The sequence below is a fragment of the Rosa rugosa genome, chromosome 1, assembly GCF_958449725.1.
Source record: "Rosa rugosa chromosome 1, drRosRugo1.1, whole genome shotgun sequence".
Classification (NCBI taxonomy): Eukaryota; Viridiplantae; Streptophyta; class Magnoliopsida; order Rosales; family Rosaceae; genus Rosa; species Rosa rugosa.
Window position 1 is genome coordinate 10,225,643 of NC_084820.1, and position 52,118 is coordinate 10,277,760.

At 39.3% G+C, this 52,118-nt stretch overlaps 7 protein-coding genes and 1 pseudogene across 11 annotated transcripts; 3 read left to right on the forward strand and 5 right to left on the reverse strand.

Annotated features, from left to right (window-relative positions):
* The first annotated feature begins 2,696 nt into the window (after positions 1-2,696).
* On the forward strand, positions 2,697-10,126 carry LOC133716475 (vacuolar protein sorting-associated protein 35A-like). The gene is made up of 21 exons (XM_062143185.1): positions 2,697-2,902; positions 2,996-3,092; positions 3,213-3,336; positions 3,896-4,081; positions 4,179-4,266; positions 4,458-4,514; positions 4,611-4,700; positions 4,816-4,938; positions 5,429-5,563; positions 6,649-6,765; positions 7,182-7,421; positions 7,520-7,585; positions 7,753-7,842; positions 7,940-8,029; positions 8,310-8,408; positions 8,543-8,611; positions 8,693-8,773; positions 8,883-8,990; positions 9,073-9,176; positions 9,467-9,580; positions 9,660-10,126. Exons 1-21 carry the CDS (start codon positions 2,810-2,812, stop codon positions 9,868-9,870), a joined length of 2,382 nt encoding a protein of 793 aa, XP_061999169.1. The 5' UTR covers positions 2,697-2,809; the 3' UTR covers positions 9,871-10,126.
* Positions 10,127-10,983: 857 nt separating this feature from the next.
* Positions 10,984-13,848, reverse strand: LOC133716538 (rac-like GTP-binding protein ARAC1). The gene is made up of 7 exons (XM_062143243.1): positions 13,375-13,848; positions 12,463-12,550; positions 12,263-12,372; positions 12,006-12,069; positions 11,662-11,726; positions 11,515-11,580; positions 10,984-11,424 (listed from the first exon to the last, which is right to left on the reverse strand). The coding sequence occupies exons 1-7, from the start codon at positions 13,471-13,473 to the stop codon at positions 11,323-11,325; spliced, it is 594 nt and encodes a 197-aa protein (XP_061999227.1). The 5' UTR covers positions 13,474-13,848; the 3' UTR covers positions 10,984-11,322.
* Positions 13,849-15,718: 1,870 nt separating this feature from the next.
* LOC133740172 (3-dehydroquinate synthase, chloroplastic-like) lies at positions 15,719-19,075 on the reverse strand (annotated as a pseudogene).
* A 1,543-nt stretch (positions 19,076-20,618) lies between these two features.
* On the reverse strand, positions 20,619-23,433 carry LOC133716494 (3-dehydroquinate synthase, chloroplastic-like). Its single transcript, XM_062143200.1, has 8 exons — positions 22,998-23,433; positions 22,537-22,687; positions 22,278-22,445; positions 21,964-22,190; positions 21,557-21,680; positions 21,358-21,420; positions 21,136-21,279; positions 20,619-21,025 (listed from the first exon to the last, which is right to left on the reverse strand). Exons 1-8 carry the CDS (start codon positions 23,324-23,326, stop codon positions 20,894-20,896), a joined length of 1,338 nt encoding a protein of 445 aa, XP_061999184.1. The 5' UTR covers positions 23,327-23,433; the 3' UTR covers positions 20,619-20,893.
* Positions 23,434-24,213: 780 nt separating this feature from the next.
* LOC133716485 (uncharacterized) lies at positions 24,214-25,987 on the reverse strand. The gene has a single exon (XM_062143189.1). The coding sequence runs from the start codon at positions 25,953-25,955 to the stop codon at positions 24,264-24,266; it is 1,692 nt and encodes a 563-aa protein (XP_061999173.1). The 5' UTR covers positions 25,956-25,987; the 3' UTR covers positions 24,214-24,263.
* A 6,621-nt stretch (positions 25,988-32,608) lies between these two features.
* On the forward strand, positions 32,609-37,284 carry LOC133716500 (cell cycle checkpoint protein RAD17). 2 transcript variants are annotated; one of them, XM_062143213.1, is made up of 12 exons: positions 32,609-33,078; positions 33,181-33,241; positions 33,473-33,558; positions 33,633-33,680; positions 34,003-34,059; positions 34,554-34,656; positions 34,773-35,083; positions 35,187-35,568; positions 35,692-35,817; positions 36,014-36,212; positions 36,302-36,369; positions 36,896-37,033. In XM_062143213.1, the coding sequence occupies exons 1-11, from the start codon at positions 32,872-32,874 to the stop codon at positions 36,345-36,347; spliced, it is 1,626 nt and encodes a 541-aa protein (XP_061999197.1). In that variant the 5' UTR covers positions 32,609-32,871; the 3' UTR covers positions 36,348-36,369; positions 36,896-37,033. The 2 variants fall into 2 exon arrangements, with proteins under 2 accessions (XP_061999197.1, XP_061999191.1); XM_062143207.1 differs by having other exon boundaries at positions 32,612-33,078; positions 36,309-36,369; positions 36,896-37,284.
* Positions 37,285-38,821: 1,537 nt separating this feature from the next.
* Positions 38,822-40,594, forward strand: LOC133716514 (L10-interacting MYB domain-containing protein-like). Of its 4 annotated transcripts, none has more exons than XM_062143230.1 (3): positions 38,822-39,076; positions 39,480-39,850; positions 39,937-40,594. In XM_062143230.1, exons 2-3 carry the CDS (start codon positions 39,497-39,499, stop codon positions 40,483-40,485), a joined length of 903 nt encoding a protein of 300 aa, XP_061999214.1. In that variant the 5' UTR covers positions 38,822-39,076; positions 39,480-39,496; the 3' UTR covers positions 40,486-40,594. The 4 variants fall into 4 exon arrangements, with proteins under 4 accessions (XP_061999214.1, XP_061999212.1, XP_061999203.1 ...); XM_062143228.1 differs by having other exon boundaries at positions 38,823-39,076; positions 39,497-39,850; XM_062143219.1 differs by having other exon boundaries at positions 38,823-39,045.
* Positions 40,595-40,803: 209 nt separating this feature from the next.
* Positions 40,804-41,565, reverse strand: LOC133727181 (heat shock 22 kDa protein, mitochondrial-like). Its single transcript, XM_062154803.1, has one exon. It carries the CDS (start codon positions 41,464-41,466, stop codon positions 40,966-40,968), a length of 501 nt encoding a protein of 166 aa, XP_062010787.1. The 5' UTR covers positions 41,467-41,565; the 3' UTR covers positions 40,804-40,965.
* Between the last annotated feature and the right edge of the window lie 10,553 nt (positions 41,566-52,118).

Sequence of the window (52,118 nt, forward strand, 5' to 3'; positions counted from 1 at the left end):
CTCCACCATTGACATTGTAATTTAAGTCGTTTTCTATGTGTGTTTGTTGTCAATTGACTTTGCAAAAAAAAAAAAAAAAAGTATCTAAGATTTGCACTAAAACTGTGGACAAAGATTTTTGGTCAGAATCGCATGTTCTTATTTTCTTATTAAAATTTTTCACCCTCAACTAATGATTTTTAAACACTTATTAAACTCAAAGAACTCAAAAATCATGATGTAATTTTTTTTAGAAAGTTTTAAAGTTAGAAAACATTAGAATTCATATTAAAAAATATATATTTTGTGTGACGTTTCGATGTTCCATCAATTGAAATACACTTTAAAAATCATGCTCAACGAATGGTAAGCTTATGGCATAAGAGAATTTCAAGAAAAAGTAGTGTTGACAAAGTTTAACATTTTTCAACATATTATTGCACTGCATGGATGCTCCTATAACAAATCTCATTGTGCCAAATCTCATTTAGGTTCTAATTGTCATGTTTAATTTATTCAAGTTCTTCAATACCATTAACTCATTGTCGGTAAAATATGTTTTTCAAAAGGGTGAGGCTATTGCCACCCTATAATTTTCTTTGTTCACCCTACTTGCTAATTACACCCTACATTTTAATTTCAATTATTAGATTTACTTATCCAACCCATTTATCTTTCCAGGAATATCCCCCATCATATGACATATCAAATTAAAAAAGAAATTTTGTTTAACGAAAATTTCTCATTTAATTTATATCAATTAAAAAGACGTCCTAAAATATATTAAAGTTTCCTAATATACGTCTGACATACGTATGAGCAATGAAAAAAAGATTGATTTTTTTTTTTCGTGTTTTAAATTTTTTACTTTTGGTGTTTATAAAGGTATTATAAAGATTTTGATGAAGTTAACACTAATGGTTTTGTGAATTGAATAACGAATTAACAATGAGGACGCAACAAAAAGATAAAAAAGAAAATTGTAATAAATTGAAATTTGGATGGAGAAGATGAAGATTAATGTTATCAGAAGAGAAATTAAGTAGTTTTTTTTTTTTTTTTTGTAGTAGTTTTGTATTTAATTAGTTATGTATTTAGTTTTCCTTAAAGATTTAAATTTTAGAAAGGAAAAAATATCGTTTTAGTCACTCAATTTTCGCTTGATTGACACTTTGGTCACTCATGTTTATAAAATCTCACTTTAGTCACCCAACTTTAACTCCGACTATTACTTTAGTCCACCAGTGAATTTTTTCACTAAAAAAAGTCACATGACACCTAACATGCCATTTTTTAAGGGTTATTTTCGTTCTATAATTTCAGAAAATTTCAACCTATATTCAAACCAAAGGTCTCACATCTCTTCAACATCTTAAAATAACCCTTGAAAAATGGCATGAGAGGCGTCATGTGACTTTTTTTATTGGAAAAATTCACCGGTGGACTAAAGTGATAGTCGGAGTTAAATTTGAGTGACTAAAGTGAGATTTTATAAACATGAGTGACCAAAGTGTCAATCAAGCGAAAGTTGAGTGACTAAAACTATTTTTTTTCCTTTTAAAAAATTAGTACACTTATTAGTCATTTTGCATTTAGGTAATATAGTCTTTCAATAATTCAAATATTTGTTGGGTGAACAAAGAAAATGGTAGGGTGGCAATAGCCGCACCCTTTTCAAAAAAGTATTCCAATTCGTGGAACTCAAAATTTACCAATCAGTTTTTTTCCTAATTTTTCAATCTCAAAAACAAATAAAGAGTACTTCTAGTGTTGAAAAAATTATGATATATTTATTAGTGTTAATGCAAAAACTCTCTATTTTCTTACCAATCAATGACTTTATCCCTATTATGACTATTTAGACATGTTGGTGTTTTCCCTGCTAAATAATAATTTAACACAGATACAACCGTTGTGAGAACCATATTCATTAATTTCATTTTTACTATTATTTTGAATTGAACAATCACTAGTTATATGTTGTAATCTAACTTTATATTTTGAATAATTCTTATTTTTAATATCTAAATGATTTGAATTAGAGAAAATGTATAAAACATAACTTGATGCAGAAATGGACATGGAGTACTATATATCAAGAATATAGTAAATTAGGGTATAAATTACGGAAACTTTAAGGTCACGTTTGGTTCGCGAAAAATAAGCATTAGGAAAAAAAACTTGTTCATTTCTTGTGTTTGGGAATTGGGATACAAAAAGAAAATAAAGGAAATACTTTTCTGAAGGAAGGGAAAATGAGGGGCAAAATGGTTCCTTCCAAACACCAAAGAAATCACTTCCCCCTTCTTTCCTTGCATGTATTACTCACAACACATTATTTTATTGTATTAGTTACAAACATTTTAACAACTTTTCTGGTAACTTTTCTTATGTTACCAAACATCAGAATTGAAAGTTTTTTTTTTTTTTTTTTTTTTTTTTTTTTTTTTTGAGGGGAAGGTAGAAGAAGACCCCTACACAATCAGAATTGAAAGTTCTTAGAATATTTTATTTCCGTTCTTACGGAAAAGACCAAAAAATTACTTTCCTTTCGGTGAAGTGTGAACCAAACAATGCCTCAGCTATAGCATTTGAGTAGGAGATGAAAACCCGAATGGGCATTTAGCGACCCGGATAAAGAAAGTGACCGACCCATCAAAACCGGGTCGGGAGCCAAATTGCACAGTCCAAATAGAAGTATAGAACTATAGAAGTGCGGTTGGGGCCAAAACCCAGACTGGTCAAATACTCCAAAACGCAATCTCGCGGTGACAGAGGAGAGAGAGAGAGAAAGAGTGACCCAGACCGAGACCGAGAAAGAAAGAAGACGATGATCTCCGACGGAGTTGAAGACGAAGAGAAGTACCTGGCCGCCGGAATCGCCGGCCTTCAACAGAATGCCTTCTACATGCATCGCGCGCTGGTAAACTCCCACCAAACCTTTTCAATTCTCTTACCTCTCAAATTCCACACCTCGTTTCTCTCGCCTCACAAACCCTAATTTCTTTCTCTTCAGGACTCCAACAATCTCAGGGACGCTCTCAAGTACTCGGCTCAGATGCTATCGGAGCTCCGCACCTCCAAGCTTTCGCCTCACAAATACTACGAGCTCTGTAAGTTTCACTCTTCCTCATCTTCGATCTAGTGAGATTAAGCAAACTGTCTCTGCTTCGTGTTGCATAATGTGTTTGCTCATCTGATTTGTGTGGTTTTCGATGATGATGATGCGTCAGATATGCGTGCGTTTGATGAATTGAGGAAACTGGAGATGTTCTTCAAGGAGGAGGCTCGGCGCGGTTGCTCTATTATTGATCTGTATGAGCTTGTGCAGCATGCTGGTAACATATTGCCCAGATTGTAAGTCTCAATTTCGTAAAAGCCTTTACTTACATGTTAATCTTCAGTTGCACATTTATCATTTGTTTAACTTATTTCGATAAGAGGCTAATGCTCGGCCTCACTATATTGATATTCTGATCTTATTTCTTCACATACTGTATTTCTGATAGTTTTAAGTTCGGTTAATATGATACAAGTTGAAAACCGGCTAGTAGTGATGCTTGTAAGTTATAAATATGACCCATGACTTTTAAACAGGAAGTACCATTGATTGTTTTATCGGTTATCGATCTCTATGTAGTTTAGTTCTGCGGGAGTTGGTTGATTTGTGACGGTTGTCGTTTCTCTGTATTTCTTTGACTGTAATGGACACATCTATAGTAAGCAAGTAGATGGAAAGTTACTGTGGTGATGGAGCTTAGACAGCGGGATAAATAGAATGGGAGAAAATAAGTGGGTGAATAGTAACTGAGTTTTATTGTAACTAACAAGTCATAGCGTTGATAAGAGAAAGGAAAAAAAAAAGTAGCTATAGCATTTCCGTGGTCTTATATCTGAATTTCATGTTCTCTGTCAGATATCTACTGTGTACAGTAGGATCTGTTTACATCAAATCTAAGGAAGCTCCTGCTAAGGATGTCCTGAAAGATCTTGTGGAAATGTCGCGTGGCATTCAGAATCCTGTACGTGGGCTCTTTTTAAGGAGTTACCTTTCTCAAGTCAGTAGGGATAAGTTGCCTGATATTGGGTCGGAGTATGAAGGGTAAGGAAATCTGATACTCATTATAGTTAGCTTGTTAGTGTGTTAGGTAACATGAATGTGATGGACTTGATTTGTTGATACTCCTTGACTTGTGCAGGGATGCGGATACTGTCAGGGATGCTGTTGAGTTTGTTCTCCAAAACTTCACTGAGATGAACAAGCTTTGGGTGCGGATGCAACATCAGGTTGGTTGATACTTCTGTGATCGCTCTCAGGTTTAGACATGCATGGGTACCACAATGCTTGCATGTCTTGAAGGTAAAATATGTCATGAGGGCATGATTTCTGGTCATGCAGGTGTTGTAGTGCTTGTGAATCATTCATACTCTTAGCTGATCCTGAGTTGAGGCTTGCTCTCGACCTTTGTGGTCTGCAGGGGCCTGCTAGGGAAAAGGAGAGACGGGAGAAAGAAAGGAGCGAGCTACGTGATCTTGTAATGTCACTAACTGATAACTGGTTGATTTCACTGCAAAATATTGTGCACGTATACAGTGTACACTTACCGAAGGCTTCTCTCTTGTCCCTTTAGGTTGGTAAAAACCTGCATGTTCTCAGTCAGATAGAAGGTGTTGATCTGGATTTGTACAAAGAGACCGTGCTTCCCAGAGTCCTGGAGCAGGTCTGATTGATGTCTTTTTCTCTATCTTATTATTTGATTTTTTTTTTAGTGCTTATGATGTGTGACTACCTGCCTACCGTAAAAGTTGGATTCATCACCTTGATTTTTTTAACAGGTTGTCAATTGTAAAGATGAGCTGGCACAGTTTTATTTGGTGGATTGCATTATTCAAGTCTTTCCTGATGAGTACCACTTGCAAACTCTTGATATATTGTTGGGTGCTTGCCCCCAACTTCAGGTAACTAACATCATATGGACAGACTTCATTATAATTAATGTTACTGTATTGCATTTTACACTTTCGTCTTGCTTGCATTCATGGGTAATTTGCATAGATCATTTGTCACTGAAGTTTGTCATTTGTTTGGTCTTGGAATTTATGTTACTCCACCAGAGGTCGGTGTTATGACATGCTGGCTTATTTGAAGAACATGGCTAAACATATAGAATTTCATAGGAAAAGAGATAGAATATTTCATCTCCTAGAATGTATTCAAAGAGTGTTATATTCATCTGTTTCAAATAAACTAAGTTCATGTCAGGATTAAATTCGATGAACTTCAACGGGTGTACACTTCGGAAAATATTTTGTCTGCATATTGATTTTGCTTAAGAATGTTGTCCCATTACATAAATTTTGTGATTTTGTAACCACCATCATTTTCTTTTGATTTAACTATTACTATTACTTTTTGTTCTTTTACATTATGTGAATTTTTGTTATGCAGCCATCTGTTGATATCAAGACAGTGCTATCCCAGTTAATGGAAAGGCTTTCCAACTATGCTGCCTCAAGCATAGAAGTGTTGCCCGAGTTCTTACAAGTAGAAGCTTTTTCTAAACTGAGCAATGCGATTGGAAAGGTAAATCTTGCGTTTGATAAATTGGCAATCAATTTTTGGGTAGCGCAGAGTAGGGTTTTACTATGGGTAAACAATAGTTAATGGGTTTTAAAGGCTAAATGATATTTGAGAAGTTGCATCAATGAATTTTCTTTGGGCCTAGTCATAAACGTAGTGTCTTCTAGTATGGTTCTTGTTGAAACAACATTTTGATAGAATATTAAGGATTAGAGCTTCACGTGATGAAACAATTCCCTCCACACATTTATAACAATAAATTTCTTAGGACACATTCCTAGTAATATGCAATGTGATGATATTAACTAGACAGATAAATTAAGCAGACTTTTATTTATTGAAGAAAATTTAATGCGAACTCAGCAAATCTCACTTGGATTTCAATCGAAGTCAAAGCTTGGTCAACTGATTTGCGACCTGAACCCAACATAGTTGGACTTACTTTCAATGAAAGTCGGGTGGACTGGAACCTGGTTGACTTAGTTTGGCCTGGATTCCTAGACAATGATTGATGGGTTACCGTAAGTGGTGTAGTGAATTGATGTTGGTTTTTCTTGGAAAAGAGAAGTAAAGAGGGTGAAAGGTAGAGGAAGAGGAACAAGAGGGATCAGAGTCTCAATCTTCTATAATCCAAGTTTGTCTCCAAAGAGTTGCAGTAGGATATGTTTGTAGGGGTCAATAAGCACTAATAACAAATCTTTGTCAAATTGAATTATTTAGTTCCTGATCAGCTTCCAATTTAAATCAAATTAATATCCGACATTGCTTAATCAAATCTGAAACCAAATTACATTAAAGGAATCTGAAATTTTGAACCACTCAATGTCAACTGTTGTGTGTTATGGATTTTGATGATGCTCATGCCTAGTCATGCACCTTGATTTTTCTTCATGGCAGTTTGAAGTTGTTGTTTTCCTTTACATGTTTGGATCTCAATGAGTTGATCTTTCTCTCTGGTACTTGGTTGTATCCTTGGATTTAGTCACATTTCACCATTTCCTCTGTTTCAATATAATCTTTTATTCATATCTTGTGACATTATTAAATATCTACCCATCGATAATGTTCTCTCTTTTTTGATATCGCAGGTGATTGAAGCGCACGTTGACATGCCTGTAATTGGTGTTGTTACTTTGTACTCATCCCTTCTTAAATTTACTCTCCATGTGCATCCGGATCGACTTGATTATGCTGATCAAGTGTTGGTATGTTCCCTTTATGTAGTGCTTGTTTCTGTGTTGTACTCATATGTACACACCATCCTTGTTTTGGTGCCATTTAGTTAAAGCTGAAAATAATGTCTTTCACAGCCACAAATAGCCAACTATAGATGGTAACTATAATTTTGATTGTCATACACTCATACGCCATAGCTGCAACTAGCCAACACTGATTGTAGAATTTCCTTTTGTAAGGATGAACCCTTGCTTTCCCTCTGTGTGATATACTAGATTTAGTTCTCGTAATTGAGTTTCCTGGTGCTGGTAGATACAGGTCTCTTTTCAGGTTATTGTACATATTGATCAATAGGTTGTTTATCATCGGATACTTTTAGACGTTGAATAAGAATGGTCAGCACTCAGCACAGATGTAAATTTGTTCTATTTTTCTTACTCTCCAGGGGTCATTTGTTAAGAAGCTCTCCGGAAAAGGAAAAATTGAAGACAGCAGGGCAACAAAACAAGTTGTTGCACTTTTAAGTGCTCCATTGGAGAAATATAATGATATTGTGACTGCTTTGAAGCTTACAAATTATCCCCGTGTCATGGAATTCCTTGATACTGGAACAAATAAAGTCATGGCAACTGTTATAATACAAAGCATTATGAAAAATACAACTCATATATTAACTGCTGAGAAGGTATGTGTTACTCATTGTTTTTCCTTTCCTCTCAGTTTGCTTCTCAATACCATGAAATGCCGCTCTCTTTCTATATTCATTCTTTGTTGTTTTTATAGGTCGAGGCATTGTTTGAATTAATAAAAGGACTTATCGAGGATTTGGATGGGACTCTTCATGATGAGGTGATTTATCAATATGTTGCTGATCATGCATTTGCTAATGATATAAAATACGTTTTTAGGCTTCTACAAAAATGTGCTTATTGCTTCTTAGTGTAATCTAAAGTTATCCAATTTTTTATTGTGTTATTAATACAATTGGGTAAATATGTCTTTCCTTTCAACTCTAGGTTGATGAAGATGATTTCAAGGAGGAGCAGAATTCTGTTGCGAGACTTATTCAAATGTTCCATAATGAAGATCCAGAAGAGATGTTTAAAGTATCTGATCCGTCAAATATAAAATTTATTTGAGTCATCCTTGAATCATATTTTATGAGAGCATCAGTTCAGGTTTTGATGTTGTCCATAATTGCAGATCATAGGTACTGTGCGGAAGCACATCATGTCTGGAGGACCAAAGCGCCTACCCTTTACTGTCCCTCCCCTAGTCTTTAATTCTCTAAAGGTTTGTTTCCATCTACCCATATTGTGAAACAGTTAAGCATCATATAGTTATTTGTTGTAGCATTGTAGTCAAAGTTCTGTCCTGTAAAAAATTTGTGGATTGCTCATAGAATTCTTTCAAAAGCATTGGAGCTTGTACCAAATAAAAGGAGAATGGCCTTTATGTGCCCCCCACTCCTCTCTCCTTTTTCTTCTCTTCTTTTCTCGGATCTATTCTTCATGTAATTAATGGAATTCTTCAAAGTCTTAATCTGTGTCTGGTATTTATCTTGAATGTGCAGTTGGTCAGGCAATTGCAAGGAGGACATGAAGATAAAGAAAATCCTTTTGGAGAAGAAGCGTCGACTACACCAAAGAAAATTTTTCAGCTCTTGTCTCAGGTAATTTTTTGTTTTTTTTGGTGAGAACCTCAGGTGAATTGTTAGTGAAAATAAGGATAGCTTTTATATTATGTATGAGCTTAGACTTTGATATTTCTAAGCTGTCTTGTAATTCTTCTGGCTTATTGTTTCAGACTATTGAGGCTCTGTTGAATGTGCCAGCTCCTGAGTTAGCTTTACGGCTGTACTTGCAATGTGCTGAGGTATATTGAGATTTCAGTTTATAAATAAATGGAATACCTTGCTTATGTTCTCCCTGATTAAATGCCGATGGTTTTGATTAGGCTGCAAATGACTGTGATTTAGAACCTGTTGCGTACGAATTCTTCACCCAAGCATATATTCTCTATGAAGAAGAAATTTCAGTAAGTTTCGCCTTTGGAAACTATCTTTTTGGTTTGTTACTGTATTATAACAACACTTGTTGGACTCTATTCCGTCTAAATTTCTTGTTTGCATGCATTGGCTGTATAGGATTCGAAAGCACAGGTGACTGCAATTCATTTGATAATTGGGACTCTCCAGAGGATGCATGTATTTGGTGTTGAGAACAGAGATACTTTAACTCACAAAGCCACAGGGGTAATCCTATTTTCATTACTTTATGAGTTTATGGGCTTTCTGTCCTTTCTATAACCCTACTTACTGGCTTGAATTTGAGCAGTATTCGGCAAAGCTTTTAAAGAAGCCTGATCAGTGCCGAGCTGTTTATGCTTGCTCGCATCTTTTCTGGGTTGACGATCAGGAGAACATGAAGGATGGGGAAAGGTGAGATTATCATGCGTTTAACTTTTGTAATTATAAGTATTAGTCATGCTTATGCCTGTTGTACTTGACATTTGATGACTGCAAGGCATTTTTCTTAATTTCCCATGTCACCGGAAGTTAAGCTCTCTGAACTTTTATGTTCTTATTTCAAGTATGATTGTGTGTAAATTTAAGAAAATGGTGTTTCGGCAATTGTAGTTGTTTTAGGAGTATTTTAGGGATTTAGAGTTTTCTTTTAGTTTCCTTATTGTTTTTGTTGTTTAACGTTCTTTATACAAACTTCTATGCAGGGTACTGATTTGCCTAAAGAGAGCTTTAAGGATTGCAAACGCTGCCCAGCAGATGGCCAACGCAACCCGTGGTAGCACCGGTTCAGCGACACTCTTCGTTGAAATACTGAACAAGTAATAGTTCCCAACCTGATTGTACACCAAAGCTCAACTTTTCTATGATAGAGTAGGGTCTGACGTTATTATGTTTCAGGTACCTTTATTTCTTTGAGAAGGGCAACCCACAGATAACTGTTGCTTCTGTACAAAGCCTGATTGAATTGATTACTACTGAAATGCAAAGCGACTCAACCCCAGCAGAGTCGGCTACAAATGCATTCTTTGCCAGCACGATGCGGTACATTCAATTCCAGAAGCAGAAAGGTGGCGCAGTTGGTGAAAAATATGAGCAAATCAAGGTGTGACTTGTGACGGACTGGATGACAAATGTAGTTAATTTGAGAGCTGTAGATAAGTTTCACTTGCCGAAGGTTGTGAACTCATTTCAGTCTTTTGACTGTTTGTTTTGTCGAGAGAATCAAACACATGCTTTGCCCCCTGATGTTGTTCAGTGGGGCCAACGAGATTTCTGACTGGTGCAAGCAGTCATTTGCCTAGGAAGTTTGTATGCCGATTGTGCTATTACAATGTACAACATATATCGAATTAGCTTTACTCTGAGCTTCATCTGTTAGTTTACAAAGCTTTCATGGTCAATAAATTGAGTCTGAGCAGAGGCACTGTCATTTATCTAGAGGTTGTTTCCCTTTTTGGGGAGGATAATATACTCATCCGTGCTCTTAGTTTTGTTCATTCTTGATATAGTCTCGAAACTTAAAAGGCGGGCCACGATGAGGTCTTCGTTCTATGAGTATTTTCACTCATATTCATTAGGGCTAGACTGTTAAAAGCTTTGAAACGGTGCATTACACACTCCCAAAGAGGACACTGGAGCCGAAAGCCATGAACCATTGTTATTACTAGATTGATAACTTTTTCGCTTAAGTGTCATATTCCGGACAATCATAGTGTTGAAAGTTGAAACTCGTAGAGCTGAATGAGACCAACATGCTTCGCTTAAGATTAACGATCTGTGGCAAGAGGATCATATTAAATTAGTGCGTCTACTGATCTTCAAGTTTTCTAAACCATTTGAGCCAAAACTAGGTAGTTGGTACCATATGCACATCCCTCACCACACATGAAAATCGGCATCAAGCTTAAGGGAATATCCTGTAAAATTTTGTCACTTCGACCCCAACCTACTAGGGCACGGAAGAGTTTCAAACTTTAGAATCTTGAATATTACTAAACCTCATCTACAAGCTCACCCATTTTGGAAGTTCTCGTTTGTAGGGTTGGGTTTTCTTTACAGAGCCCACAGTATAACACATGTAAATATCAGCTGATCTGTAAATTTTAGTCTCTACTACCGTTCTTCCCCTACTATCCAACAACACTATGAGAGTTTGAGGCTCTGTAACAAGGCCAGGCCCAAAAACGAAAGGGTAAAGGACCCATATACTTACACCCAAGCCTTCAACCACAACAATAGTAATAAATATAAACCGTGTCCATGCAAAACAAGGTCGTTTTCCTAACTGGGAGTCCAGCCTATTAATACATAACTGAAATTAAAACCGCAGTTAAGAAAAAGTTGGAAACCATACAATTCAACAATAAGAGATCACAACAATTCTAAGAATGCAACACCAAACCACCTGATGCTTCATAGAGACCTAGAGTATTGTCGGACAGGAACAACTGACTGACTCCAACTTCTTCATGACAAAAGGGAAAAAGATTAGGGGAGAAAGGGGGCGGGAGGGGAATACAGGCAGAATGGATGGTCATTATCTCTTTACACCTATTTCCAATCACAATATGGAGCATGCCTTCTGCGCTTTCCCTTTCTTTTTCTTCTGCTTGGGAGGTTGAAGGACAACCCTTATGGCTGCATCGAACACCCCTTTCACATTCTGCAGTTACAATTCCACATTTGTAAATGAGATGTCTAGGCATGAAAAAGCCCTTCACAGAATGCAGTTACAAGTTCAGATTTCAAATACCTGCTGTGTTTTTGAACTGCACTCAATGTATGCTGGTGCTCCAATTAGCTTCCTGAGCTCCTCTCCCTGGAAAGGCAGAGATATAAATCTCACATAAAAAGGGAAACAAAGTACAGAAATAAATAATACACAAGTCGAGAACATTACTTGAGCGGTAGTAATAGGCACAGCACCCGGATGGTCAATAAAGAACTGCTTGTCATCCCGCAGATCTGCCTCATTAAAAGTTTTATGAAAGAAAGAAAGTAAGAAGTGTCCTGATTAAAGATAATCATTAAACACAGTGGCTAGAATCACCATTAATTGAAAAATCTTGAAAACAAAATACTGGACCCAACCCAGCATCCATCTCAAGCTAAAGAGAAAGATATACTTCCAAGTTCCAATATGGCAGCAATTGAAAAAGGCATATCTAACAGTGAAAACAATGATCAAGCACTGGTATCCACCTTTTGGCATAAAAGCAATGGTTTAAAAAGATAAATCTTTACCAAGCTTGGTTCCAACAAGAATGATTGGAACACCAGGCGCATAGTGCTTCAATTCCGGGATCCACTGGAAATGAAATCAACATATTTGAAATTTATCAGCAGATCATCAATTGTAAAGCAAAAATGATCATTATCTATTGGCACATTATTCTGTTTACTCCTCCGAATGAGGTACCAGTGTGTAGAAAAAAATTAAAGAGTAATTTCAGGATATAGAGGGAGAGCGCCAATGATCATACTACAGAGAACATCCTCACCTTCTTGGACACATTTTCATAGCTGGCCTTGCTAATCAGGGAGAATGCCAGTATAAAAACATCAGCCCCACGATAACTCAAGGGTCTTAATCTATTATAGTCCTCCTGTCCTGTTCCACATAATACAAATTCAGGACTAGAAAATCAGGGTGGGGAAGGAAAAATACAGAACAAAACAACTAAACTAAAGTGCATTTTACCAGCTGTATCCCACAACCCAAGGTTAACAGTGCTCCCATTGACAACCACGTTTGCACTAAAATTGTCGAAAACAGTAGGCACGTAATCCTGTTTGCCACCAAGATGCAAAAGAAAAGAGTCACCAAAAGTACAACATTAGGAAACATTCTCTTACTCCATATTCAACTTTCAGAATATGCAATCACAACACCGTTGCATGAACTAGGAAAGTTCGAACAAATTAGCCAGAAAGTGTGAAAATCTAATATCTATGTCTAAGAGGTGAAATGGGTGTTGCAAAATGAAAACACAAGGGCAAAAAAAAAAAAAAAAAAAACCAAAAACCATGAAAAGAACATTGCACTTCTTATGAACAACTTGATTCCAGATACAACACAAACATGGATGAATTAAGATCAACAGCACAAACTACAGGATCTCAACGAAACACAATCACTAAGAATGAAAACACACACCATCACTATCTTCATAACATTCAAAATGGAGATGCTGAGCTCCCCATCCAAAGAAAATTCCTTTTGACCAAATTTAATCCAATTTCAACTATGCTCTCCCAAATTTAGCCTAAACCAATTGAGCCTCGCTACAAAGATTAAACTACTGATAAAACATTACAAAAATACGTCAAAATTAATGCAATTTCAATTCATCTCATTACCAAGATCGAGCTAAAGAAACCCAACAACTTAAAAAAGAAGATTCACCTCAAAAGGAAGCTAATTTCAACAAAAAAAATCCACCAATAAAAAAACTACCAAAAATTCCTTTCCATTTCCAAATAACCAAACAAAACTTTCACTCAATTTAATCACCAAAAACCTTCCCACGTATCACAACCCCAAGAAAATCTGAAAATTAAAGAACCAGAAAGAAGAAGAACAAAAAAAAGGGCAATGGGGGTTGAAACTCACGGTGGGGAAGGTGTTGCTGGTGTAGGAGATAAGCAGACACGTCTTGCCCACAGCTCCGTCGCCAACAGTCACACACTTTATGAACCTGGACGCGCTCATTTTCGATTTCCGGCTCTCACTTTCCCAAAGTAGAAAGAAACCCAAGCCCCAGATCTTCACCTGAGGACCCGATCTTCTTCTTCTTGCTCTCCTCCTCCTCCTTCCTCCGCTGCTTCAACTACACATCTGTGCGATCGAAACCCAGCACCCAATCTCAGAGACGATGATCGAAACCCTAACCCTAAATTTGGAACAGAGAGAGAAAAAGAGAGATGGGGGATTTTGTGGGAAGCTAAATTGAAAATGTGGTTGGAGTTGGAGATCAAAGAAAGAGAAACAAACACAAAAGTTCGGAGCTTTTTTTTTTTTTTTGGCCGCGAAATTTTTTTGCCGCTGGAAGCGTTCGTTTTAGCGAAACGGATTATTCGCCAACAAAAAAAAAAATTGGGGCTCCTTTTCCCCTTTTTTTTTCTTTTTTTTTTTTTCTGCGCGATGATCGCGAGGAAGTTCCGGGTTTATTGTTGGATCGGGCCGGATCTAACTCCTTGGGGGGATGAAATATTTGTGGTGTTTCATCATCTTATATATTCCTTTGTGGATTTTGAAGGATAAGACTCCCCAATTTAGGAATGTTGATTCGTCCAACTCTTCGTATGTATTTTAACGATTTTATTTTTGTGTTTGTAATTTCGTAAATTGTAATTTACATGTGATGATGTCAATTTGTTATGATCGATGACATGTCTTCTATTATTATTATGTTTAAAATTTCATAATTTACATATATTTATATCTTATTGTATATATTGTAACTACTTATCGTATAAATTCAGGGTGATACTAGAACATCAACATTCTAAATACATGAATCTCATAACACGTGTCTAGCTATATTTTATTGTAAATTTTTTTTCTTCTCGTTTTGAAACATTTGATTAGTAGATTTGAAAAGATTGAGCTCACCAAATCCACAGGGATCAACTTTCCGTAGTTGGAGCTTATCTGGCTTGTACTTGAAGAAATGATTAAATCTAATCATGGAGATTTCTTATATGTGGAGTTGATGAGGTTGGTTAAGCCTGCAAATTCTACTACTCCAACCACCTCAGCTGTCACCATTGATGAGAAGGCATAGGTTGGTTGGAATGGATTTGGAAGAGTACTAGTAGTACTACCCCACTTCAAAGGACTTTTCTTAAAAAGAAATTTCAACAATAGTGTATCCCATTTTCCCCTCTTTTAAGTTTTCTTCAAGACTCACAAGCAACCAAAATGTCTTGATTGGTCTTCTGAACATTGGTTGTTGTTACATAGCCTCTTTTTGTTGCCCTGAGCTAATCTCATCATCATGTCCCACGAGGCAATCAAAATCAGCCCGATCGAGAAGACTTGTCGAACTCAAGCAGTATGAGAGGTAAGATTGTAGAACTTAGGTTGAAGAGTTTAATTTGGTAGACAGAGCAAACTTTTACATCAGATATATTTGTGTTACCATATCGTGCTAGTTGCTACCTAGTAGACAGGTCTACAATCGAGGATGTGATCCATCAGATATCATAGTCTTCCTAACATAAACTTCTGCCGTGGAAAATATCAGGTTGCAAATCAATCTGCCAAACCATCCTTCATTGACGACATCCAAAAGAGAATATAAATCAGTAAAATTTATATATCCATCTGCCAAACCAAAAATCATGATTCCAGCTGATACTTGGATTTATTGTTCATATTCCATAATTCCTAAAATTACAACTTGGTAAAGACTTTAAATTACAAGAAGACAAGTAAAATTTGCAAAAATTATAAATACATAAAATAAGGGTGCGTCTACAGTATATTAATGTATCGATATATAAAAGATATATATAATACACTAATTTGATACCGGGGTAGACTAACTTCATACACCTTTTCAAAAAAAAAAAAACTTCATGCATCAGTGGATTAATTTTTTTTTTTTTTTTATCTTGAGTTGCTCTACGACCGTAGAGAATTTATCTATTGATAATCCGCTATATGAAATTAGTCTATATTTAATGTACCGACATATTAAAATTATATATATATTTTTTTAACAAAATACGTTAATACAGCATAGAGTTTTGTGGAAAACAAAAGGGTTTAAACTTTGCACAGCAGACGACCATGTAAGACTTGCAAACGTGGACCACATGATCACTATCAGGAGTTCAGGACTAGTACAGGACTACAGGGATGATTGGATGACAACAAAGTGCAAAACAAAGGGTTAAAACTTGCACGTAAATAGTACTACTGGACTGGTACAAGATCAACCACACGAGAATCAAGACTTGCGAAATGCGTGGGGTGTTTGGTTAAGGGTCTTTCTATCCTAGTCACCAGTGAAAACACAGTTGCCCAAAGGACCCTTCAGAAGGACGAGCCTTAGCAACCCATCAGCTTATTCAGATACCTTCTTATCAAGTTGCCATAAGAAAGACGACATACATCAAAACAATGATAAAGTAATTTGTGCTTCGCAATCAAAATCACTTGACAGTAGTTGGGGTGTCTCAAATCCTAAGAGACACATTTGCAAGGTTCTCATTATTCCATGTAGGAATTAAATTCTCAACAAGATCGAGCGCGCGCATGAAGACTTTCTTACCGCCATCAAAGACTTGAACGTCTCAAGAGTCATGGATTCAGGAGGGCCAATAGGTAAGTTGGCCTGTTCCACAATGTTGTCAACTCGCTTGACAAGTGAATCATCAATCCAACCAAGGCGGTAGGACATATTAACAGCCATAACCTAATTAAACAAAATAGGACACAATCGATGGACTTAATTTGAATACTGAAGAAATTAAGATTTTGTATGGATGAACTAGCTAGTGCATGCGAATCCCGTAGCTAGGGAGAGGATCATATATGTCATTACCATGCCAGCTGCAACAGCTTATCCATGGAACCACTTCCCATAGCCAACCGCGGTTTCTATTGCCTGAAAAGTCATGGTAAACAATGGCAAAAGATATTTAGGGTTTAGGCAAACAGTCGCAAAACTTTCGTTACAGATCGAGGAAGAACTAGCAGTACTTGCACCAAAACTCACATGGCCAAGCCCAAACGTACGTATGACCAAAATTAAGGATGGCCCTCAGTCCACCTTCTAGCTCATCCAAGGACACAGTCTCAGCCTTCATTTCACATGAGCGTTTTATAGCATAAGCCAGAGCATTTGGATCCCTGCAATATGGATCAGATCAGACGAATTAGACACGAACTAAGCAGCATCATGCATCAATAGACTAGCTAGACGTAAAATTGAAAGAAATAACTAAATGTACCGCGTATGTTACACATGTTGTTAAAGCCTTAAGCACACTAGTTGTCCCAGAAAATGCTAGCTTCAAACCATGGAGGAGGAATCGAATATGAAAATTAACTTCACTGTTCCTTAATTAGTCAATTTTTTTTTTATACGTAAGTACCTTGATATTAATGCATCCATATTCCTCTCCTGCCACTCAAAGAATTCTGCATCTCTAACAAGCCCCAGCTCAATTACTTCTGCAAGTCCTGATGCTAGCTAGTTCCCTATCTGGCAATGTGTTTATTGTGTCTGTGTCAATAAGCAGAGACTTGGGTTGGTAAATAGTACCAATCAAGTTCTTCCCAAGAGAGTGGTTAAACCTAGTTTTGCCCCCAGCAGAAGAATCAACCTGCAAGCCAACAATCGACCATTGGTGTATGAGAAATATATATCTGCATGCTCATGAACAGATCGATCCAAGTACGTATATATATGATTCATAATGTAATTAAGGACAAGAAATAATCAGCCATGCATGCATGCACGCAGAGACCGACCTGTGCCATAACAGTCGTCGGAATCTGAATGAAATTAAAACCGCGAAGGAAAGAAGCAGCGGCAAAGTCACACATGTCACCAATCACACCACCTCCAAGGGCAACAAATGTACATCGCCGGTCAAGTCTCGACTCAATAGCCTTGTCAAACACTTTCATAAGAGTGTCCTACCAGTTCAAGAACGTACATGGTTAATTACTGGCTAGCTTGTAATGCAAGCACCAAAATATATATATAGACACACACATGCCTGATCAGAAGCGGGCGTCTGCAAAACAGAAATAGTGCAGATTCGCGCCGTTGTCCATTCTCTCGCCTCGATTAGGCGCTGATGGCGGCTCTACTCTTGCCTCACGGAGACCAGGCTTCGATCTTGAGCTTCTTCTTGCCCGTGGACTCGTCGGCTATGAGTTTATAATCGACCTTGATGGTGTGTGAGTGCTAGCCGCCCAGACCTTCGATCTCGATCACCTTGGCCTTCATCTTCATGGTGACGCCGTCCGGGATGCCCAGGATCTCCTTCCGGCAAGAGCAGCGCCGCAGTCGGTGTGTGATGCAGCTGTGAGGATGGACGTCCGCACTTTTCTGTTTTGCAGACGTCCGCTTCTGAACGGCTCCGTGTGAGTGTGTTTATATATATATATATATATATATATACAGATTTTATCCAGAGCGAGGCATCACTTTGAAATTTCAGAGCGAGGTTAGGGTTTAGGGACACTTTTTGGTCACATATCCACATCTCGACCGTTCAGTCTTTAGGTACTAATGTATAGATCATCTATGCAAAATTTCAGCTAAATTGATGATCTTTAAGGTATATAACTCACTTAAACCAGTGGACGAATTGAATATGTTCAACCTAAACCGTACTAGCTTTAAGGTAGTTATCAATGCCTTAACGACCATCAATTTGGTTGAAATTTTGCAAAGATGATCTATACATTAGTAGCTAAAAACTGAACGGTCGAGATGTGGAAATGCGACCGAAAAGTGACTCTAAACCCTAACCTCGCTCTGAAATTTCAGAGCGAGGCATCGCTCTGGATAAGATCTGTATATATATATATATATAGAGGATTGCTCTGCTAAGGAACGGATTTCCATATTTTGACTAATTTTCGATCACATATTCACATCGTAACCGTTCAGTTTTTAGGTCCTAATGTATAAATTACTTCTGAAAATTTTCAGCCAAATTGATGATCATTAGGGTATCGAACTCGATTAAATCAATGAACGAACAAAATTTGTCCAACCTGAACCGTTCGTGTTCATAATTGTAAATTGCAGTTTTGGATACTTTAACGATCATCAATTTGGCTGAAAATTTGCAAAGATGATCTATACATTAGGACCTAAAAACTGAACGTTTAAGATATGAATATGTGATCGAAAAATGGTCAAAATATGGAAATCCGTTCCTTAGCTAAGGAACAGACCTCTTTAGCAGAGCAAGCATCTGTGTGGGTGTGTGTCTATATATATATATAATTAAAAAATCAAATTTAGGATACCCATCATGTTCTTATACTTCTCTCCGTCTGGTAGAATCAAGCTCTCAATTGAAACATTTGGGTTGTCTCTTGTTAAAGCATCGACATGTTTTTCTAAATACAATGGTGCAACTCTGTTGTTAGGCCATCTCCAGTAGGAGAGAGCTATATTGGGGCCAGGGCTATAATTTAGCCCCTATAAATATTATTCTTTATTCATAAACAAGTTAACCATCTCCAGCAAGGGCAAGTGTAAGGCAACGCTAAATTTTAGCCATTTCGGGGGGTGTTTGTTTCACCAGACTATCATGTTTATGCTATAGTAAGCCATGAATCATGTTTGGCGCTGTCTAAGACTAAGGAGCAGCAAGAACGAACAACAACAGAAGCAAACTAATTAATCATATGCACAATCCTCACAATTCACAACAGAATTGGGTCTGTCTCAACAACAGAAGCAAGCCATGAATCATACGCACAATCCTCACAATTCACAAAACAATTCTGAATCTCATAAATGAAGCAAAAGCAAGCAAATCAAACACAAATTGCAAAACCCTCTCCCATACCTGGAATTAAATTGGTTATGTCTCAAACTCTTCAATTCTTGCAGCCAACAACCAAATATCAATTGAGTCTTTCCAGACCTCCCAAAACTCAACGATTCATGGCAAATGAATTTCTGCAAAATCCTCCTTCACTCATCACTTTGGGCTTAATGGGTACTCGTCATCTCTGAATCTTTGTGTTTTGGCTGGCAGAAAACTTAGAGGGGATTGAAGGGGAGAGTGAAAAATTGAACCTGCAGAAGAGATGGAAGGAGACCCAAGTGAATAGTAGCAGAGTGAGAAAACCACGAAGCTGAAGCAAAGAGTCGAAGAGCGAAATTTTGGCTTCCACAGTCCGATGGTTTTTGGCATCGCTGTGGAAGAAGGTGAGAGCATGTTTTTAGGGACTCTGGAGTCTCATTTAATTGAGTCCCAGTTGTTGCCAAACACGGGTGGATGTCTGTTGGACTAGATAAGGCAGTCCACTCCCGTCCAATCCCACGAAACAAACAATGCCTTCAAGTTTTTTATGATTTTACATTATGTTTTTCAATTTTATGAATTTATTTTATTATAATAATATTTTAGTTTAGACTAAAATTATTTTTTGAGACAAGAGATAAGAGCCATTGTCAGCAGCCATGTTTAATTAAGCTGAATTGATGTTCGTTTTCTGTGAGCCTTACAAGAGCCAAAGAGCTACCTTCAGCCCGCCCCACCCCCTTTTGAATCTGGCCCTATTTATTTTAGACTTTTGTTGTTGAAGTTCATAATTTTTAAAAAATAGCTAGAGATCTCAACTGGTCTTCTGAACATTGGTTCAAGTTACCTCTCTTTGCTACACTAAGCAGATCTCATCATCATGAAGAAATAAAAAAGGAAAGGTAGCACTTAAGAGTTGCTCTACAAACCCAAAGAATCAAATGGGATTTTTGACCCAAGAATAATGGCCCAACTCAACTGGTATGAGAGGTAAGATGGTGGACTTAGGTTTAGGAGTTACGCTAGAGAAATCATTCTGTAGAAATGCATTATTGGGCTTTTAGGAGAACTCTAGTCATCAGGTTCGGCCATGATAGTCGGTTTTGAAAGATGTCAATTTCCGACCAAATGAATTAGTGCGGTGATGCGGAGTGGGGAATAAAAAGACCGACGCAACCATTTGTCCATTTACTTGAAAATTCAAGTTGTTCTAAAGAAACGAGTGCAGAATTTTATACACGCAATATGGGGAACAAATAGACCAGAGAAAATTTTGTACAGCACAGTCCAGAAGGTCTGAACTATAGATGATTCTTTGTACTAGTTTGCAGAGTGTGGTACAAATTTAGGACGAAGGCGGAAACATCTGCCGAACCATTTTCATTCACAATATCAATGTTTAAACAACTTAAGATCATATTTCCAGATACTTGGATTTATTGTTCACATTCAACAATTTCTAAAATTACATAGCCTCTACCTAAACTGTAGGAAGACCAGTGAAGGGCATCTAAACTAGGGGAGAGAGTACAGGGATGAACGGATGAGAACAAAGATACAAAACAAAGGTTCAAAACTTGCACATAAATGGTACTGGCACAAGATCAACCACATGCATATCAGGACTTGCAAAATGCATGGAGTGTTTCGTCCAGGGCCTTTCTATCATAGTCCCCTGTGAAAACACAATTTCCCAAAGGACCTTTCAGAAGGATCAGCCTTAGCAGTCCATCAGCTACCTTCTTATCAACCTGTCATAGGAGGATTAAATTAAAATCGAGAGCATGGAAAAAAGAACATTATACATATACATACATATATACTTAAAGCTAGAATATCTCTTACAGCACCATTTACTTACCGCCATCACAGCCTTGAACGTCTCCACAGTCACAGACTCAGGAGGGCCAATAGGTAGCTTGGCCTGTTTTACAATATTGTGAACTCGCTTCACTAGTGAATCATCAATCCAACCAAGGCGGTAGGACATATCAACAGCCATGACCTAAACATATGAGATAACGTTCATCATTGAAAAAAGATTTTTTAAGGAACAAAAGGTACAAAAGTAGAGGATTATTACCATGCCAGCTGCAACAGCTTCTCCATGGAACCACTTCCCATAGCCAACCCCTGTTTCTATTGCCTGAAACAACATGGTAAACAATGACAAAGAATTAATTCCTCTTGCAGATTATAGACCATCACATAAACACAGGTGGAAAACACTGGCAAAACTTGGATTATAAAGAAACAATTAGCCACTACAAAACAAAACTCACATGGCCAAATGTATGGCCCAAATTCAGAGTTGCCCTCAGTCCACCTTCCTTCTCATCCAAGGACACAACCTCAGCCTTATTTTCACATGAGCGCTTTATAGCATAAGCAAGAGCACTTGGATCCCTGCAATGGACTATATGAATTAGTCATGAAGTATCAAATAGACTAGATAAGGTCATAAAAAAAAAACAGGTCGAGATTTTTGAGGTCCGTCAACTGGAGCAGCTCATAAACATCATGTTTTACTAATGGTGAGATTGTGACTTGAGAAAATTTCAATAAAAAAGGGCCATGGGGGCACTTTTATATCCCAGAAAGATGTTTCTAGTCAAATGTCACCTGAACTATGAGGAATATGCATGCATAAATCTGGAAACTTCACTGTTCCTTAGTGTGAATATTATACCTTGCTATTAATGCGTCCATATTCCTCTCCTGCCACTCAAAGAATTCTGCATCTCTAATAAGTCCGTACTTAATGACTTCAGCAAGCCCTGATGCCAGTTCCCTATCTGGTAACGTATTTAGTGTGTCCGTGTCGATAAGCACACACTGGGGCTGGTAAAAAGCACCAATCAAGTTCTTCCCTAGAGGGTGGTTGATCCCAGTTTTTCCCCCAACAGAAGAATCAACCTGCAAGCCAAATAACATTCAACACATGAAAAATGCTGAACAGACGTGCATGATTCTCAAAAAGACAAGAAGTTATTAGTGATAGACCTGTGCCATAACAGTTGTCGGAATCTGAATGAAATTAACACCGCGAAGGAAAGAAGCAGCAGCGTAGCCACACATGTCACCAACCACACCACCTCCAAGGGCAACAAATGTACATCGCCGGTCCAGTCTTGACTCAATGGCCTTGTCAAACACTTTCATAAGAGTATCCTACCATTTCAAGAACATAATTACTCATAGTTCAGCCTCCAATAAACTACCTCGTGCACCAAATTTTAAATCAAAACATTCAGATACTCACCATGTCCTTGTACTTCTCCCCATCCGGTAAAATCACACTCTCAACTGTAACATTGGGGTTATCTTTCGTCAAAGCATCAACAACTTTGTCCAAATACAATGGCGCAACCGTGGTGTTAGTCACCACCAGCACTCTCTTTCCATGAACATGCCTACATTGAATTAAAAATCAAACCATAAGAACTAACACAACCCCCAAAACCACACTAGCCAATCACTCAAGTAAAGTTTTAATCTTTACTTCCTAGAATTTCAAGTACTTTTCTCATGATCTATTCCCTGTTACTAAAGCTAATCACTCCTAGTAAAAAACAAAACTTAATCTTTTCACTTCTGATGTATTTATCTCAGCCAAATAATCACAAAGCAGTAAAAATAACCAATTCCAACAGCATTTTGATAGAAACAATTAATCACTATACACCACAGTAAAAAGGTAAATAGAATTTTCAGAATTGAAACCTTTGGAGAAGCTCGGGTTGGTCAAGAAGTCCGGATCCAATGTAAATCGGGTAGCTCCGATTGCCCAAATCGACGTCCACAACGACCGGAGCCGCCGGACCCGTTTTACTCTGCGGTTGATCCACCAGCTGCGCCGAATTCGCCATTATCTTCGACTTCGATTTCGCTAGGCTAAGCTTAACGGAGCAATTGGAAGCGAAGGAAGACCGGAGAGCCGCGACGCCGGGGGTCTGGACCCGAAGAGAGAGCTCCGAGGGGTTGAAGAGTGAGGGTTTGGCGGTGGGCTTGGAGGAGAGGGAGATGGAGAAGGGGTTGGCGGTGGAGGCCATGGAGTCGGGTACGGGTCAGGGTCGGGTCGGGGTTGGGGTAGAGAAGAAGAGGAGGAGGTTAGAGTTGGTGTGAGGATGTGACATTGTGTTGTGGAAAAGAGGAGGGAAGATGAAGCGTTTTGTGGGGTTAGGTGAGTGGCGGTAATTTGAGGCAGCCACGAGACGGACCATTAGGTCCGGTCCGGTGGGATGATTTTCTCGTGATAAATTGGTTAGTAACCGTCACTGTTTTTCTCTTTGGCTCTGATGTCATATTTGGATTTCCGGTTAAGACGACAGTTTAGTAATTAAAGATGATCGTTCAATATTAGGGCTTGTTATAGAGGGGCGTTCCACCAATTAGGGTTTTAGATTTAGACAATTTGGTCGAAATAGTGCACCAAACGTACCATGCTAAACATAGATACCTCGTACATCGTTAGATCGAAATCACCATACGAATTAGCTATATATTAGAATAAAAATTCAGGAAATAAAATAAATCCGAGTTCAATCAGAAAACATTGTTTTTTATTTTGTAATGTGTCTATTTGTTCATATATATACCTAGCTACCATAAGTTCTGTTGATGATCTAGTTTGAAAGTTTGCCATAACTGTGCGTTTTGGGGATCGTTCTCTAATATTCCAACATGTTAGTTACCGAAAGGTCAGACACAAGCTTTGGTTGGTTGCTTATGTAAAGCCTAACCAACAGTTTTGCATATGGCCCCGCCGGGTCATCATTTCCCATAGATCTCTTAATTTAGTACATTAACAAGTTGAGTGATCTACAACTAAAAAAAAGTTGAGTGATCAAATGAGAGACTTAATTAAGGGATGTTCCTACAACAAAACGCCAATTAATCTCAATATATATATACATGGATTGAATAACAACATGCATTTTAGGGTTTAGTAAATTTAGGGTTTATAAGTACAAAAAAACAGTAAATTAATTAGGCAGAACTTTTTTTGCTTCTCAAGTTTTCCTTGAGCAATGCAAACTTTTTCTTGCATTGATTTGCGGTCTTCTCAGGAACAGCAGCAGCAATTCGCTCCCACCTCGCACCGCCGGATAGTTCCTTCGGAACAGTCTTCATTGCCTGAATCAGCGCCCTTTCTTGCTCAACAGACCACACATCATCCTGCTCCGAACTACTCGACGTTGATCCACTTGCAGACTTTTGATCATTGGGAGGAGGACGACTCGTACTAGTACTAGTACTAGTACTAGTCGATGACATAGATACCCCTTCTACTTCTATTCTTGTTGTGAGCGGCGAGTCAATAGATTTCGAAGGCTTCCTCTTCTCAAGAAAAGAGTCAAACGCTTTGCTATCATCAGGTTTCTTGAGAAGCACTGTCTTCATTGCCTTGAGAACTTCCTCCACGGATCTTCCGGTACCAATGTACTCCGAAACCACTTCCCACCTTCGCGGTGTTCCTTTGGGAAATTTCATCATCCCTTTCCTCAATAGCTCAATTTCTTCTTTCCCCCAAGGTCTCTCCTCCTTAACACTACCATTGACATTACCATTACTCTCATTCTCGTTCTGTGTTTGTTGTTGAGTACTACTTTTCTTATTCTCATCTTCTTCTCTCTTGATCTCGCTAACAATTTTTGCCAACCGGTCCATTAGCCCCTCATCTTTTCCGTCTTCAATTCTTTCACATACATTCCTAAGCTTTTCAAAATCAAACCACGTGCAAAGCCTTTCCACATCATCCTTCTCAAGACCATGCAACCCTACCGAGAGTGTTCGAAAACGACTCCTTTCCTTCTTCAAGAGTTTCCTCTCCCCCTCCTTAACCTTCTTCTGCTCCAAAGCCACTTCTGCAGCTCGCTTCTCCTCCTCCTCCCTCCGCCGCCTCTCCTCCTCAGCCGCCCTAGCCTCTGCTTCCTTCCTCATTTTCTTTTCCATCTTTTTCCTTTCCTTCTCGGCTTTCTCCTCTTCCTTCCTCCTCAATATCCTCGGGTCTTTCCCATAGGCATTGTCAGCGAGTCTCCGAATTCGTATATACTCCTGCCTCATAGCCCACTCTCTGTCACGTTTATACTGATACTTACCTGTGAAGTCTCTGCTGCTTTTGAAGCTGTACCAAAACTCATAGAACTTGTCCACTTCCTCCATAGGAGTTCTCTCGTTCCCTAAACCCGGCACCGGTTTCTTAGCCGACCACCGCGCGTTTCTTTCGAAAGCAGGACCAAACACCTTGAAGAAATCCCCCGGAGCACAGTCACTAGGGATTTCATCATCCACATCATGACGCTGATGCTGATGATGCTGATGATGATGATCTTCAGTAGGAGTACTAGTACTGCTATCAGTACTAGTATGCCCACCGGAGCTGGAGGAACTATAGATCCGTCCCGAGTCGTAGTTTCGTCTCTGGACCGGATCGCTCAATACCTCATATGCTGCTACGATTTTCTTGAAGTGGGTGTCGATCTCCTCCTTCTTGGCTTTTCTGGCCGCTTCGCTTTGCTCGGCGAGAATAAGGAAGGTGAGCTTGTCAGGATGATATTTCAAGGCGCTCTTGAGATAGGCCTTTCTAATCTGTTCTGGAGTGGCAGCTTCTCTTAGATCGCTTAAACCCAGCAAGGTATAATGATCTGCAGCTTGCTGTTTGCTGCCGTTAGAGCCCATGTTGAGTTTTGTGAGAGACGATTGAGATAATTCCTAGTCTGTGTTGATTGGAGTATTTATAAGAATATGGTGAACAGAACTAGAAATTGATAATCCGAGTAGGAATCGGAAATTAAATTAAAGAGTACGTATATTGAAAGACATCACAAACTTGTCCAACAAGTTACTTGTATATAACATCGCCTAATACAAGTTAGCTAAAGACTGTACATATCTATAGTTTAGGGTAAACTTAACCTTTCCTTGATTAATTTAGATATATAGTATGAATAATTGGAAATGGGGGCATGACGCCAACACTCTAAACTAGCTATTCAAGACCGAATGCGGCTACAAGTAAAAATAAATTACACAATACCAGTGGAATAGGGTTTATGAATAAAAAGAAGTAAAAATTAGTATAAATGAACATAGGATAGTTATTTAGCTAATTTTTGAATGTGCTGATCACTACATTAGTTTCATTGTCAAGGGTGAATTTTAAGGTTGGGCAATGTACTGAAAAATTATAGTGAATGTTATTTCACACACACTCCAAATGTCATATCCAAACTATTTAATTTGTACTTCCACTGCTAGTTCTCATTTTTTGACTTTTCATATTAAGGTTCAAAATTAACTTTCGTTTGAACAAACTAAAAGAGTCGCTCTTTAAACATGCTATCTACTTTAAGATAAAAATATTTTCTAGTAGGGGGCCTACTTGAATCTTAATTTCTAGTTTTTCAATCACTTTCTTTCAAGCATGTAAAAGGATCCGGATCCTCTCCTAACCTCATTCCCCTCCTAACCTGCCTAACCTTTTCATTAGATTTTGACACGTGGCCTATAATGAATCTAATGGTCTACAATAATTTAGTTTGTCTTTTTTTATTTTTTTTCTGTTCTTTATTTTTGTCTTCCTTCAGGCCTGAGCAATCGGCACCAATACAGTCGCAACTAATCAAGTAGGTTTCAATGAATTTGATGCAAAAGAGTTTTGTTTTCTGAAAATCTTGATGTGATTTGACAATGAAACTTTACAAGGGAGAACACCAATGGAACACCCAGCCCCCAAATCAAACCAATCGATTAGATCGAAACCCATATCAGATCATCTCAGTTTCTAATTCCACCAAAATCAGAACTAAAACGAGAAGAGATTGATGTAGAGCTGAAAACAAAAGGTGTGGGAGAGAGCGACCTTGCCGAAAACGATGTCGGAGGACCTGGAGAGCTACGGTGCCTCGATGGAGGTACTTGGAGAGGTTGTGAGAGCTGCTGGAGGTGGACGACGACGATGATCTGGAGTTGGTAGAGGAACAATCATCCTCGGAGACCGCCATTGACGATGTCTTCTAGGGTTTTCTGTATGTTGCTCAGAGAGTAAGAAAGAAAGAGTGGTTTAAATTTGTGAGAAATCAGAGCCGGCCTCTTTTGCCTTTATGCAGCAACCTCATTGCGTCGCCATTCCTTAAATCCTTTAGCTCTGCTCATTTGGTTGGGTTTTTCTCCAACTTAATACCCAGTTCAATTTCCATCTCCATTTGATTACAACTGGAATATTAAATCACATTGTTTGGCAATTGAGCTTCTATTATTGTTTCCATATTTTATGAGGGATTGTAGCACATTTTGGTTATCTTTCGATTTCAGAAAAAACAAAACTTTGATGGGTAGAGTTTTGATTTTTTTTGTGAAGCCATGGATATGTATGTATGTATGATAGAAGAACAGAGCTCCCACTGACCGAGAGATGGATGAAGAAGGAGAGAATAGAGGAGAGATAGAGTAGGACAAAAATCTGAAAAGGGTGTTATTGTAAAATTAGTAATTCAAGAAGATTTTACCCTTAGATGTGATATGAGCCACGTGTCAAAATCTAGTAAAAAACTTAGGTATGTTAGGAGGGGAATCAGCTTAGGAGAGGATCCTCTCCCCATGTAAAAAGGGAACCAAACTTGCTTTATGGCTGATGTCATTGCAAGTGTTGATCAGTTGATCATAGGTCTCCTTCTCAAACTCTGAGAGTTTAGTTCATGCCCTTCTTCTTAATGCTAGTCCACCTTTCTTGTTAGATAATTTAGGAATTGGTTGTATTAGAGGTGCTTGTTTGTAATTTTTTACCTTATCGAAAAAAAAAAATTAATTCTTTAGGATGGAAAAGAAAATATAACTCATTTTTCCGACGATCTTGATTATATATATACTATTATTAAGAGAAAAGACTTTGTTAGCCAGAATGGACGTGAAAAGACGACTAAATCCTTAGACCATAGAGTATCTAAAAATATCTTTTAATAAATAGAGGACATAATCGTAATAAGCAAAATAACAAAATCAAATTTTAATTTATTTTCCTCTAAAATCTCTCTCTATAACTTCCTAATTCCATAGCAAAAAAGGAAAAAAAAAACAAAAAAAATATTCCAAAACTCCCCACGTTTTCTCTAATGATTATTATTATTATTATTATTTTTCAAAATTAAACTCACACACAGAGTGTGTGTTTTGGTCTAGTATACTAGTCTGCAATCACGTGCTCTAGTGCTCTACATGTGTATGAAAAAATTTTGTTGTTAAAAAAAAAATAAATAAAAAAATAGATAGTTATTGCAAAAGAAACAGATTCAGTGGTAGTTATTGCAGAGAGAAAAGTGGGGGTTGGGGAAGCATTTCTTTTCAATTTTCTTAATAAAAATCTATTTTATAATTGTCCTATTTATCATTGTAATTTAATTTATTCTCAAAGTTTTTTAATCTTTCAGGGTTAAATTTGTCAAAATTTTCAATTTTGGCTAACAAAATCTATTCTCTTAATAATAGTATAGATATATATATATACAACCTTGCTCAGGTGCGGATATCCGCACCTAAGCAAAACGTACGGATTTCCTATTTTTACCCACTTTCTGATCATATTTTCACATCTTAACCGTTCCGTTTTTAGATCCTAATATATAGATCATCTCTACAAAATTTCAGCCAATTTGATGATTGTTAAGGCATCCAAAACTGCAATTTACACGAACGAACCGAATCTGTGGAACCGGAACCGTTCGTGTTTATAATGGTAAATTGCAGTTTTGGATGCCTTAACGATCATCAAATTGGCTGAAAATTTGCAGAAGTGATCTATACATTAGGATCTAAAAACTGAACGGTTAAGATGTGAAAATATGATCTGAAAGTGGGGAAAAACTGGAAATCCGCATATTTTGCTTAGGTGAGGATATCCGCAGCCAAGAAGGGCTGTATATATATATATTTTATACAGAGCGGAGTTCCGCTTTGAAATTAAGGAGTGAACTTCGAGTTTTGGGTCGCTTTTAGGTCGTATATCCACATCTCGACCGTTCAGTTTTTAGGTACTAGTGTATAGATCATCTCTGCAAATTTTCAGTCAAATTGATGATCATTAAGACATTGATAACTGCCTTAAAGCTAGTACGGTTCAGGTTGGACAGATTCAGTTCGTCGATTGGTTTAAGCGAGTTAGATACCTTAACGATCATCAATTTGGCTGAAAATTTGCAGAGATGATCTATACACTAGTACCTAAAAACTGAACGGTTGAGATGTGGATATGCGACCTAAAAGTGACCCAAAACTCAAAGTTCACTCCGTAATTTCAAAGCGGACCTCCGCTCTGGATAGGATCTGTATATATATATATATATACAGATCCTATCCAGAGCGAGGCCTCGCTTTGAAATTAAAGTGCGAGGTTGGAGTTTATGGTCACTTTTCGGTCTCATATCCACATATCAACCGTTCAGTTTTTAGGTACTAATGTATAGATCATCTCTGCAAAATTTCAGCCAAATTAATGATCTTTAAGCACTCCAAAGCCATTGAGAATAAGGATGTGTTCTTCCAAAGACGAAGACTCGTATTTACTGACCGGGAACATCATTACCTTGACTCTTTGGACCTTGACCAATTTCTCAACCAGAACCTCGCAGTTCTAAAGAATCGTAAGGAGAATAAGGATAATGTTGATGTTGATGGTCCAGTAGCAGTAGCTAGGGATGGGCACGAGCCGGGACGGGCTGAAATTGTTGTAATCCCGAAGCCCGTCTTGGAAGTAAAGTTCGGTACGGGCCGGGACGGTTTAGGCAGTTTTGAGAATTGATCTCGACAGGCCCGAACCCGATCGGTATCGGGCCGGGACCGGGACCAATCCGGGATAGTCCCGAAAAAAAAAAAAGAGCGTTTCCTGAGTTTGCAGGATTTTTTAATTAAAAAAAAATTTGATCGTGCATCTTCCCAGACCGACTTCTTGGCTCTAGCCATGAATTACAGCCAACTAAACAAAAATAAAGCAAGCAAAACTAGCAATCTAGCATCACTGATATAGAAAGGTATAAGCTATCGAAATCCAAATACAACTCAAAGATCAAATTTTACAAACCCCGTTCTCAACTTTTACAAACCTAGATCTCAAGAAAAGGAAAAGAATTAAATTACCCTGTAGATACCATTTCTTTCACAGAACATGCACAAATTGACAAAACCCAGATCTTAAAAAAGATCATTAAAATCGATGGGGACAAATCTGGGAGGCCATCCTTGTGGGTGGTGCGATGATTGTTGTGCCACCGAGGTCGACTGGAGATGGTGGTGGGCCGAGGATGCCAAAGGTGCAGTGGTGTGGTGGTGATGTCTAGAGTGCAGAGACTACTTGAAAAAGAGAGGCTCAATAAAGGTTGAGGGAGAGAGAGCCAAAGAAGGGATGAACATGGAGGAGAGAGAAAGATATATAAGAAAGAAAAGAAAGTGGAATAAAGGATGAGGGAGAGAGAGCCAGAGAAGGGATACAGATGGAGGGGGAGAGAGAGAGAAAGATAAGAAAGAAAAGAAAGTGGAATAAAGGGTGAGGGAGAGAGACCCTGAAACAGAAAGGGGATGAACGCGGAGGGGGAGGAGAGAGAGGTAAGAAAGAGAAGAAGTGGGAGCTTGGGAGGGATAAATATTTACACTTCGGGACGGGCCGGGCCTTTACAGGATTCCAACGAGCCGAACCGAAGCCCGTCCCGTTTAAACGGAATGGGTCGGGACGGGCCCAAACAGTGAAATTTAAAATTTCTATACTGTTCCGTCCCGCCAACTTTCAGTACGGGCCCGGGTCGGGTTCGGTATTCTGGTTTCAGGTGCCCAGCCCTAGCTAGCAGTAGCCATCGAGCTCGACTTTGTTTACAATCATTTTCCACGGGGACGATGTCATTGGTTTCCCTTTACCCAATCTTGCAATAGCTTGTTATTGTCCCAGTCGTATTCTGGGTACCATTTGATTAACCCTGTAGCCAAGGAATCAAAGAAACTACCAGAGACGTATACCAAAGCGGAAACGACCATGGAAGCCCTATTTTTGGGAGTTATATGGGCTGGGATTTGTTTACTCCACTAATGAATACAAGGTGGTTAACGGTCAGTTTTTTGCTACTTATGGGATTATATTTAGTGTGTATACATTGGAAACTGATTCTTGGCGACAGATTAAGTGCCTCTTTCCCTACAAGCCTAAGTTATGATGGGATCGTGCTGAATGGAGGTGTTCATTGGTTATTGGGGACAGTCGCAGATGACTCGTTGCTGATCCTATCTTTCCTTTTAGCAGAAGAGGAAGTTAGAGAAATTCCACTACCGCTCATTGGTACTCGATCAATAATTGAACTAGGGGTCTTTAGAGATTGGCTATGTATAACATTGATCGAGAAAGCAACAACTAATGAGTTTTGGATCATGAAGGAATATGGAGTGAGAGAGTCTTGGACTAAAATGCGAGTCTCCATTCCATATCACCAATTATCACATTCTGGTTTTTGGAGAGGATCGTATGATTTGATGAATCGTTAGTTATGTACAATTTTGATGATGAGAAATTTTGGATTTTATCAATCCGCGATGTTGGCAAAGTTGGTAGTGCATGTAGGTATCTACGTGGAGAGCCTTGCCTCACTTACTACTCAAGATCATGCAGCTTGAGGTTTTCTCTTTTTTTTCTCTTTCAGCATAATAACCTTGTGATTCTTATGCGAGGTTCCTGTACAAGTTTAGCTAGGTTTGCTTATTGATTTTCATTGTTAATTTTCTAAACTGTTAAAGTAGTGTTGGAATGGGAATTTTCAATTTTTTTGAGTAATTTTTTTCTTTCTTTTTTATTGTTTCCATCGATCAAATGTATCCACTTATCTAGGTATACCGTACCTTTTGAGGAATTTTTGGTGGACATTCCCTTCAGCTTTCTGTTCTGGGAGATCAAATGGAGCTCGATTAGTTTATGCGAGATGAGATCGATCGAAATGAAGAATCCATCTTCCTAACTTAATTACGAATTTCGCACTAGCAGTTCATGTAAAACGAAAATAGAACCTGTAGAACTTTTCACTCACTACTACAATTTTCCCCAATAGCACCGTTTTTTTAGCCACCACAAATTATCAGTGCCAACAGTGAATAATCTTCCACTGTTTTTTTCCTTGACAATGACTTATTTGGTCATCACACTGATCATCAGTGGCTAGCAACCGACATCACTGGTCATCACATACTCTCAACTGCACCCTACTATACCCCATTTGGGCCCTTTATTTTTTTGGTCACACCCCATTTGGGCCTTGGCTTCTCCTCTACGCCTCATATTTTCTTTTAATTTTTAATTTCATTTTTTGGCTGGGTATTTATTCCTCCCCAGTCTCAGTATTCACAGTACAAATTTCCACAAAACCCCGCGAATTTTCGAACCCTCAAAACCAACCTCTCTGCATTTCAACCCATTCCCCGCTCTCCAGTGTCACACTTCACCTCCAAAACGCACCGTTTCGATCCCAAAACCGCTTCGAAATCTTCCTCCTTCAACCTTCTCGAGCAATGGAGCTTCAAGCTACAGGGATTGTCCGTACAAAACCCTAGGAAATTAGGTTTTCTATCTGCCATGGGGAAGAGGAGCTCTCTGGTAGTCTTGTCATCGGACGACGAAGAGACCGATCGTTCTCTGAGCTCAAATCGTGGCCGTACAAGGTCGTCGTCGGCGTCGAGATTGATCTCGTCGGCTCCGGCGAAGAACCCCGGGCGAGCGAAGAAGGCTCGGGTTTCGGGCTCTCGCTCTAGCTTGGGCTCAGTGTCCACTAATTGGGATGAGGTAATAATTTGTGAATTTCTTGGTGTTACTTTTGAATTTTACTGTTCAGTTCAGTGAGAAATTAGCTGTGAGAATCTGATGTGGGATTTTAATGTGACGCAGGTCAGATTGTCCTTTGGAGATTTTGATGAAGTGTTCAGTGGTGGTTCCAAGGTAGCTGCTGGTATGCCATTGCTGATATATTTAGTTTTCGTGCTCGGTTTCATTTGCTTTCTGTAATTTTTATGATTCTGAGCAGTGTTGATTTGGTTATTGTTGCATAATTGTCATGGTCCTCTTTTCAAATTCGAGTCTTGATGTGAAACCATGAACTGGTGTTATACAATGATAAAAGTTTTGTTTGAAGTTCCATTTAATTCGCATAGAGCTGAACGGGAGTGGAAATGTGAATCAGGTTCTGGAAGGAGCAATGTGAAGGAGTTATGGGTTGAGAAATACAAACCCCATTCGCTTGAGGAGCTTGCTGTTCACAAGAAAAAGGTTGAACTGATTGGGTTGGTTTTGCAAATATGACTGTGTTGCCGCCATAGTGATAATAATTTCATTTTTTACAGGTCCAAGAAGTTAAGGGGTGGTTTGAAGAACGATTGACAGATTCAAAGGTTGTTGGCTATCAAAGTTTTTTCATTCAATATAGATGTTCATTTTCCTTCAAAGATTATCACCAAGTCCAGTTTGACTTGAACTGAAAACACAAAGGAATTGGTAGACTTCTTTAGTTACTTGTTCAATTACTGATAAAAACAATTAAGTTTAGTTATTTTATGCCTTTTTCTCATCCTGCCCTTTGTTCATTTTTAACATTTTGTGCTGAAGTTTAGGTTCAAGTCTAATTGAAAATAAATTGTTTTTCAGTTTTTGTTGTCTTTGCAATTCATTGTTTTTGATCTCATATATTGGTTTTTTTTTTCTTAAAATTAACAGGGTAAATCTAGTAATCACGCTCTTGTCATCACTGGGCAAGCTGGAGTTGGAAAATCTGTATGTGGTCTAGTTTTCATTCACTCATCTGTTCTTGATAGCTTGAGTTCAGTTGCTTGATTAGTTTATGATTTCCATTCTTGAGAGTACGCAAAATAGTGCTCATCTCATCCTTCCCATCAATTAAACAGAAATTTTGAAGCAAAATGTCCACATTAAATTGATTAACGGGCTCTATAACCTGGCTCATTATCTTCTCAAATTTTTAACTTACTGCTTCATTTAAGTTATCTTAAATTATCCAAGTACAATACTATGATGAATCTGACTGTGGTCAGTCTTATCTCATGGTTTGTGGGTCTCAGTTGTTTCCCACAGCCATAATTTAACTTTGTTCTGGTTGCTGTTTTGCTTTTCAAAAACATGCATGTCTATAATGTAAATATGTAATGTAATGAGTTTTGAAATTTGCTTCTTGAAAGAACTGTCTATTAGAACCAAACTCTCTTGCTTTTCCATGTTAATAAGAGATTTTGGTTCTTTTCATCTTGTAGGCAACTATTCATGTGATTGCATCTCAGCTTGCTGCTACATTGTGTGAATGGAACACGCCAACTCCAATAGTTTGGCAAGAACATTTATATAACTCTAGTACAGGTATAGTAGATTCTGTTCATGGAGTTACTTGGGATATAAGTACTTAATAGATGATTTAAATTTGAAGCATTCTAATGGAAATTTTGCTGTTTCTGGCATATACAATCGGCTTCTAGGAGTACAATACATGTCAAAGTTGGAGGAATTTGAAAATTTTGTGGAGAGAGTACGGAAGTACGGTTTGATTCCATCATCCCTTAGTGAGGGTTCAAAATCATCAATCATACTCTTAATTGACGACCTTCCAGTGACAAATGGTAAAGTTGCTTTTCAAAGACTTCAAAACTGTTTGCGCCTTCTTGTGCAATCAACTCGTACACCAACTGCTATTTTGATCACCGACCATGGTAAAGCTGATTCAGAAGATCACACTGCTGGATACTTGGATGAACTTCAGTTGTCTCTTCAAAGTGCCGGGGCTTGTAAGGTTACTTTCTCGGACAATTATTTTCTTTCAATGAAGTGTTTTTGAGGCTACCACTGAATGTCTTTTATTTATTTTTTTTCCAAACTATGTTTGGAAATTTCAGGTCTCCTTCAATCCTATAACATCTAATTCCATAAAAAAAGTACTGTCTAGAATATGTAAAGAAGAGCAGTGTAATGTGACTGCTGAACAGGTTGATCTAATTGCAAAAGCAAGTGGAGGTGACATAAGAAATGCAATTACATCTTTACAGTTCTTCTTTCTGAAACCAACTCCGATGCATTCGCTTCCTTCATCGATTACTCCTCCCAGGTATGCTAAAGGGAAACAAGCACCCTGTTCTGCTAAAGGGAAATCAGATATGGTAAATGCTTTGGACAATAGTGGTTCCTTACAATTTGGAAGAGATGATACACTTTCTCTATTCCATGCCCTTGGGAAGTTTCTGCATAACAAAAGAGAAACTGAAGATAGCATGGAATTGGGTATGTTGATTCAAGTCATATGTAGCTTTGAATCGTTGATTTTATTAGTTTCCTAGTGTATGCATGGGGGAGGTTCAATTACGCTTGAGATATTGCATATGAGCTTATGCTTTTGTTTTGTAGATGGAGCTGCATTTCATGTGCGAGAAGGTTTGTCTAGACTACCACTGAAAATGGATGCTCCGGAAAAGATTCTCTGTCAAGCACACGGACAAGCCAGGCCTATTGCTGATTTTCTACATGAAAATGGTGATTTTCTTTACCTAGATGTTGTAACTTGATGTTATGACAAACTACTTTTTCTTCTTCTTCATACATGGATACAAAGTGCATGGACAGGAACACAAGAACATGAGAGGGAAAAAGGGTGGCAGCTTGATTTTGTCTTGTTCTTTTTCATAACATTGTTGCTGCTTTCTAACTCTTGCACACAATTGTCTTGCAGTTCTAGATTTCGTGAGTGAGGAGGCAATGGATGATGCCTGGTCGGTTGCTTCATATTTAAGTGATGCTGATTTGCTTCTTGCTACTTTCCGCGGAATGCTAAGTAGACAGTATGAGGCAGAGAATGTTCTACAGTCAGCCGGTGCTTCAGTTGCCGTTCGTGGTGTGCTATTTGGAAATTTTCATCCATTGCCGTCCAGGTATTCTCTATATGCTTCACTTAATCCTACTGTAGGAGCAAGGAGTCGTGAACTTTCAGATGGATAACTTATTCTTAATTTCTTACAAGTATGCAGGTGGCATGCTGTTCGCCGGCCCAAGCTCTGGCAGGTTGAGAAGTCATCATTTTACAACAAGGTTATTTTTTAAGAGTTTGCCCCTTTATACATGCCATTCTGTTTTCTAAGAATACACATAAATGCATTTGTTATACTGAAATAAACGAAGTCATTCCTGCAGTGCAAGTACTAGACATGAAATAAGCGATACTATAGGTGGTACTACTTATCACTAGAAAATCAGTAGAATTGTTTCTTCTTTTGGTCAGTAATCCAACGTTCTGGATGAATGATTCTAATTCGAACTGAAATGCTTTTGGCATGCTTTGGCACACGATTTGTACTCTGGCCACAAAACTGCTCTTGTCAGAGATGGGGTTTAGCTTGTTTTGAATTGATATTGTTTGAAAGTCTTGCATTGCTGACATATATGGCTGAGTTAATCTGCCTAGTGTAGTATACATTTGAGTTACAGAGGTACCTAATAATCGGTCCCTCTTATGCATCCTTGAATATTTTAAAAGATGTTCAAGGTGTAAACTGGTCTTCAATTTACTGACCATCTTACTTATTTGTGACACTTTATTTTTCATTTGTCTCTGCAGAAGGAGATGGTAAATCGGAGATTCGGTGATTATAGTGGTACTTGTTCATCTGATTTGACGGTTATAGCTACTGAGTACTCGCCTGTGTATAAATGGCTTGGATTTAGGGCACAGGGAGGTCTTGAAGACAATGTTGAAAGGATGAGTTTGGGTGATCAAGAAAGTGAAATTGATGACGATATAGAAGAATGGTAAGGAATAGTAGTTAGAGCTTAGGAAGCAATCTCAGCTAAGATTCGCTTGGCTTTGTAAAGTACTTGCTGCAATGAAAGAGAAATTACCGATTTTGCGAGCAATGCTAGAATATAGATCTGGCAGTCTCAGTCACCGGTTGAAGTTTTATTAAAGCAAGAGATGAGCTCCATTTAGGAGTTGCTGTATGAAATCGTTCTTTTGAGTCTTTTCATTTGTGATGAGAAAATGAAACTAGTTGAAAAATAATAATGGACTTTTCCAAAGAAAAATGATCGAACTTTTACAGAAGGGTGAAGAATCTTGAGTCATCAATATCCTTCCTAGTGGTAAACTGCACAAAAAAGTAGTAAAGAGAGAGAACCCTAAGAGAGAGAGTCCGCTCGTCCGGCTGCGCCGCCACGCTTGCCTTGGCCTCTGGCCTCATAGGCGTGTGTCGAGTGCAGCCGGATGGGATATTTGTGTAGATGATCGGAGACGGGGGTTGGGAGGCCTTCCTTTGCATTGTTTTCAGGTGGAGGTGGAGGTTGCACAGAAGGTGGGTACGTGGCCCAGGGTGGTTTTCCGTTGTGTGGCTGAGGAGTGCCGTCTAGGTCCGAAAGCAGCGGCGCGGTGGTCTGAGAGGTGAGATGGTGGTGGATGGGCTGGATGTGCAACAACTGTCGTGGGCTGGGGTCGATGCTTGGAACCTCCCAGCTTTGCTCCAAATGTTGTTTTTTCTGGTGCGGCGACGGCAACTATCCGTTAAAGGCGGCGGTGGGATGGTGGTGGTGCGAATGGATCGGGTTTTGCCATGGTTATGTCGGGTGTGGTGGCATGCTGGTGGAGGTGCTGCGGTCGTGGTGGAAGGATGGTAGGGACGAAAGGGCAGAGCAGGTTTGCTAATGGGCTGGAGCAGTCCGTATGGGGTCTGGGCTTGGTCTTGGGCCTGGATTCAGGTATTGTGCTGCTATTTGTTTGATTGGTTGATAGGTGGAGATCGTGGTGGATGGGGCGCCGCTAGTGGTGGTGCGATGGTGGATCGGGTTTGCCTTGGTGGCAGGTTTAGCTGTTACTAGTGTTTTCGGGTCTGATTTTATTTTATTGTTGGTAATAAGACACTACTAAAGGTGTGGCAGAGACGATCTTCTCTGTCGCGGTCTCGGGGATCGTTCCTGTTCTGGAGTTGGGTCAGCAGCGGTGGCGAAACAGTCTGGCTAGACAATCATCCTTGGCCTTCTAGTGGGTCCTTCCTATCTGGGATCGGGTCGGAGGCAATGGCGTTTTGGAGCAGTAGTGGATGGATGTTGTCGACAATAGGGTGGTGATGGTGTTGAGTTTTCTTTAGTCCCAAGTCTGAACGTCCGGCAATCCTTTTGGTTGAGTTTAGGTCACAATGAGTTTTGGCTTGGTCGATCAAAAGCTAGTCAGGAGGACTCTGGTTGGTGAGTTTAGTGTTGACACAAGTGAGTTGTCTAGTTTTAGAGTTTTTACTGGCTGGACGAGAGGTGAGATGTCAAGGATTCCCTACTCTTGTGCTTTGTCTTTGTCATACAGTTGTAGTGCAAGTTTAGAGTCAGTATATAGAGTTCCAGTGGGAAGTCTAGAGGCCATTTCTGAGTTAGAAATGTCGCATAAAACTCGTTGTAAGCAGTTCATTATTAATGAAGTTCTTATTTGATCAAAAAAAACTTTTACAGAAGAGGCAAAAAAAAAAAAAAAAAAAAGATAAAAAAGAAGGAAATGACTCTTTTGTCCCGAGCATCCGAAAGAAAACGCTAGAAGAGAGAGAGCCGTGTTTGGGAGCACGATATTCTTCACCAGAAAAACGTAGTTCTTAAACTCGGAGGAGAAAATCGGCGATTCCTCCGTTCAGTTTCTCGGCCTCATCGTCTTCATCATTGGGCATTTGGGTTTCTAAACTCATTGGCTAAAACAGCAGTTCAATCCTCAACGGAGGGTTGGGCTTTTTTTCAAAGGTATACATATACTTCTCTCTGCATCTACTGGGTGAGTTAATCTTTGTTCAACTTATTTTAGCACTTTCAGCTTTCTCTTTTAGAACTGTTTTTGCTGTTTACAATTGTGGTTGCACCTAATTTGTAGGTATATTGTGTTATGGTGGAAATTGCACTATGGAAATTTATTAGTGAATAGAACCCATTGTCCTGTCAAATTGGTGGTTTTATATGATTTGAGTTTGTATTATTTGACCCAGAATGGTCAATGGATCATTAAGCTTCATCTTGCATAAAATTTAGTTTTGTTTTGCTGTAAAAAACTCTTCAAAACCACTTCTTCAATGGAAGTTGGTTTATAAGAAGAAGAGGTTGATGCTTGATAGCTTTCCAGTAGTTTAGCATTGAGCTGGATACAACATGTTATACTTTTTTACTCCCCTACGTTTTTACAGTCTCATTTCTAAATTAGATGGCAAGCCATGTTACTCGGTCGAGGGTGCAGCCACAGCTTCAGGAGCATCAATCAAGGGCTAGGTGGACAACACATCTTACTAAGATTCTTGCAAGCTTAATGGTTGATCAGGTACACCAAGGGAATAGAAAAAACAATTACTTTGGCAAGAAAGCATGGAAGTATATCTGCGATGAATTCTATAAGAGAACGGGTCTGAAATGGGACAAGGAACAACTGAAGAACCGATGTGCAGTTATGAAGAGGATGTATATTATAATCAAGTCACTTCTTGATCGTAGTGATTTCAGTTGGGATGAAGCCACAGGGACCATCACAGCCAGTGATGAAGTATGGGCTGAATACACGAAGGTCTGTTCCTAGTCTATCTGTTTCATTGTTTTCTTGTATGACATAATTCTACACCTACCTGATGTGGTGAAATCATCTTTAAGCAGGAACATGCTGATGCAGAGACTCTAAGAAGCAGTGGCTGCCCAATTTACAAAGAGCTATGCATAATATTTTCAGAACCAGCAACCAATGGGAATCATGATCATCCAGCTGAACACGAGGAAGGGACTACAAATTTTCATCAATTGGAGCCATTGTCCATCCCGCAAGAAGTACTGTCCTCATCGGAATCTGAGGAAGCAGATGATGCTGTTGATGATAAAGAAACAGTTCAACCTATTACTCCCAGCACTGCTGGCATCCGCAAAAGAGGGCGCAAGGGCATTGATGATGCCATTGCAGGAGCTATTTTAGAGATGGCAGCTGCATCAAAGCTGAGAACGGCTGCTATACAGCAACGAGATGCCAGATATACCATAGCTAATTGTATTAAAGCACTGGATGAGATGAAAGGCGTTGATGAGCAACTCTATTTTGCTGCTCTTGATCTGTTCAACAAGCCCACTGCAAGGGAGATGTTCTTGTCTCTCAAACACGACAAGCGCTTGATCTGGTTGCAGGGCAAGTGCAGAGCAGCTGGTCCTGTTCCCTAGATTATTGATCGACAAAGTCATAGTACTCGATTTAGTGTTTTTCATCTAAACCTATGTCATGTGAATATTATTACTCATATATATCAGAAGTATCCTGGTTTTACTTTTACCTCATCGGGTCAAATTACTCGTACATAATTCTCCCAAACAGTTAAATTTGGACTCAAAACCCATACCACATTGATTGACTACTTTGGTTACTCCAATGGTTATAAATTTCACCAGCAAAAGTTACCCATTAAAACCAAGCTACGTTCATAAAAATGCTGGCCAGAAAATTTCGAAAACACGATCAAGAAATTTAGAAACCAACTATTTCTCATTCATTTCCTCTAAAGAGTTACAACCAAAAACACAGATGGACCTAAAACCCTGAATACAAAATCACAACACAAGAAACCCAAATCTAAAGACTCGATCTTAAACCCTAAATCTACGACATTTGATGATTCAATTCAGTCGTCACACTAAGGTGAGAAATCACTCATCTTGGCGGAGGTACCCGACCATGAGGATCGCGTCACCAGGCTTGTAGTGCCCAGGTGGACCCCATTGGGCCTCCTGAGTTGGGCCTGCTCCATTGGGCTTAGTCTTGGGCACAAGCACCCTCAGCAGACCATTCTCCATTTTGGACACGGCCTCCTCCGCCTGGCACGACGGCGGAAGGTGAAGAAGCGCCTTGTAGCCTCCGGGATCGCCTGTGATGATGAGAGTGTTGCGCTTGGGACTAATCTCGACGTCGACGTCATCTTTTCCGAGGCCCGGCATCGACTTCTGGAGGTAGAGCGCGTCGTCCTCGTCTTGGATGAGCAGACCGGAGCGGTGCAGGTCGTCGAGGGCGTCGTCACGCGCGCGCTGCGGCACTGGCTTCACGATCCAGTAGAGTGTGGAGGAGAGCGAGCGAATCGAGGAGGGGAGGATGGGGTTTGATGAGGTTCGGGTGAGGAGGAATCGGTTGATTAGGGTTGCAGAGGACGCCATTGGAGGAGGTCTGAAGCTCTCTCTCTCTCTCTCTCTCTCTCTCTGTTGAAAATAAAGGTTGGAGCTTGGAGAGTGAGTGTGATGATCAGAGCCAGAGAGAGTGAGAAATGAGCTCGTGAAAGAAGTTTCTAGAAATGAGATTTTTTTCTGACGCTATAGTTGGGCCTGGGCTGTGGGAGCTCTGATGGTCCAATAGGCCCACTTTTAGCAATCTATTTTCCCTTATTTTCAATAATACGAGAATATTAAATACCAAAGGGTGGTTCTATTCAGACCTCCTTAATTGATATTTGGACCTCCATTGATTTTTATTTTCCCAAATCTTCCAATTTTATCCCTTTTTATTACTATTTACACCTCTTTTTTATTTTTCTTTTTCATCCCCATCTTCTTCTGTTTCATTTTGGAAGAAGATCGATGCGAACAAATGGGAAGAGAAACCCTTTGAAAATTCAATTGCTCTTGACCTACAATCAAATAGAAATCAAATGAAAATTTGAATTGCATTTGTTCACAACTCATTGAAACATTAAAATATTGAAACTTTTGCCTTCGCTGCTAGAAGAAAAACCATGATTAGATTAAACTTGCACAGCTATGGATCTAATCAACCATTTATATCGTAGAAAGACTTGGGTCAAATTAAAATTATCATCAGACTTTATTATTAGTGACATAATTAAACCAAAACATGAAAAACATGCTAGCTTCAAAGTGAAAATTCAATGGATATTCATTCTGTGAATGTATGGCAATAGTAAGTTCTTTATCAATCAGATGAGCAACACCACCTCCCGTCATAAGTATTATGCTTCTGCTATCTTTATCCTTCCTTCTATGTATATTCTTAATTAAAGACTCAAACATATCTACGTCCCCTCTCCTTCGCCCATTTGCCCTCTCTCTAGATCTTCTCAGCAAAGGATTCACTGTTTTTTTATATATATAAAGGGTATAATAGGATTTTATAAATTACCAAAAAATTAAGAGGTCCATATAACAATTTAGGAGGTCTGAATAGAACAACTCAATACCAAATTCGTGCATTGGCATTATGGCATATTCTACGTCGGGCATTTAGTGTAGATCTTAGTTTATATATATTTCCACATATTGTTTAGCTCAATAAATTTTAAACGTACCAAAAAAAAAAATTTAAACGTACTTTTTGAATAGTTTTATGTGGTATTGTGGTAGAATCATCAAATCGAGATTAGTATTCTTTGATGAGTAAGTGACTGTACAATACATAAAAGATCTTTTCAAAATTTTGAGCGGGGTCAAGTGACCCTTTTAGGCATAAGCTAGCTACAGCCACGATGTCAGTGATTAATAACATGAGTTCCAATGTCAATGTAATGAATATTTTTTAAAATTTCACCACCAAATACATATGAGAAATATTAAATACACAAACCAAATCTCTTAATACACATCCTATTTTCACCAATTATTTTGGATAAAAAATATTCCAACAATAACCTTACAAAACTTTGGGAAAAAGAGGTAATCAAGTACATCTCGACGATGGAGAGAGAATGTTGAAAATAATGACGGAGCCGGTGAGAGAAAGGCAGAGAAACACGCCTACAAACCAAGGACTCAGGGAGACGCGAAACATGTCAACAAGGAATGGCGACAACGCGACGAAAACTAGAGAGGTTGACCTGGGTTTGTTGGAGGGAGAGAGAGAGAGAGAGAGAGAGAGAGAGAGGAACTGGTGTTTTCCATTGAATACCAGTACCAGAAAGAGCGGCATGAATTATAATTTGGGGTGTTTAAGGAAAACTGAATTGGGAGAGAATTGAGTTGTACTTTCATTGATAATAGGGGTCTCTTTATATAGAGGATTACAAACATAGAGATAGAGTTATACATGGTAACATAATCGTACATTGATTGGATATCTCCTAAGATTCTCCGAGAATATCTCTAATATAAACCCTATTTCAACTAAAGCAAGTAACCTCTAGTTTGGGCCAGACACATATTCTGGTTTTACTTGAACACTCCCCCTTGTGTGGCCCAAACGTGGTGCTTCTCTCGTTGCCTCGCTAAAAATCTTGCCGAGTAACAAAAACCCAGTGGGATAAAAATAACCTCGGTCGAAGGGGAAAAAGAGCACAACACACCCTTCATGTTTCGAGACCATACATGTAGACACCTCCCCCTGATGTCTGCATCTCCCCCTGATGACAACGGTCATGGGAGTTCGGATAACTTCCGCAAACGATGCTACCAACATGTTTCCCGAAAGTGGAATTTAGGCAATCACTTAGTGAGCAAGCCTGCCGTACTGTCCTCAAATTGAACCTAGTTCACTTTAATCTTAAGGAGAGTCTGTTGTTGCTGATTATACTTGGTGTGGTCGCTTTTGATGTAGCTTTGCTTCAAAACAAGTAGCATTATCCTATATGCTTGTAGGCTCATCTGTGGTAGACTTCAAACCACAATTGTTCGAACATGCGTAACTATGGATCCAATCCATATACATTCACGAATCACTTCTTGAAGAGCAATAATCTCTGCATTGTTCGAAGAAATAGCGACTAGGGTCTGTTCTGTAGACCTCCAAGATATCATGGTCTTTACCCATGGTGAACACTTAACCAGTTTGGGAACGACCTTTGTGTGGGTCAGAGAGATACCCAATATCAGCAAAACCTTCCAAAAACACATGTCGTTTTGGGATGGGGATAGAGGATGCAGGCCAGTGTTGACGGCATTCCTGGTGTGTGATGGGTCCGAATCCATCATCTTTCTGTAGGGATAGAACAATCTCATATCAATCGTACATCTCAAGTATTGAAAGATATCTTTTACACCAATCCTAATGGCGTCGCGTTGGCGCAGAGCTATATCTTAGCTAACAAGCTTACTGCAAATGAGATGTCCGGTCTTATGCATTGGGTTAAGTACAATAATGCGCCTATTGCACTAAGTAAGGCACTTCTGCCTCTAGCACATCTTCGTCATCATCCTTTGGACGAAGAGGATCCTTTTCAGGATCAAGACTACGGACGATCATGGGGGTGCTTGAAGGCTTGACCTTGTCAAAATGCCTAAGCATCTATCGACACGATGCTCAAGTTCCAAACCGAGACATAATCGTGTTTTCCCAAAATCCTTCATCTCAAACTCGGATTTCAAGTGTTCAGAGGTTTCTCTTAACTCTTTAAGGGCTTCCAATGAAGATCATGTCCAACATGAACCGCGATAGAATCCGAAACTTGTTATAGAAACGCGTGGGCATATCCTTTCCCAATCAAGTAGTTACTTTAGTGAGCGTTTCAATCTTATTGTAAACGCGCTCCGTGGTCTAGAGCCACTTGACTTGGGTAGATGAAGTTCACCATGAACCTTCATGTATATTCTGTATCTAGATCCTCATATAGATACGTAGTGACCACATTTGTAAGCTGCATATTCAGTTATTCAGAAACTACCAAACTGACAAGGTAGTGGAGTGCAATGACATCCATTACGAGAGAATATGTCTCATCGTAGTCGATTCCAGGGCGTTTTGTGAGAAGCCTTGCGCCATAAGGCGAGATTGCCATCTCTTTTTCTCATCACGCTTTCTAACGAAGACCCATTAGTCAATAGGTTTTATGTTAGGAGGTGTTGGCATCACTGGCTCAAAAACCTTCCTCTTCGTTAGAGAATCCAACTTAACTTGGATCACATCTTTCCATTTAGGCCAAATCTCTCTACGTTGGCATTCATTCATCAACAAAGCGTGGTTCGATATCATCTGACTCAACAAACTCATGCGCAACGAAATGCGCAACTACATCATCAATTATGATGAAGTTTCTATCCCACGTCTCATGTACACTAGTGTAAGTTTCATAGAGCTCTATATTCTCAGGAATAAGTTCTGACGTTGAGGCGTCCCCTAACGATAACCATAACCCGGAAGATACTCATGAGACGGATTTTGAGTGTCGATGATCAAAGGATTGGAGTGTGCCAAAGTATCCTTCGAACCCACGGGCCTTCCATGCATCCTAGCTGAGGCCATGACCTGTAACTCCAGAGTGCCATTCTCTTTGTCATTGGCGCCATGCCTACCTCCGTGTAGGGTGGCGCTACGTCCTCTCGTAGGGACGTCCTTCCTTGCAGGCATGTTTGCAGCATATTTGTGTGATATCATCACTTTAGTAGGGATTGAGATGAGACATAGTGAGGACAGACCACAACAATTCCTATCGTTCCTGCTGAATATCTGTGTTCTTATCTCCCCCTAACAATGGGAAGACTCTCATCAAAGTGACATCCGCAAATCTAGCAGTAAGGAGATCGTCTAGCAAGGGCATGAAGTGGCGGACGATTGTTGGAGTCTCAAATCCAACGTAGTTGCCCATTCTTCTGTGAGGACCCATCATAGAGCGCTGTGGCAGCGCAATTGGCACATAAATGGCACACTCAAATATGCGTAAGTACGATACTTGTACCCAGTCACTAGCTGTAACGCAGAGGTAGATTGAGTGGCTGTGGGTCGTAGACGAATTAGCATAGCTGCATGCGATATTGCATTACCCCAAGCGGATATTAGGAGACTGGTGTGCATTACCAATGTCCGGACTACTATCGTAGTCGTTTCCGCGAGACCATTTGGATGTGCTCATGGGAATGTAATGTCCAACATCAGTCCCAATGCAATAACCATCGAAGGTCTTCGATGTAAACTCACTAGCATAGTCAAATCCAATTGACTGAATAGGATGATTCGGGGAGTGAGCCCGTTGTCATATGATATGTGCTAGGAGTGTAGCATAAGCAGCATTACAAGTGGACAATGACACAACACGTGACCAGCGTGTTTGCGTGTTAACCAATATCATGAGATATTTAAACGTCCGCAAGTTGGTTGAATCAGTCCATAGAATCCCCATGGGTTCTATGTAAGAACAAAATGAGTATTTTCATATCCTTTGCATAGGATGGTCTCAGTCCTAGTTTCCCTAAGGAACGGGCTTTGTAAAACGAGTGAGAGGCTTTAGAAGTAACCAATGAGGATTTTGGTTTGGCCTGAGCGTCTGAAACGCTATTTGAAGCAAAGTTGGTGATTGCTACATCACCTGGGGCGTCATCACCATGATGTACGCTATCCATGGCGTCATGGATAAGGACTATGCCATCCCTAGGCTGGTGGTGGACAGATGCGGTGCCAGAGGCAGCGACGGCGGTCACACTTAGTCGAAGAATCAACCTTTGATTCATGCTTCATTTCGCATGAAGTCTTTTGTAGACGGATCATCATATCATGACTAGGATGATCTATCCTGTCGTAACAAAGCCAATATGTGTCTAAATCCAAGAGATCTTCTCTCATAACTTTTATTAGATTAATAGCTCGAATAGTGACATAGAGTCCACTAGAGAGACACATAAACTTCTCTAAGATGCGCCTTTGTTCGCAATCATTAGAGGTATTGCAAAGGAACTCATTTTCGTTCTCTACATGCGTTTTTCGCATGGAATCCGTCGGCTATTCATAGGGTACGATTTTCCCTAAGAGCGTAGAGAGTTTCTATGACAGTAATCAAGGTGCCATTTGGCAAGTGGAACTTGGGCTATTCCATGTCCTTGAATTAATACTGATGGCCCAGCCATCGTAGTCACAAAGTAATATGCTTAGAATCAAAATGGAGTCATAATGAAAAGAACTGTAAATTTTATTCATAAGCCAACGGAGTTACATCATTGTCTCTTTGACCAAAGAAAATCTAATCCAAAATGCTAGCTAATGCAAAACAATGGTAGTCATCTAACTTCTTTCGGTAATTCCAAAATAAATGTGACCAGGTGAGTAGAGAGATGTCGGTGGAGCAAGGCTCGCTTAAGTACCACTAATCTCAGAACGTTCCTAGACATCACACTTATTTTGGGTGAGCCTACTTTGAAGAAAGACTAAACCATTGGCATTTACTACAAAAATATATGGCAATTGCCTATTACATCTCTTGGAAAAATCAAGGTTCGAAAAAACGCTAGGCGCTAGTCGGGCGGTGGATATGAGACTACCGCCCAGACGCCTAGGCGGGTGCCTAGACGGCGCCTAGGCGGTTTTGTATTTTTTAATTTTAATTTTAATTTTTATGACATTTAACTATATATATATATATATATATATATATATATATATATATATATATATATAATTAACTATTTTTTTAATTAAATAGAGATAGTGTTGAACTAGCTAGTCCATTCATATGTCAGAGACGCTTTTCACAAAAAAAAATATATTCAATTATCCAACAAAAAACAGAAGAAGCATGCAATTATGCTTCTTGTTGGGCTTAACATCCTATCTTTTCTCTCTCTCTCTCCGAACTAACAGCAGCCACAAAGTTTTTTTATTCTATTAATCTCTCTCTCTCTCTCTCTCTCTCTCAAACAATAAACTAACCCCTTTGTTTTCAATTTTTCATTCCTCTCTCTTCCTCGTCCTCTCTCTTCCTCGTCCTCGTCCTCTCATTCACAAAACCAGTAAACCAGTAGCCACCACCTCCATATTCTCTCTCATCTCTCTTCATCGGTTTTTCTTCAATTCCTTTACAGTTCAATCAATTACCACACAAAATAACCAGAAACAAGAACAAAGGCTGCAATGACGATCAATTTTAACCTCATGGTTTTTATACTACTCCGATCAGAGCCGACTCCTTCACTTTCTCTCTCTCTCCAAGCCGTTAAACTCCATGAAATAACCTGCAAATCCTCCTAGAAAGACCGCCTAGCGCCCAACCACCCCCACCTAGCGCCCAACCACCCCCGTCCAGGCGCCTAGTCGCCCGCCTATGCCGCCTAGGCGGCCGCCTAATCTCAGTCCGCCCAACAGCTCCGATTTGGCATTAGGCGACTCGGACAGCCGCCGCCCAGCGCCTAGGCGCCGCCTAGGCGGCCGAGTTTTAGAATACTGGGAAAAATAAAGACTTAAACAGAATTGGCTATCTATTGATCCCAGCCAGATTTGTAGTCTTCAACCCTTCACTCTAGATCATCTTCTTGATCTTCTTGTTCAACATCGTGAGCTTATCTTGCTTCACAATATGCTTTGTAGGCGGTGACAATTTCTTCACGAGCTCAACAAATGTGTGCCCAATGACCAGATACTCCACATCGAGAACATACATCTCTTTGCTCAGACTCCATTGATTGAGGCGCTTTGAAAGCGTCATTTAGATGGCTCTTAGTGTTGGTGGCGCCACCAACATGGCCAGAGGCTTTGCCTCCCTCTCTCTTTCCACGTTTACCTCTTCGGTTCTGTGTTTGCCTATTTTGGCTGTTACCTTCCCAAGTAGAGCGATTATATGGACCAGAACGTCCAGAAGTATCCCTAAGATTAGGGTTTCGCTCTTGGAGCCCTCTCTTAGGGGCGCGACTATAATTGGATTCCGGAATATGCTCTGTTTCCATGGATCTCGAATTATAGTTCTTCACAAGGATGTTGTCATGCTTTTCAGCGACATTCATAGCTCCAATAAGCTCATGAAACCTTGTGATCCGTCCTGCCGTAACATCGATTCGATAGTTCTTAGCAACCATCAATGCAGAGACGGGGAAGGTAGAGAGAGTCTTCTCAATCAACATCCCATCTGTGATCTCTTTACCACAGAATTCCATTAAGGATTTAATGCGAAGTGCTTTCGAGTTGTAGTCAAAAACTGACTTGAAATCACAGAAGAGGAGGCTATGCCATCTCACTTCTAGGTCAGGAAGCAGGGAGTCACGGACGTTGCCAAATCTTTCTTCGAGTGAGACCCACAGCCTTATGGGGTCTTCTTCATTCATACACTCGTACTGGAGCGAATCATCCATATGACGAGTCATTAGGATGATGGCTTTCGCCTTATTTGCCTCTAAGGCTGCTCTATTTGCTTCCAAAGCTTGAGCTTGCTCAACAGTTAGCACGTCCTGGCTAGGCTCGAGAATCGTATCCAGGATTCCATCGGCCTTGAGATGCTGGCGGACATCACGAACCCACCTGTGATATTCAGAGCCAGTTGTTTCCAATGGAGCAAAGTCCAATTTGTTCAGGTTACTCATCCTGAAAGAGAACAAGAAATTAGGGTTAGTTTCGGAGCGAAAAAGGCTACCACGAAAACAAATAAAATTTCTTAGCGTAGTCGCTTCCAAGAAATTCAATTCCAAAAGGGGTTGGATTAGATCGAAACAATGATGTTTGCGGTCGATCGTTTTATCTCAACAAACTCTAAGTTTGGAGGACTCTACAAGCTCCAAGCTTGTAGTGAGCACGAACCCCCACAGTTCGGTTTAATTTGGTCTCACCTATGATAAAGAAAGGGGGGTAGAAGAAGGGAGGTTGCAAGTCCCCGAAAAAGAAGAGAAATTGAATTCAAAAACTCTAAAAAACGGGAACTTTTAGAAAAAAATACGCTGGAAAATTTGACCGGAAAAAATTGCCGGAAAAGTCGCCGGCGGTCGTTGACTGTTGACCGAGCTGACGTGGCAGTGGGTCCCCCGGATGCTGACGTGGCAGTGGGTCCCCCTGATGATGACGTGGCGGCTGACTGTTCTGCTGACTTGGCTGTGGGGTCTGTGGGTCTGCGTCAGTGGGCTTGGGCGTCTAGGCTTCTTGGGCTTCTGGGCTTCTTTTCCTTTCTTTTTTTTTTCTCTTTTTTTTTTCTTTCTTCTGCCGGCTTTTCTGTTGGCCGGTTCTGCTACTTTTATACCGGGTTTTGGTATTTTTCTTCCGGTTCCTAGATCCTGGTATTTAAGAGCTGCTGCTGGAAAAATTTGGTAGCAATCGGAGGTCCGGAAGGTGGTGAACCGGTGCAGGGATCCCTTTTTTTCTTCTTGGAGGGTTGGTTCGATACTTCCGGTGGCCGGTTAGGTGGTTTTCTGGCCTGTTCTGGTGGTACAGCCGCCGGTTCTGGAATCCTGGGATTGAGGGCTTCAATATATGCGGCGGTGGTGGCTAGGGTTTGAAGGCTATGAATTTAGGGTTTCAGGGTTAGGGCTTCGTGCTGATAACGTGTTTAAGGAAAACTGAATTGGGAGAGAATTGAGTTGTATTTTCATTGATAATAGGAGTCTCTTTATATAGAGGATTACAAACATAGAGATAGAGTTGTACATGGAAACATAATCGTACATTGATTGGATATCTCCTAATATTCTTCGAGAATATCTCTAATATAAACCCTATTTCAACTAGAGCAAGTAACCTCTAGTTTGGGCCAGACACATATTCTGGTTTTACTTGAACATGGGGTTCTTTTTTCGAACATTGATAGTTTTAGGTTTAATTAGTTGTTATTGTTGTTTTGGAATTTGGGATTAACTGCTTAATTAAAATATTGATGCAATTTGATATCATTTTGATGTCTGGTGTGATTCCGTAAAGTTTAATAATAATAGTAACAAGTGGTGAAATTAATTTGCATAATAGTTTCTTGTTCTTGAAGGTTGTTGTATATTATAAATTGATGTTAATTGGTTCTTGCAAGAAAGAAGATATCTGCATCTAAGAATGTGAGTTCAGAAATAAATTGCATACTTTTTTTTTTTTTTTTTTTTTTTTTTTTGACTTTGTCAAGGGGAACCCAAAGGCTTCCTAGGCCTAAGATAAATCTCTTCGGCGCATGAATTGCATACTTGAGAATTGACATTTTTTTAGAATTAAAAAATTATTGAGAAACTGACCTTTATAGATGTAATTTTTGCATTTAAGGTTCTCTTTTGGTGGTGAGGAGAGTGGTTGCTGAAGGTGGAGGGCGTCATGGGACAGTGCATACTGAACAAGGGCAATACTAGAAGTTTATGTGAAAAAATGAAAAGAAAATAATTAGGGACGTGTATTAAGTAGAAAGAGGTGTGTATATATAACTACTCATTACATATTTAGGTTGTAAAGTATCTTAAATAATCAAATAAAGTTCATCATTCGTATTAATTTATTCTAATATCTCAAGTTTACTTTATTTCAATGGTCCAAATATATGCATAATTGCATATATATTCCCCTAAAAAAGGTAAACCATTGAAAGTTCTATAATCCTATGAATAAATCTCTACTTTACCGGTCATATGTGCTAAATGAAAACTCGGTAATCAGTTAAACTTTCACACAAAAAAGGGTCAACACCACGGTCATTCAATTCTTACCGGTATATACTCCTCATACAAATATGACAACACCACCACAAAGTAACGATGTCTGATTGTCTGATATAAAAAAGAAGAAAACCATGTTTGTGTGACAGTAACTAGTTTTAGTTAAAGCGACATGTGTGTTTGAACCCAAAATGAGCATTTTGGCCTGACACGACAAGGCGTGTCTTGGAGAAATTGAGCCAATGTCAGTGGCTCAAGCTATATATTGTCGACAAGTTCGAAATATATTATTTAGAGGCTAAATAAAGTCTACCTGCAGAATTATGGAAGATTATGCAAGCTGCAAGAAAAGGCACGCCCATGCGAATATTCATACTCCATTCAATTAAGGAATATGGCATGCACGTGGGGAAGCATTCAACTACATTTCATGGTGGCCAACATTGGAAAACCTATCATGATTCCATTAGTGCTTAATTGGAAAACCTACCATAATTCCATTAAACCTACCATAATTCCATTAGTGCTCCATGATTCCATTAGTGCTCCATAATTCCATTAGT

What these genes read in the sequence shown, in the direction of transcription:
- LOC133727181 (XM_062154803.1), bottom strand. Translation starts at nt 41,466, where the DNA reads ATGGCGTCCTCTGCAACCCTAATCAACCGATTCCTCCTCACCCGAACC.
- LOC133716514 (XM_062143230.1), top strand. Translation starts at nt 39,497, where the DNA reads ATGGCAAGCCATGTTACTCGGTCGAGGGTGCAGCCACAGCTTCAGGAG. An exon ending in TATGGGCTGAATACACGAAG is followed by an intron (nt 39,851 to 39,936) that starts GTCTGTTCCTAG and finishes ATCTTTAAGCAG; the next exon opens with GAACATGCTGATGCAGAGAC.
- LOC133716500 (XM_062143207.1), top strand. Translation starts at nt 32,872, where the DNA reads ATGGGGAAGAGGAGCTCTCTGGTAGTCTTGTCATCGGACGACGAAGAG. An exon ending in AACGATTGACAGATTCAAAG is followed by an intron (nt 33,681 to 34,002) that starts GTTGTTGGCTAT and finishes TAAAATTAACAG; the next exon opens with GGTAAATCTAGTAATCACGC. An exon ending in AGTCATCATTTTACAACAAG is followed by an intron (nt 36,370 to 36,895) that starts GTTATTTTTTAA and finishes TTGTCTCTGCAG; the next exon opens with AAGGAGATGGTAAATCGGAG.
- LOC133716494 (XM_062143200.1), bottom strand. Translation starts at nt 23,326, where the DNA reads ATGGCCTCCACCGCCAACCCCTTCTCCATCTCCCTCTCCTCCAAGCCC. An exon ending in CGACAACTGTTATGGCACAG is followed by an intron (nt 22,191 to 22,277) that starts GTCTATCACTAA and finishes TTTGGCTTGCAG; the next exon opens with GTTGATTCTTCTGTTGGGGG. An exon ending in TGGGCCATACATTTGGCCAT is followed by an intron (nt 21,421 to 21,556) that starts GTGAGTTTTGTT and finishes ATGTTGTTTCAG; the next exon opens with GCAATAGAAACAGGGGTTGG.
- LOC133716538 (XM_062143243.1), bottom strand. Translation starts at nt 13,473, where the DNA reads ATGAGCGCGTCCAGGTTCATAAAGTGTGTGACTGTTGGCGACGGAGCT. An exon ending in TCTTGTTGGAACCAAGCTTG is followed by an intron (nt 11,727 to 12,005) that starts GTAAAGATTTAT and finishes TTAATGAGGCAG; the next exon opens with ATCTGCGGGATGACAAGCAG. An exon ending in GCAGTTCAAAAACACAGCAG is followed by an intron (nt 11,425 to 11,514) that starts GTATTTGAAATC and finishes TTGTAACTGCAG; the next exon opens with AATGTGAAAGGGGTGTTCGA.
- LOC133716485 (XM_062143189.1), bottom strand. Translation starts at nt 25,955, where the DNA reads ATGGGCTCTAACGGCAGCAAACAGCAAGCTGCAGATCATTATACCTTG.
- LOC133716475 (XM_062143185.1), top strand. Translation starts at nt 2,810, where the DNA reads ATGATCTCCGACGGAGTTGAAGACGAAGAGAAGTACCTGGCCGCCGGA. An exon ending in GGAGCGAGCTACGTGATCTT is followed by an intron (nt 4,515 to 4,610) that starts GTAATGTCACTA and finishes TTGTCCCTTTAG; the next exon opens with GTTGGTAAAAACCTGCATGT. An exon ending in TCTATGAAGAAGAAATTTCA is followed by an intron (nt 8,774 to 8,882) that starts GTAAGTTTCGCC and finishes TTGGCTGTATAG; the next exon opens with GATTCGAAAGCACAGGTGAC.